Below are 72,089 nucleotides of genomic sequence, written 5' to 3'. Positions count from 1 at the left end.
TGGCTCATAAACCGCTGGAAGCCACAGCAGCTAAACCTTCTTAGGCTGCAGCCTGGCATCTCCTGGACAGGACACAGGATTGTGTCAGGGGCTCAAATGAGCTCGGGCAATAAGTACACCATTTATCTTTGCGTCTATCGTGACCATCATTATCTGATTTGTGTATTTACATACTGGCATCATTTCACTCGCTGTTCCTATCTGTGCATGCTTGTCTGTAGCTTATGGGGGGGGGGGGGAGGAGAAGGCATGTATGCTGCAGCAGCTCAGCATCGCCTTCTTGACACTTGGGCTCTAAACATGATCTAGAGCTGATAGATTCCCTTTAAGTATACATGTTATCATTGACAATTGCTTTTAAAGGCATGTTACATTGGTTTCATACTTATGAATGTAAACAACAACATTTCCATTCTCTGACAGCAAGCACAGATGCTGAGAGCGGAGGAACCGAAACAAAATATATTATAAAGTTACAGAACTTTTCATTGTCAAAGTGTTTCACATACATATTAACATAGTTACTGGCGCCCCCTGTGCAGAAACAAGAGGGTGCACGGATTCCAGAGCAGAGGCCAATCGTGATATCCAAACAATAGTGATGAGGTGAAGATCTCCAGCAATCCGGGTAAGTATAAAACCGATCCTTTATTTCATATTATACAAAAAGATAAAACTGCATGTGGAAGGCCTGTCCACCAACATGCCAATGGACCTCGGTTTTATACTTTGAATGCTGGAGATCTTCACTTCATCACTCCTGTATGATGATGCTGGTTGACGATTGTCCCCCTTCCCCCCAACCTATCAATGCTGCAGTTATAGTGCAACATTGGGGCCACAAGAGGAGAAAATAAGTTATCTGGGAATTGGTATCTGGGAAATACTTTTTATGCATAGTAATGATCATGTTGATGAAACAAAGAAAAAAGCCTATACTCACCTTTCCCTGCTCCTCTGCCGCTGCCATCCCGACAGAAAGTAGTCCCTCTGTGCAGCACTTTCAGGTGTTGATGTCAGCACAAGAAACTGCCCATTCAGCCAATCACCAGCTGAGGTGGGACACTGGGTCAAGGCACAGCACCACTCCTCTGTTCTGACACCAACGCCAGTACTGCACAGCGGGACAAGACTTCGCCAGGACGGCAGTAGTCGGGGAACTGGGAAGGTGAGTATAGGTTTTATTCTTGTTTCTATCAATCTGATTATAATTATGCATCAGAAATACTCTTTTAAATATACATACATAACTTAGCACAGTTCTGATAAACTCTTTTCCATATGGCTCCTCCTGAGCCTCACTTGTGAGGGGAGGAAAGGGGTTAAATTACAGCATTTCGGCCCATCGAAGTAAATGGAAAGGTAAAGCAATCTGCTGGGAGATAAGAGGGAGACAAACATTACAAGACATCTGCTGATCCCTGATAATCTGTGCTGTTCACTGCCCCATATTTGTCTTCTAGCACATTCATTACTTTGATACTTCCTGCGCCAAACACCCATCACACCATTAATAGACGAGGCCACCATCAATCACTAGAGGAGGTGACACTGAGCAGCTAATGTACTGCAGCTAGCTGAGTAAAGCAGAACCTGCACAGAAAGAAACCTGCAATGATACAGCCGAGCGCCCTGATGACAGAGCGGAGCAGAGCACCTCCCAATGATACAGCCAAGCACCCTTAACAACATAACCAAGTCCCCCCCCCCCCAATAACACAGCAGAGTACCCCAAGCTGAGACATAGAGCTTAGTGTGGTACTCGGCCAGTAGTTGAGCTGACAGTTAAGCCAATTCTGTGGCGTACGGCTAGGGATGTTAGTTGTTGTGATGCCAGTGTGTGTGATGTTTGTACAGGTGTAATGTTGGTACCTGCTTTGTAGATGGCTGGTTTGTGTCCCCAAGATGGTCGGTAACCTGACAGGTTGTAGTGGGTCCCTTGGCCTCTTGTCACGGTAGTCCAGAGTGGCAACTGACCCACCCGGACTATCGGTACCACCACCTACAGAAAGGGAAAAAATAATCCAAGGTGTGCGGTTTGTGTGTATGGGTGCTGGTGCGTACAGAATATGACAGTGATGTTAAAATAGAACAGCTTTACTGGCAAGTTCTTCAGTAATACAATACACTTTTGCAGAATAGATAAATCTTTGACACAGACTTTAGTGCTTAAACATGTTGTATTTTAAGAAGGTGCTTGAGTAGTAATATAGAAGAGAGGTAGTTGTAGCGGTGCTTAAGGAGTAGAGGAGAGGAGGAGTTTGTCAGAGGAGCCCCGCCCTAATGTAGCTGTGTACTCTGCCGGAACTTGAAGATATACTTTTACTTGTAGTTGTGTTTAGACTTTGGTCTGACCACCTTCTGCCCTACAGTGTGGAGCTACCCGTCCTGTCAGGGAACTACAAGCCCCAGCCGTGGTTATCTGGGCGTAGCTAAGTGTCCGGGGGTGTCCCAGTTACCTGCACGGCGAGATAGGATACGTAGACCTTTTTTACGGTAGCTTTGTCCTATCCAGGCTAGTTCCCCTTGTACTCAGGATACTGCCCTGCTCTTTGTAGACGTGTTCTCGGCGTGGGTCAGGGTGTTTATTTAGCACTGCATAGTAGATATAGTAAAAATACTGAATGAACTGGTTGTCTCTAGCTGCATCTGTACACTGCTATGTCTAGACTAGACTGCCTTGTTGTCCCCGACAGGGGTCCTGGCATCAGCCAGGCCCTGGCTTAACTACTGCAGGAACAGCTGTTTTTTCGTGCTCCCTCTCTGAGAATCTGGTTAAGACTGACTGTGCACTTTCTCCACCAGTGTCTCCTCCTACAGGGGCCTAAAGTGAGCTTCCCTGTGAGTGGTGGGGCTGACTGTGTGCAAAAGACAGCAGAGAAAAGATTGGTTAGAAGTAGAGAGCAACTCCTATTGGTCAATAATAACACATGGTACAGAACAGTAAACCCATTAACTACAGCTGTGCATAGAAATACATAGACAATACTGACACATAGTGGTGAAACTTTAGAATACCTCACTCACCACTTAACCTGAAAGAAGGAGCTTTTTGAGAGGTACACAGGAGAGGAAAAAACACCAGTGGTGGGACACCACATTAGCACCCCCCAACTACATAGCAGAGCGCCCTCAATTGAACAGCTAAGTGACCTCAACAACACAGCACATCACTTCCAATTGACACAGTCCCCAAGAACACAGCTGAGCACCCCCAGTAAAACAACCAAAGTTCCCTATATAACAGAACTGAGCACCTCAAATGACAGCTGAGCGCCTCCCACAACACAACAACCAAGTTCCCTCAACAACATAGCAGAGCACTCCCTAATGACACTGCTTAAGGTACTATTACACGGAACGATAATCGGCCGAATCGACCCTATGCGGCCGACTATCGCTCTGTGTAATAAAAACAACGATCAGCCGATGATCGCTGTCATCGGCTAATCGTTAATATAGGTTCAGACCTATAATTGTCGGCCACCGACTGCGCACCGCTACGAGTAACAGCGGTGCGCAGCCAGCGGCTAACGATTTGCAAAATCGTTACTAATGTCCTTGCAGTGCTTGCTAAACTGGTATACATTACCTATCCATGGTCCAGGGCTCCTCCTACTCCTCTTCTCCCCGGGTCCCACGCGCTGCAGTCTTAACTGGTGGCAGCTGAGCCAATCACAGGCAGGGACCGCCGCAGCCAGTGATTGGCTGAGGGGCCTGTTAGCTAAGACAGGCCGCTCTGAAGCTGCAGCGTGGGGGACCCAGGGAGAAGAGGAGCAGCAGCAGCCCTGGAGCCTGGATAGGTAATGTATACCAGTTTAGCAAGGGCTGCAAGGACATCGGTAACCATGTCCCTGAAGCCCTTGTTAAACGATTATCGGGCCGTGGAATAGGCCCGTCTAATAGTACCCTTAGGAACCCTTATGCCAGTTGTGTGCCCCGTAACAATGCAGTTGCACACCACCCAATGAGTCAGCCGCCCCCCCAAGTTATACTGCTGAGTACCCCCAATGCTGAGTACCCCAGTGGCACAGCTGAGCACCTCCCAACAAAACACCTAAATGTCCCCAACAATGGAGTTGCACCCCAACCCCCCCAATGACACTACCAAGTGCCCCCAACAACACAGCAGGGCCCCCCAATGAAAAGCTTAGCAACCCCAATGGCACAGCACAGTACAGACAAGTGCAACAACGCAGCAAAACACTCCCCCAAATGATACTGCTGAGTAGCCCCAATAACACAGCAGAGAACATATCCAACTAACCCCAGTGACACAATTACTACCCGATGACCCAGACGAGTTCCCCACACCAATGCATTTGCACCCCCCCCCATGACAAACACAAGCACCCTGCAACAACATCAAGCACGTCCCAATGATACAGCCAAGAGCTCCCAAATAACACAGTCAAGCATTCCCCATGACATAACCGAGTGCCCCCCAATGACACAGCTGAGCTCCACCCAAGAAGAGATCACGTCATCCACTGGTGTCCAGAAAAGAAGATAAAGTATCTAAACGCATGATCCATCCAGAAATGTCTGCTCCTCTACCACATTATAATCCTCCGAGGAGTTTATATTCCGGATATTTCTACTTCTGTTCATTTTTTTAAAAAAATCATTACAGATAAACCAAGATTATAAAACCTGAAGGAGGAGGGAGTGCTGCACTGCACTGCACCAACCCGAGCTACAGGAGAAAGGGACGTCACAGCTGTCCAACCAACACAACTCCAGTATTAGGATATAGTTACATCACGAGGGTGTGGGGGCAGGGCTGGACCCCCCTCTATGAAACTGAGACCCTCACAAACCGCAAAGCAACCCCCTACCACGTGGTACCTGCACTGGCATCCATTATGTCCGTCTATAATGCTACAAGTCTACCTACAGCTTATTGTATCATCAAGGATATTACTATGAACCCACTAGATGTTGGATATTATTACTATTAACCCACTAGACACCAGGGACATTATTACTATTAACCCACTAGACACCAGGGACATTATTACTATTAACCCACTAGACACCAGGGATATAATTACTATTAATCCACTAGACACCTGGGATATAATTACTATTAATCCACTAGACACCAGGGATTCAATTACTATTAACACATTTGACACCAAGGATATTATTACTATGAAACTACTAGACACCAGCGATATAATTACTGTTACCCACTAGAACACCAGGGATAGTATTACTAATAATTCACTAGACACTAGGGATACAATCATTATTAATCTATTATTACAATGAACCTACTAGACACCAGTGATATTATAATTATTGTTAACCCACTAGACATCAGGGATATAGTTACTATAACCTACTAGACACCAGGGATACAATTACTATTAACCCACTAGACACCAGGACATTTTTACTGATAAGCCATTAGACACCAGACACATTATTACTAGTAGCCCACTAAACACAAGGGATATTATTACTATTAACCCACTTGACACCAAGGATATCATTACTACTGACCCCCGTGACACCAAGGATATAATAAATGTAAACATACTAGTTGCCAAGGATACAACTACTATTAACCCACTATATACCAGAGATAATATTAGTATGATACTACCAGACACCAGGGATATTATTACAATTAGCCCAGTAGATACCAGGGATTTTATTCCCATTAACTCACTAGACACCAGGGACATTTTACTGTTAAGCCATTAGACATCAGGAACATTATTACTGGTAACCCACTAAATACGCGGGTTATTATTAACCCATTCAATACCAAGGATAGAATTACCATTAATCCACTAGATACCAGTGATATTATTACTACTAACCCACTAGACAACATCAATATCATTACAATTAAACCACTAGACACCAGGGATACAATTACTTTGAAACCACTAGACACCAGGGATACAATTACTATGAACCCATTAGACAACAGGGATACAATTACTATTAACCAATTTGACACCAAGGATAATATTACTATGAACCTACAAGACACCAGGGATAATATTACGATTTACCAACTAGACACCACAGATACAATTAATATAACCCACTAGACACCAGGGATATAATTACTTTAACCCACTTGACACTAGGGATATAATTACTGTAACCTACTAGACACCACAGATATTACTATTGACCCACTACACAACAGGGATATTATTACTATCATCCACGTGATACCAGGGATGTTATTACTGTCCACTAGACATGAGTAATAATATTACTATTATTAACCTACTGCACAATAGGGAGATTACTATTAACCTACTAGTCACCAGGGATATAATTACAATTAACCTATTCTAGTGTAGTCCTGGTGTCTAACCAGGGATATGATGAGGATGATGATGATGATTATTATTGTATGAATTATTATTATATAAGCTGGTAGTAGGGGCTGCAGTGATTTCAGCATATTACAGGCTCCGTTCTTCTGCTCTTTATATGTTATATGTTTCGGAGTGCAGTTATTATCATCCGTTCTTGCATCATCTATGTGTATATCAGTGAGCTAGTGATGATTGTCAGGACCACCAGCCATCTGTATACATAAGCAGGATGTAAAGTTTAGAGAAGAAGAAGAGGGGGCTGTAGTGGGACATGGATGTCGGGTGAGAAGGGCAGATAAGAGGATGGGGCTCTCCACAATCATCATAGCATCATCCTCCTCATACAGTAAACTCCGCAGGAAAGACCACATTCCTTTCACTTCAGCTTTCTGTGTTTGTGAGGCCCCAAACCCAAAGCTTCTAAAGGGGAACTACCAGGGGAGAACTGTGCAACAGCCCCTGTACTGTACAGAATCCCCCCCCCCCCCCCCCCCCCAGTTGTGACACCATAACAACTTGGGGGAAAATCCCTTCCAAAGGGGGTCCCAAGGCCGGTCCCGCCACTCATCGCGGGCATGGGGAGAGGTATGCAATACTTCATTGTTACTCTCTCCCATGCCCCTGCAAGAAGTCGGCTGAGGCCAGACTTCCCCTTTAACTGAGGAATAGGGACAATATGGAGTTACAGGACACAGTCTCTGACACTGTCCAGGAAGTAATGGACTCTGCTGGCAAGGGTCTTGACAGCTTTGGCTTGGCTGCAGTTTTGAAAGAAGAGAGAAAAAACAGTACTCAGGGACAATCTGACCTGGCTGTCACGTGACGCCCAAGAGGCGCATGCAGGAATACCGGGCACCAAGGTGATAGCTGGTAAGAGCCAACCTTGGCATTAACCAGAGGTCTTGGCAAAAGCAGGGGGGCACTTTAGCCAGATGCAAATTCCCCAACTCCGGACTAAACTTGTAGTACCTATGCACCTTTCTAGAACTTAACTTGAGAATGGTGACTTGAGAACGGTGTCTCCATACACAGCATATATATACATATATATATATATATATATATATACACACACACACACACACACACACACATATATCTCTATAGCACACCCTCAGAAGAGGAGATCCTGCTCCCCTATATCTCTATAGCACACCCTCAGAGGAGAGGATCCTGCTCCCTATATCTCTATAGCACACCCTCAGAAGAGGAGATCCTGCTCCCCTATATCTCTATAGCACACCCTCAGAAGAGAGGATCCTGCTCCCCTATATCTCTATAGCACACCCTCAGAAGAGGAGATCCTGCTCCCCTATATCTCTATAGCACACCCTCAAAAGAGAGGAGATCCTGCTCCCCTATATCTCTATAGCACACCCTCAGAAGAGAGGAGATCCTGCTCCCCTATATCTCTATAGCACACCCTCAGAAGAGAGGATCCTGCTCCCCTATATGTCTATAGCACACCCTCAGAAGAGGAGATCCTGCTCCCCTATATCTCTATAGCACACCCTCAGAAGAGGAGATCCTGCTCCCCTATATCTCTATAGCACACCCTCAAAAGAGAGGAGATCCTGCTCCCCTATATCTCTATAGCACACCCTCAGAAGAGGAGATCCTGCTCCCCTATATCTCTATAGCACACCCTCATTAGAGGAGATCCTGCTCCCCTGTATCTCTATAGCACACCCTCAGAAGAGGAGATCCTGCTCCCCTATATCTCTATAGCACACCCTCAGAAGAGAGGAGATCCTGCTCCCCTATATCTCTATAGCACACCGTCAGAAGAGAAAATTCTGAAAAGAGTATTACACACTACACACAGTAGCATTACTTTAGCACTGTTTGGCAGTATTCTTTGTGACTGGTTTTGAAGTTTTTATAGGGTGTCTCTGCATATGGCCGACACAGACCCAAGAATATTCCAGTGCTGTCTGGAGCCGTGTGACAGGTGCGGGGCCACAGCACTCAGCACTGGGTTACAGTTCAGTTCATTGTGGTTTTACTTCCGTGGTAACAATTATGTCCGTTAACTGAAAGCGGACGAGCTGCAGATCCCACGCTGTCACTTCTCTATCAGATCTGCTAAGAACTGAGTCCAGGAATATATAGACTCTATAGCAACAAGAGGACTTATATATAAACCATCAGATACAACAAGGGGCCCCAAACCCATCTTTTACAGGGGCCCTTCTGACTCTCGATACATACGAATGAACTGGACTGCAAGGGGTTAATCAGCCAATCTGACTGAAAGCAGGATATTACTAAATAGAGACACAGAATGGACGGCTAAACAGTCATCCTGCTTGTTGATGGTTTCCAGGTAGCAACAGCAATATCCTGTACACCCCACTACACAATAAAGAAGTGAAGAGCAGTGTTAAACAATGTCTGAGATACAGGTATACAGGATATGAGGGAATTCGGTGGCAGCTAGTTTCTGTGACTGTATAGTGGATGGGATGGATCTGAGCTGTATGTGACAGATAGAGGAGCCAAGTGCAGGGGTTAAAGATGGGGAAATGGGGGCATCTGGGGCAGAAGGATGAAGGCTAGCCTGTCTTATCTGATCCCACAAATGAGCTGCTGTAGAGCAAACTGCTGAAAAACTTTCTGCTTTAATGTAAAGGAGCCGGATGATCCAGGACTAGTGCTGAGCGAGCACTTATATGTTTCAGTGCTCGACTCTAGTAATGAGCCCCATTGAAATCAATAGGAGACTTGAGCGTTAAAGTTGAATGAACCATCAGTACATTCTCTTTAAAGTGTCACTGCTATGAATATTTTTTGCAGAAATCAATAGTAAAGGCAATTTTAGGAAACTTTGTAATTGGGTTTATTAGCTGAAAAATGCATTTTTATCATGATAAAGCAATTTGAAGCTCTCCCCCCTGTCTTCATTGTTCTCTTATGGAGAGAGAAAAATAAAAGGCCTAAACAGGACAACAAAGAGTTAATCTACAAATACCTCACCCTCTATCTCCTCTGACAGTCAGCACTGACCTCTCTGAGCTCTGATTACAGCTGTCACCCAGCTCTGTGCCTGTAATCCTCTGTTCTCTCCTTTCTGCTAACTCCCTCCTCCCCCTCCCCTCTCCCTAGAACAGACAGGGTATGTCTGATGCAACAAGTCACAATTTCCTGATTTTTTTTGCAGTGGATGGAAAAGAGGAAGGAGGGGGGGGGGGACCTGGGAAAAGGCTGTTTAAATGAAGATAATGGCAGATTTGGCTAATAAACCCAATTACAAAGTTTCTTAAAATCGCCTGGACTATTGATTTCTGCAAAAAAAAAAAAATACAACAGTGACTCTAAGTTTTGCCCATGGATAAAACAGCTCCGGGAAGCTGGTGTCGCGGTCCTTTTTTTGAGCCCTGGCCTTGTTTCCGTTCTCTCTCTGTGCACCGGTCAGGGGGTGAAGCACTGGAGGCAGTCCGCCCGGAAACCCCAAAACTTTATAACGCAGCTCTATTAGAATCAATGGAGCTGCATCATAGGGGGGTGGGGGTTTCCTCTAACTAGGGGCTGGTTGGCCCACCTCCAGTGCTTCACCCCTGGCCGATGCCCAGGAATAGAATGGCGATGCACAAGGGAACCAGGCTGCAATTCAAAAATAGGCACGCGGAACCAGCTTCCCCGTTCTATCCATGCGCTGTGAGGATCAAACGTTCCCTGCTTGCTATTACAAGAAGTGCAGGAGGGTCCGCGGGGAGCTGCCCAGGTGATCGCTAGATTGTCTGGGCAGCCCATAGAGGATAGTGGCGGTCTGCTGCCGCCGCTCCTGTGCGTCTGAGTGACTGCATTAGATCGCTGCTACATGAGTTGTTTATGTCGGCTGATCGTTGTCTTCTATTACACGGGACGATTATTGGCTGAATACGGCCAATAATGGTTCCATGTAATAAAGCCTTTACACAAGCAACACTGTGCTGGCTCAACCCAGGACATATTGCTGTATAAGGGGCCCCGCAGACTACGTGACCCCTGTCCACCACCAAAGTGTCTACAATGAGGATGGAGCAATGACAGGCGGCGCCTGGTCTGATGGAGCACATAGATGTTGGGAGTAGTTTGCGCTCGCCTGGTCTCAGGAGCTGACGCTCACTCTCTCTGGCGTGAAGGAATGCAGTACAGTGAGATGTGAGCGCTGTGCACACTATGATGCCACACACCCTCTACACACAATGCCGCCATTACTCATCAGCAGGATAGGCCGCCATTCTGTCCTGTGGAAAAATCCGGGTCACGGAGTTCATTACCACAAAGAAGCAACTGCAGAAACACAAAGCACGTCGCTGAAACTACTACACCCATCATTGTCTAGGAAATACCTCCACAGTCATGACTGTAGGTAAATACTGTAACTATATACACTGCTTTCTACCATGATACTACTACACCTATCATTGTGTACAGAAGCAGATAAATATTGCACTATATAATCTCTATCTGCACCCATTATTCTCTATACCATTCTATACATATATACTAGCAGACTGATCAACCTCTATATACTACTACACCAGTCATCCTATACATACACAGTATCATACAGATAATCCTCTATACACTACTACACCAATCATCCTGTACATACACACTAGCAGACTGATCATCCTCTATATACTACTACTACGATCATCCCATACATACACAGTACCATATTGATCAACATCTATACACTACTTCTCCCATCATCCCACATATACACTATACCAGACTGATCATCCTCTATATACTACTACACCAATCATCTCATATATACACAGGACCACACAGATTATCCTCTATATACTACACCAATCATCCTATACATATATACTACCAGACTGATCATCCTCTATATACTACTACACCTATCAGTGTGTATGATCATCATTACACAAATTCTCTATAACACTACTACACCCATCATTGTCAGTGAACACCACATACCACCACTCTGACAGGGTGAGCTCTGATTGGCTGAGGAGTCTGCACTGACACATTGTATAATGTTTCTTTGTTTACATGAAGCCTTTAACCCTTTGCTGTCTCCTGATAGATGTCAGTCTCCCCTGCCGGCCCCGCCCCTTCCCCGGAGACCCCGCCCCCTCCGGACACCGCGCGCATGGTCCTGTCAGTGCTGGATGCGGAGCCCGTGCAGGTGGGAGGTCTCCGGGGGTTACGGGCTGTCTGTATATTGGGAGTAGTAGTTGTATATTAGGAATAGTCTCTATGGATAGGAGTAGTGTCTCTCTATATTAGTCTCTCTCTGTATTACAGTCTCTCTCTCTCTCTCTCTGTATTACAGTCTCTCTGTGTCAGTCTCTGTATAATAGAAGTTGTTCTGTATATTAGAAGCAGTCTCTCTGCACATCACTGTCTCTGTATTAGTCACACTCTCTCTATTAGGGACTAGCTGTATGGTGCAGTCTTATTGGGGGTACAGCCTGGGCATTGGGCACACTCCCTGTATTATACTGCTCCTCTATAGGAAACCTGTGTATTAGGAGAGATAGCAGGTGCATTGTGTGTCTCTATCTGGAGCAGTCTGTATATTAGGATCCATCTGTATATTAGAGTCTATCTGTATACTAGGATCCATCTGTATATTAGAGTCTATCTGTATATTAGGTTCATTCTGTATATTAGGGTCTATCTGTATAGTAGGAACCTTCTGTTTATTTGGGTCAGTCTCTATTTTAGGTGCATTCGCTGTAATTTAGGGTAAGTCTCTATATTAGGATTGTTCTGTGTATTAGGAATCTGTCAGTTTGGGTCGGTCTGTATATTTGGACCAGTCTCTTGATGTTAGGATCAGACTCTAGATTTAAAGCACTCTGTATATCAGGGCCATCCTGTATATTAGGAGCAGTCTGTATATTAGGGTCAGTCTGTGTATCAGGGCCATCCTGTATATTAGGAGCAGTCTGTATATTAGGATCAGTCTGTGTATCAGGGCCATCCTGTATATTAGGAGCAGTCTGTATATTAGGATCAGTCTGTGTATCAGGGCCATCCTGTATATTAGGAGCAGTCTGTATATTAGGGTCAGTCTGTGTATCAGGGCCATCCTGTATATTAGGAGCAGTCTGTATATTAGGATCAGTCTGTGTATCAGGGCCATCCTGTATATTAGGAGCAGTCTGTATATTAGGGTCAGTCTGTGTATCAGGGCCATCCTGTATATTAGGAGCAGTCTGTATATTAGGATCAGTCTGTGTATCAGGGCCATCCTGTATATTAGGAGCAGTCTGTATATTAGGATCAGTCTGTGTATCAGGGCCATCCTGTATATTAGGAGCAGTCTGTATATTAGGGTCAGTCTGTATATTAGGGCCATCCTGTATATTAGGAGCAGTCTCTGTATGGGAAGGATTCTGTGGTGTCTTCCCCCTCAGTGATGTCTTGCTGCAGTAGTCCTCGCCGCTGTCGGGTGCCGGTCACCCTGATCGTTCTGGTCATCTACTTCTGTTACCTGCTGCTGGGGGCCGCAGTCTTCTGGGCCCTGGAGAACGAGGCCGGGCAGGACCAGACCCTCAGCTTCCTGCATGAGAAATGGGAGCTGCTGAAGAACCACACGTGCATGGATAACAAGACCCTGGATATGTTCATCAGGGTGAGTGCCGGAGGGGCTCATCAGTACTATACAGGGGTCAGTATTACAGACACTATACAGGGGTCATGCTCATCAGTCCTATACAGGGGTCAGCACTATACAGGGGTCATACTGATTCACACTATACAGGGGTCAGTATTACAGACACTATACAGGGGTCATGCTCATCAGTCCTATACAGGGGTCAGCACTATACAGGGGTCATACTGATTCACACTGTACAGGGGTCAGTATTACAGACACTATACAGGGGTCATGCTCATCAGTACTATACAGGGGTTAGTACTATACAGGGGTCATAGTGATTCACACTGTACAGGCGTCATACTCATCAGCACTATACAGGGGTCAGTATTACAGACACTATACAGGGGTCAGCACTATACAGGGGTCAGTATTACAGACACTATACAGGGGTCAGCACTATACAGGGGTCAGTATTACAGACACTATACAGGGGTTAGTACTATACAGGGGTCATAGTGATTCACACTGTACAGGGGTCAGTATTACAGACATTATTCAGGGGTCATACTGATTCACACTGTACAGGGGTCATGCTCATCAGCACTATACAGGGGTCAGTATTACAGACACTATACAGGGGTCAGCAATATACAGGTCACATTCACAGCTTTCTTCTACTCCTGGTGGGTTGGAGATGGGGGCGCTCCGCACTGTGTGACCCTCATCTCTTTGTGCTCTTTATCTCCGGTGATCTTGTGATGAATGAGGGTGGAATCATCTAATGTGTATATGAGATTAGGGGAAACACAACAGCAAATACACTGCAGCCCCTGTGCCCCACATCACCTGCTGGCTAGCGAGTCACCTGATATATCATGTGCTCTTATAATATCCAGCATCACCACAAGCATCAGCCTTAATCTCCATCATCATCATCATCATCATCAGCAGCAGCAGCAGCACCCCCCTTGGCTTTCTCTCATCCTTGATCTTCTGTCACCATCATTCTTCCTTTACCGTCTTTTTTCACTCATCACTGCTTCTCTCTTAATCAGTCCTCCTTTGCTCTTGGTCTTCCTTCATCAATCACCATCATAATTTTTCATCATTCAAGGTCTTTTTTATCCTTGATTTTCCCACATAGTTAATTTTCCTTCATGTTTCACCATTAGGCTGCATGCACATGTCCGCAATTTTGCGGACCTTACAGGCGGGGAAGGCAAGTAATGGATTCATTCCCACCTGGCATGATGCATCCGTAAGGTCCGCAAAATTGTGGACGTGTGCATGCAGCCTAAGGGTCCTATTACACGGGACGATTATTGTGCAAAAAAATCGTTATATCGGTCAAATTTAAGCGATAATCGTTCTGTGTAATTGCAGGCAATGATCGAAAAATCGTTCGTATGTCGTTGATTTAGATCAAAACCTAAAATTAGCATTAATCGTTCGCTGTAATTCGTTCAGTGTAATTGCACATTGTTTATTGTTTTGCTGGGATCAGAAGGAGCAAACGATCATAGTAACGATCGCAATAACGATCGCACCTAACGACCATCGTTCTGTGTAATATGGTGAACGATTTCAGGTTAACGATAAACAATCTAGTTTGCGATCGTTTGTCGGTCTTCCTTCACCCTTGGTCTCCACTCTCTGTTAATCTTCCCTTATGCCCCTATTCCACGAGTCGTTTGGAGGAGCAAATGAGCGCTATTAGCGCTCGTTTGCTCCTCGTTCCCCGCTCGCTGCCGCTGCTATTCAACGCGGCTGCAGCGAGTGGGTGAGTGCGGGAGGGGCTGCTCGGAGGATCGCTGATCGTCCGGGCAGCCCATAGGATATAGCAGCGCCTGCTGCCGATGCTCCTATTCAACGGAGCGACGGCAGCAGATCGCTGCTATATCAGTCGCTTGTTTTTCAACATGTTGAAAAACAAGCGACTGCAACGATCAGCCGACATGAACGATGTCGGCTGATCGTTGCACTCTATTCCACGGGACGAATATCGTTCGTAGCGGCCGATATCGGCCGAATACGAACGATATTGCTCCTTTAAACGACCCGTGGAATAGGGGCTTTATTATCTATTCTCAATCCTCTTTGGTCTTCCCTCATCCTTGGTCTCTGCTCCTCGTTGATCTTCCATCATGTTCGGCCCAGACTCATCGTTGTTTTTCCTCATCCTGGGTCTCTGCTCCTCTTTGGTCTTTCTTCATCCTGGGTCTCTGCTCCTCGTTGGTCTTCTCTCATCCTTGGTCTCTACTTCTCTTTGATCTTCCATCATGTTTGGTCCACACTCCTCGTTGGACTTCCCTCATCCTTTGTCTCTGCTCCTCGTTGGTCTTCTCTCATCCTTGGTCTCTGCTCCTCGTTGGTCTTCTCTCATCCTTGGTCTCTGCTCCTCGTTGGTCTTCTCTCATCCTTGGTCTCTGCTCCTCATTGGTCTTCTCTCATCCTTGGTCTCTGCTCCTCGTTGGTCTTCTCTCATCCTTGGTCTCTGCTCCTCGTTGGTCTGCTCTCATCCTAGGTCTCTGCTCCTCGTTTGTCTTCTCTCATCCTTGGTCTCTGCTCCTCGTTGGTCTTCTCTCATCCTTGGTCTCTGCTCCTCGTTGGTCTGCTCTCATCCTTGGTCTCTGCTCCTCGTTGGTCTGCTCTCATCCTAGGTCTCTGCTCCTCGTTGGTCTGCTCTCATCCTAGGTCTCTGCTCCTCGTTGATCTTCCATCATGTTCGGCCCAGACTCATCGTTGTTTTTCCTCATCCTGGGTCTCTGCTCCTCTTTGGTCTTTCTTCATCCTGGGTCTCTGCTCCTCGTTGGTCTTCTCTCATCCTTGGTCTCTACTTCTCTTTGATCTTCCATCATGTTTGGTCCACACTCCTCGTTGGACTTCCCTCATCCTTTGTCTCTGCTCCTCGTTGGTCTTCTCTCATCCTTGGTCTCTGCTCCTCATTGGTCTTCTCTCATCCTTGGTCTCTGCTCCTCATTGGTTTTCTCTCATCCTTGGTCTCTGCTCCTCATTGGTCTTCTCTCATCCTTGGTCTCTGCTCCTCGTTTGTCTTCTCTCATCCTTGGTCTCTGCTCCTCGTTGGTCTTCTCTCATCCTAGGTCTCTGCTCCTCGTTGGTCTGCTCTCATCCTAGGTCTCTGCTCCTCGTTGGTCTGCTCTCATCCTAGGTCTCTGCTCCTCGTTGGTCTTCTCTCATCCTTGGTCTCTGCTGCTCGGTTGGTCTTCTCTCATCCTAGGTCTCTGCTCCTCGTTGGTCTGCTCTCATCCTAGGTCTCTGCTCCTCGTTGGTCGTCCCTCATCCTTGGTCTCTGCTCCTCGTTGGTCTGCTCTCATCCTAGGTCTCTGCTCCTCGTTTGTCTTCTCTCATCCTTGGTCTCTGCTCCTCGTTGGTCTTCTCTCATCCTAGGTCTCTGCTCCTCGTTGGTCGTCCCTCATCCTTGGTCTCTGCTCCTCGTTGGTCTTGCCTTATCGTCACTTCTCAGTCCTCATTGGCCTTTCCTTGTTGGACTTTTCTTCTCACCACTCTTCTTTTATTATCAGTCTCCTTCATCACTGCTCTTTGTCAGTCTTCAGTCATTCACAGGGAAATATTACACATAGAGATTATTGTCTGAACCTGTGTAATACTGGCAGTGATCAGCCAACGAATAAGGAAAAGCCTCTTTAACGGCTGATCAGGTCCTGATTTGTCCTTTTTGAAAACCTTTGGCTGTCAGCTGCAGTGTAATAGGGGATGTGTGGCTGACGGATGATTGTAGCAGATTCTGTAAACCTCCGATCTAGGAGGTGAAAATCTAGATGACCAGTGTAGGTCGTATCTTGGAGAATTGCACAGAGCAATCGAATACTTTACATGTCGGCATATCTGGAAAATTAAAGCCGTAACATCACTTTCTGCTATGAACAACACAACCTTTGCAGCGTTTCCTTTATAGTCCTCCGTGTTTGTATTATACCCCAACTCAATCCTCCAGCATCCAAACAATCTCTCTTCTGCACTTACATTGGGATTGGTCGGGGTTAGAGATGAGTGAATTTACATTACAAACTACGCAAAGCAAGCTTATATGTCGGCTGCCTTTGATCTCCTTGCCACTCTACCTCAAGTGCCTGGAAAAGCTGGATCCAGTCCTGGGAAACTGAAATAAGTTTCCTAGGACTGGATCCAGCTATTCCATGCACCCAGGCTGGAGCGGCACAGAGATGACATCAGTAATCTGCAGATGCTGGAGATCATTTCGGCTCAGTTGGGGTGTGGAGCTCCAGTTACTGGGGCCATGAAAGGTTTGAGGGGATGATTATAATTAAAATGGATAAAAAGAAAAAATCCAATGGGTAAGGTTCAGGCAAAGTCTCAGCACCTGGAACAGCAATTTATGATACCTAATTAGTGTAATATAAAACCATAAAAGAAAATCAAAAACATCAAATAAAAATCTACAATCTTAGAAGACTTTACTCCAACTTCCTTTTAAGATTAGAAGAGATCTAATGTAGTGCAGTAAAAGTTATAGATGGGGGGTACAATGTAACAACAGGCTGTGTGATGACAGTGATCTCTATCCCCAGAGGAGCAGTAATAGAGTTATATCCTTGTATATAGGGGACAGTATTATAGAGTTACGGTATATTCTTGTATATAGGAGCAGTATTATAGTAGTTATATTCTTGTATATAGGAGCAGTATTATAGTAGTTATATTCTTGTATATAGGGAGCAGTATTATAGTAGTTATATTCTTGTACATAGGAGCAGTATTATAGAGTTATATTCTTGTATATAGGGGACAGTATTATAGAGTTATATTCTTGTATATAGGGGACAGTATTATAGAGTTATATTCTTGTACATAGGAGCAGTATTATAGTAGTTATATTCTTGTATATAGGAGCAGTATTATAGTAATATTCTTGTATATAGGAGCAGTATTATAGTAGTTATATTCTTGTATATAGGAGCAGTATTATAGTAGTTATATTCCTGTATATAGGAACTGTATTATAGTAGTTATATTCTTGTATATAGGAGCAGTATTATAGTAGTTATATTCTTGTATATAGGAGCAGTATTATAGTAGTTATGCGGTTCAGGGAAGAAACAGAGTGCTGCACCTCACACCTATGGCTGATACTAGTGCCGCTAGGCTAAATAAAAAACACATCAGAATTTTGTGTATGAATTGACCTAAATTAGCAGGATATGCCTGTGCTCACGTGTCTGGACCCTATGTTTTCCCCATTCTGTGAGAGCAGCAATGGTAAGTGTAATACCATATCCATGCTTGTGTCGTTTGGGGGCAGCCTTCCCCGCCGGTGGTGCTGGCTGGGCTTTGGTGGGGCTTTTTGGGTCTGGTCCTGTGACATTGGGGTTGCAGGGCCGTTCCATGGCCTCCCTTCCCTGCATGTGCACGCTTTGCGGGGTTGGCGGTCGCTGACCGACACGGTGTGGAGTTAGCGTAGGGACCCGTGTGGACCAGAGGACCTGCGTGGTGGTACACGGGGCAATATGGCTTGATCAATTCATATACAGACACTCTGGTGTTGATTTTTAATATAGGCCTAGCGGCATTAGTATCAGCCATAGATGGGATGTGCAGCCGTTCCATTCTCTCCAGTTCGTGATTATAGTAGTTATATTCTTGTATATAGGGGCAGTATTATAGTAGTTATATTCTTGTATATAGCAGCAGTATTATAGTAGGTATATTCTTGTATATAGGAGGCAGTATTATAGTAGTTATATTCTTGTACATAGGAGCAGTATTATAGTAGTTATATTCCTGTATATAGGAGCAGTATTATAGTAGTTATATTCCTGTATATAGGAGCAGTATTATAGTAGTTATATTCCTGTATATAGGTAGCAGTATTATAGTAGTTATATTCCTGTATATAGGAGCAGTATTATAGTAGTTATATTCCTGTATATAGGAGCAGTATTATAGTAGTTATATTCCTGTATATAGGAGCAGTATTATAGTAGTTATATTCTTGTATATAGGAGCAGTATTATAGTAGTTATATTCTTGTATATAGGAGCAGTATTATAGTAGTTATATTCCTGTATATAGGAGGCAGTATTATAGTAGTTATATTCTTGTATATAGGATCAGTATTATATTAGTTACATTTCATAGTGTACTGTATTACCGTTACTCCTGTAGCATTTCCTGTTAACTATCAGAGTTTTCTTTCTGGAAGATGAGGGGTCTGGATGACATCTGATATGGTAGAGAGAATGATGGAAATTATTTTAGGCATCTCTGGGAATTTTATACCTGGGTGGATTTTCCTTTATTTGCTTTGAAGCTTCCCATGAAGAATTATTTGCTTTTGGCCGGATCTCTTAGTATATTCTTGGGGCGGTCCCGCTATTTGTTTAGACTTATAAGTGCCTTGTTTTTCCTTGAATTCCCTCTTCTTATCTCCTTACAGCAGCGGCCTGGAGTCTATGACCTCCGTGGATGCTGCTGATTGGATGGAGGGAGAAGAAAGTCCAGAGAATTTCAGTGACAGGAAGCGGAATTTTCCACGTATCCCTTCTGTATTTTGTACTTAAGATTTGCAGTTACAAAATGTACAAGAATTCCTTAAAGGAGAATGTTGTTTTTTCTGATAAAGTGTATGTATCGCACAGTAACTCAGCATCATTTGCTTAATACGTTTTTACATTTTTCTCTTCTAGTCACATTCCCTTCTGTGGGTTTTTATGTTCAGTTCTGCATCTTAACTAAATTGAAATAAATGGGGAAGAGCTTCAGTACCTCAATGTGGACAGGTGTGATGCGGTTTTGTAAGCATGGAAGCCATGTTTTTCCAATCCTGCATAACCCCTTTAATTATTCGTAGATTCTTTAGTATCCAATCAGCACGAACCAACAAGCAATAACCAGTCTCTCTGCTTGTCAATCATCCCCGCAGAGAGCGCTGATAGGCAGAGAGCCGTGACTAGTCACAGGCAGCTTCCCACCCAGATGACTAGTTGCCGCCCCTCTCCTGTACTGACTGGTCCCCTCTTATATTCCTCTCACAGCCAAGGGATCTTTTACAGACACAAAATATGGCTTTCCCATAGTATCTATAGTAAGTAACAAGGCTACTATGGGCCCCAGGGCCAGTTTTTGGATCCGGTTTTCCCTTTCTCCCTAGACTTTTGCCCAGATGGACGCGAGTGACATAACCAATATAATGAAGAACAAATATCCCCATATACAGTATATTACCACCATTCTGTTACTAACCAAAGATCTATATAATGAGAGCCAATATTACCATAAATTCATAATACAATGGACAAATTATACCGCCACATGGTGACCATACTGTTAAGGCTGCCTGAAAAACATGGATACATCTATAGGCTATGTTCACACGGTCTAAAAACAACCGCAGATCCCCATGAACAGCCATTGTGTAAAGCTACCTATGGCTGGAATTAATGAACGGCCAATGTTTCTATGACGTGGGAACATAGCCATAGTGTGAACATGGCCATAGGCTGTATTCATGTTTTCCAGGACTCCCTAGGGCGGCATCCAACTCCTTCAGCCACCGATAATCAAATGCAGAGCGATCAGGTTCAGAGGAACCCAAATGTGCTTCAGATTCAGTCATCTCTAGTGTGCGGTTATAAGGCGGCTATAGAAGCATTTAGGGGCAGTGACACCTGTACATTATAATGTATATAATTGATGAGTTTTATATGAGCATATGGGGAGGGGGTGTATACACCAATGTTTGGGATCACTCAGTCACCAAGTTAGGTCAGATAAAGAGCTATGGATTATATTTAGGAGGTAGAGACCCACGTATATTTTGTACCCCATGTAATGCCTTACTGAGCATAATTGATAAAAAAAAACTACAACTCCCAACATAGCCTGGGTGCTGTGGACCTACAGGCATTGTGGGGAGTTGCAGTACTGAAAACTCCCAGCATGCATTGCAAGTCTGTAACTGTCAAAATACGCAGGAGGTGTAGTTGGAGGCTTTTGCATATCAGGCTTTGTATATCAGGTGTATTGTACTATACTCTATGTGGGCTTTGTGTCTGGAAGGGCTGGGGGCCTAGTTGGTGCGGTGTTTAGGATTTAGGGTCAGGGCCTCTTCCCGTCCTCTTGTTACTGTGCTTCTATTTCTGCAGTCAGTAGCATACGAGTCATGGTGGTATAGGCTGCCCTGCTGCAGTAATATGGAGAAAGTGTGGTGAGGAGGGGACCCCATCCTCACTTACAGCTAAAATCAGAGTCACATGGTTGTCCTTTAACATACAAAGTTCTGAATGTGATTGGAGGATAAGACGTGATGTAACAGCAGAATAGTGAGTGCAGCTCTGGATGTGACTGGATGATAGGATATGATGTAACAGCAGAATAGTGAGTGCAGCTCTGGATGTGACCGGAGGATAGCACATAATGTAACAGCAGAATAGTGAGTGCAGCTCTGGATGTGACTGTAGGATAGGACATGATGTTACAGCAGAATAGTGAGTGCAGCTCTGGATGTGACTGGAGGATAATACATGTTGTAACAGCAGAATAGTGAGTGCAGCTCTGGATGTGACTGTAGGATAGGATATGATGTAACAGCAGAATAGTGAGTGCAGCTCTGGATGTGACTGTAGGATAGGATATGATGTAACAGCAGAATAGTGAGTGCAGCTCTGGATGTGACCGGAGGATAGCACATAATGTAACAGCAGAATAGTGAGTGCAGCTCTGGATGTGACTGTAGGATAGGACATGATGTTACAGCAGAATAGTGAGTGCAGCTCTGGATGTGACTGGAGGATAATACATGTTGTAACAGCAGAATAGTGAGTGCAGCTCTGGATGTGACTGGATGATAGGATATGATGTAACAGCAGAATAGTGAGTGCAGCTCTGGATGTGACCGGAGGATAGCACATAATGTAACAGCAGAATAGTGAGTGCAGCTCTGGATGTGACTGTAGGATAGGACATGATGTTACAGCAGAATAGTGAGTGCAGCTCTGGATGTGACTGGAGGATAATACATGTTGTAACAGCAGAATAGTGAGTGCAGCTCTGGATGTGACTGTAGGATAGGATATGATGTAACAGCAGAATAGTGAGTGCAGCTCTGGATGTGACTGTAGGATAGGACATGATGTAACAGCAGAATAGTGAGTGCAGCTCTGGATGTGACTGGAGGATAGGACATGATGTAACAGCAGACTAGTGAGTTCAGCTCTGGATGTTACTGGAGGATAAAAACAGATAATTTATTATAATATGAATAAATGAATGGTGTAATATGTCACATGTGGATTCTCATTTGTTTATGTAAATATGTAATACAATGTAACAATCTCCTGTGATAGGGATGGGGGGTTACTGATAGAATGGTTCTGGTTTTATACGCAATACAAATTATTGATAACAGATACAATGTCATGTATATCAGCCAGAGATGGTCACATCACATTTTCGGTCACCATCCTCAGACAGAGAGACAACCCCCCATATAAATATCAACCCTTTATCATTATTCCTTATACCGCACATGTCACCTGCTGCAGAATCTGCAGGTGTTTATATGATGAAGTTCTGCAGCTGAGGTATGTATTACGAGGTTCTGCAGCAGCTGAGGTGTACCTTCATATTCTGCAGCAGCTGAGGTGTGTATATGATGAGGTTCTGCAGCAGCTGAGGTGTGTATATGATGAGGTTCTGCAGCAGCTGAGGTGTGTATATGATGAGGTTCTGCAGCAGCTGAGGTGTGTATATGATGAGGTTCTGCAGCAGCTGAGGTGTGTATATGATGAGGTTCTGCGGCAGTTGAGGTGTGTATATGATGAGGTTCTGCGGCAGCTGAGGAGTGTATATGATGAGGTTCTGCGGCAGCTGAGGTGTGTATATGATGAGGTTCTGCGGCAGCTGAGGTGTGTATATGATGAGGTTCTGCAGCAGCTGAGGTGTGTATATGATGAGGTTCTGCGGCAGCTGAGGTGTGTATATGATGAGGTTCTGCGGCAGCTGAGGTGTGTATATGATGAGGTTCTGCGGCAGCTGAGGTGTGTATATGATGAGGTTCTGCGGCAGCTGAGGTGGGTATATGATGAGGTTCTGCAGCAGCTGAGGTGGGTATATGATGAGGTTCTGCAGCAGCTGAGGTGTGTATATGATGAGGTTCTGCAGCAGCTGAGGTGTGTATATGATGAGGTTCTGCAGCAGTTGAGGTGTATCATAATGTTCTGCTGGAGCCGAAATGTGTGTTAAAGGGAAGCAGTCACCATAAAAATGCTACCTAAGCTATCGCATCATGTTACAGAGGAAAAGGAGCTGAGCAGATTGATTTATATCTTTATGGGAAAAGATTTAGTATAACTTGTGATTTACAGACTCACCCGGTGTTATTGGGCAAACGTGTCACCTCCACCGTTGGCGTTTTAGGCAACTTTATCCCCTGGTTCTCCATTCAACATAGACATCCACTTCTGGAGGTTGTGGTATAGTATCCCCGGATGTAATATCCAGTACTCAGAGGACTGTCAATTTTTGCCAATACAAAAGGGAACTTCAGGTTTGGGGATTGATAACCAGTACCTAATCCGTCTCCAGGTAGGTATGTCACAGTCGGCTGATCCGCAGATACACACATGGACCCGCTGTTACAAGGAATCCATTTTATTGGCAACGTATAGGGTCCCTGGAATCATGTACGGCAACCCCCCTTCCCACATACTCACCTGGCCTGGGAAAACAAATGCTGGGGGACTGCACTGGGCCAGGTGAGTATGTGTATGGGGGGTGGTCTCTTGAGGCTGGAGGTGTAATGCTGCCTCTGGCCACAAGAGACTGGCAGGGCAGGGAGCCAATGGCTTTTTGCTCTGTCAGTCAGAGTGCTGCATCAATTTCAAATGCTCAAAGTTAAAGGGCCAGGTGCCTGCAGGCCCCCTTAGTCCATGGGCCCCGTAGCAGTGGCATGGTCTGCCTATATGGTAGCTACGCCACTGTCCATAGCCACCTTTATCAAGCCTTACAATCTATAAAATTACAGACAAACCACAAAAATTTATAATAACTTACATGTACAGAAATCTGGAGCAGCTAGGTTGTGCCGCGTTCGACCTTCCAATGTTTAGGAGCAAGCAAGCACTGACCTATCAGATCAGCACTCACTTGCTCTTCGTTCACCATTTGCTGTATGTGCTATTATATGCACCAACAGTGAGCGGGGAGGAGTGTGTGTGTGTGTGTGTGTGTGTGCAGGAGGGGATGAATGCAGGGAAGGGGGATATACAAGGATGGGATGGATACAGGGAAGGGGGATATACAAGGAGGGGATGGATGCAGGGAAGGGGGAAATACAAGGAGGGGATAGATGCAGGGAAGGGGGATATACAAGGAGGGGATAGATGCAGGGAAGGGGGATATACAAGGATGGGATGGATACAGGGAAGGGGGATATACAAGGAGGGGATGGATGCAGGGAAGGGGGATATACAAGGAGGGGATGGATACAGGGAAGGGGGATATACAAGGAGGGGACGGATATAGGGAAGGGGGATATACAAGGAGGGGATGGATACAGGGAAAGGGGGATATACAAGGAGGGGATGGATGCAGGGAAGGGGGATATACAAGGAGGGGATGGATACAGGGAAGGGGGACTGATAAGTGACTGGTAAATTCTAGACTCCAATTAAATTATTATTTAACGTTCGGATGAACTTTGATTGTTACGTATCTCCGGTCCATGGAGCTTGGAGGGGCATGTCTGGCCTGACGTCAGGGGACAGACATATGTGACGCAACCCAGCTGTTAATTTCTGTACATGTACATTTTTATAACTATTTGTGATTTCTGTGTAATTTTATAGATTGTAAGGCTTCATAAAGGTGGCTACGAAACATCTGAAACGCGTTGCCAATAAACTGGAATTTTTGTAATGGCGATCACTGTGTGGTATCTGCGGATCGGCAGACTGTGACATACCTACCTGGAGGGGGATTAGGTACCAGTAATCTATTCACCCACCCAAAGTTATTTCCCTTTTGTATTGGCAGAAATGGTTGACGGTCCCCTGAGCGCTGTATACAAGTTATACTGAATATTTTCCCACAAAGTTATGTATCAATCTTCTCAGCTATTCCTGCTCTATAACACAATGACAATAGATTAGACAGCATTGTCTTGGTATTATATACAAAGGTTCCAGCAGGTATACCAATATAATCAATGCCCCTTGAGAAAGCCAACTGTGGCGAAACATGCGTCGGGGTTAGAATCTGTAGAAGATGGGGGAATTTTGATGATCTGTATGTGGGAGCTGTGCAATTACTGATGTGTACAATAGTAGATAATGTGCAATATGGGGTGTGTCATTGTGTTTATATAGGTGATGTTCATGTTAGATAGCTCGGCACATGTAGTGCTTGTATATGACATATGGGAGATGTGGAATTATCTATGTGTACAATAACAGATGAGTGTAATAGCATAACCACTGTGTTGATATATGCAATGTCTATGTGATATAGTTTTGCAAATGTAATATAAGTACATGATAGAGGCGGGTATATGATTAGTAATTTGGCAGCTATACCTTTTGTATACACAGTGGTGCCTTAGATTAAGAGCATAATTTGTTCCAGGACTGCGCTCGTAATCCAAATCCACTCTTAAACCAAAGCAAATTTTCCCATAAGAAATCATTGAAATGCAGATAATTGGTTCCACATCGCCAGCTAAATATGTCATATTATAAGTTACATTACAGTATAGCAATGAGCACGTGGTGTATAATGTATATAAAGTGCATAAACCTGAAAAACAGCAGCAGTTTGTACATACAGGATGGAACTGCAGATCCCCATAATTCAGTAGCGTAGTACAACAGGCTAGAATAGAGAATCTGCTGTCAGAGGTCTGTGGTCACATGACAGAAATGGGGTGGGGGGAATGTTCAGCATGGACCAATCAGGAAGTGAGAATGACAGAGCTGTGCAGGGGGACAGTGACAGAAACTTCTCTATACAGCAGTGTGAATGGCTGAGTGTGAGTGCAGGCAGATTATAGCAGCAGTGTGTATAGATGAGTGTGAGTGCAGGCACATTATAGCAGGAATGGAGAGGATGGGAAACACAAGGGCTGACAGAGACTGCAGGGAGCATGAAGGAATGAGCAGGGCAGATGTGGGCAAAGTATAGCAGCACTCTCTGTCCGTGGAGAGAGGGGTTACAGCTATGGAGAGATTTCCTCCACAGTCCTGTTCCCTGATGTAAGCCCCAACCTGAAGTAGATCTGCTATGATTTGGAAGGTGAGGGAGACTTCCTGGGTCAGAATACAGTGTTGTAGATCCTGTTATGCAGACCCTGCCCCTACCTTTCTCCCTCTCCGACCCAGTACAGGGAGCTATTTTGAAGTAACTAATAAAAATATGCATTTTATAATGCTGTGTATCCAATTGTTTGTTGTGGCGTTGTCTTGGTGACAGGCTCCCGTTAAGATGTTGTGCAGCAGCTGAGGCATGCATTATGAGATTCTGCAGCAGCTGAGGCATGCATTATGAGGTTCTGCAGCAGCTGAGGCATGCATTATGGGGTTCTGCAGCAGCTGAGGCATGCATCATGAGGTTCTGCAGCAGCTGAGACATGCATTATGGGGTTCTGCAGCAGCTGAGGCATGCATGAGGTTCTGCAGCAGCTGAGGCATGCATTATGAGGTTCTGCAGCAGCTGAGGCATGCATTATGAGGTTCTGCAGCAGCTGAGGCATGCATTATGAGGTTCTGCAGCAGCTGAGGCATGCATTATGAGGTTCTGCAGCAGCTGAGGCATGCATTATGAACTTATAACTGTCAGGTCTGAGATTACAATGCAACATTTTTCACATTTTAATTACAGACATGTTAACAGATAAGTCTCGGTGATAATACTGCAGAATACATTAAGCGTGTGGTCGCCACCTGCTGGCTCATATACCACGCTGCATAGATTTTTTCCCCCTCTTTTCTGTTACATTTTTTTTTTTATCTTAGCAGAGATGTGTAAATGAAAGGAAAAACAAAGCATTATAGGAACTTTTCATTACATGGTGTATAAACTTAACTTCCAAATGATTAGATACCAAAACGTGGTCATAGAGAGTCTGCTGAGAGGCAGTGCGATGCCCTGGCCCCTGGGGGCCACTTCCGCAGTGCTGGTGTTATGAGCGGGCAATGACCGGGGCAGCTGCAGGGTGTATACTTGTCACGGTATAGGCCTGAGGGCAGCACAGCTGGAGGGCCGGTCTGTGGAATCTGCGGGTGATGATGGGCATGCGATTCTTCGCTGCACTTAGTCAGGGCACCAGTTAGTGGACACCAATGCCAGGGTTCAGTAACAGCGGTTTTATTATAGATGAGGTAACTAGTAGCAACAGTTCTGTCCGGACGCAACCGGGTATATAGCAGGCTTTGACAAATAAAGCAGGAGTGGTGCTGCATAGGCTGTGAGAATACGTGCCGGATGATGGGAGTAGGAGTATGAGAGAAATAGCGTTGCTGGGTGGATTAGCTTGAGAATAATACTTGCTGTGAATCCTTGCAGCGATGAGGAGAGATAACGGAATGACACCCAGATGAGAGAGAAGAATCCGGTCACTTGAGCAGGCAGATACAGCCGAAGACTTGAATACAGCAGCAGAATCAGTCACTCTGCTTATGGTGAAAAGGCTGCAGAGAAGAAGCCCAACTCCTCTGAGGCAGGAGAGGGACGACACACATCCTCCTTGCTTGGAAGCAGGGGGAAGACTCACTTGTTAGGAGGAAGTGGGAGGTCACATGGTTGCTCCTGGCCAGAGCTAGTCGGCCATTGGAGGAACCATGGTTACAGGTCACGTGATCAACAGCCTTGCATACCACTGTACACTGTAATAATACACAGGAATACATGAGAATACACATGAAAATGCACAATACCAGAGAATACTAGGGGAAAACCAGCAGCAGTTGCAGTGCAAACACTTACCAGAACAGGCATTGACACAGCAAGAGAAATGGCCATAATAGGAGTAGTAGTCTGCATGTTCTGGGACACTGCATACCTCCCTAGCAAATTTGAGCCGACCTCGGCGAATCTAGAAGGCAGCAAACATGAATAGACTGGACAATCAAACAACAGGAATGAATGATGAGAGTGAGTGTGATGAGGTGTGTGTTTCCCACGCCCAAGGCACAGGTGAGAAGAGAGAGAGGATGAGAAACCCTAGTGGCAGGACTTCACCTAGGGGTGCCTAACGTACTCTGGCGACCAGGTAGCTAGTGCGTGAACCCTCTGACATGTAAGCCAGGACAACTTAACTGCTGGCGGGTGACCCTCCATATTCCAGCCAGTTAGACAGTAGGTTTTCTGTTAAATGTGTTACCCTACTGGAAAAGAACGTGAAGACCTGTGTACTACCTTGGCGTGTCTGAGTAGTGTCTTGGATACCTGGAAGAGAAAAGAACAAAATACCAAAAGCAAACATACATGGGGAGCTCCCTTTCATACCACTCAATCACACACACAAGCACTCCACAGGCCAAACACACGAAAAGGTATCCAAGGTGCGATATGTATGGACAAGTGTGAATGTTAGGTATGACTATGTGTGATAACTACTGTGTTGGGACAAGACAGAGGCGAACAAATACTGGAAACAAAAGGAAGGGAAACACAACAGACAACAAATACTGCGAGGTCTTGAGGAGAACTGGCTCACATGAATCTGAATGAAAATCTGAGAAAAATCTGCATACGAACTGGCTCAACTAAATCTTTCCAGCTATAGATATTATATTACACAATACTGAGACTGGATGAGAAAATACACTCCTACATAAACTGGACTTTCTCTGAGGTATATGTATACTGACTTCTCTTACTCAGAGGAGGAGCTATCTGACTCAGACACTGGAAAATATACTGTTTTACAAAAGAGGCACTCTACTCTGAGGCTATCTATGTAACCTTGTGCTTACTCAGAGGAGGAAATACAAAGACTCCGATAACACTGGAATGCAATAGTAGAAAAAAGTGCAATAATACCCTGTGTGGAACACACAATCACAGGAAAGTGCATTAGGAAGGAATGGATTAAGTGTCTCTGTTAGGTAGAGTCTCTTTTAGGCAATTAGACATCGTCCATGTAAAAGGCTCTGGGACAGGCACTAGAGAACCTTTTGTTACTGTAAGTGTCCATCAGCTCATGGCTGGTTAGTACAGGGAACTTGGTCAGGAGGACCAGGCACGAACCTTAAACGTTGCAGGAACTGGAACAAAACAGTTAGACAACAAAAACAGTTTAAGGGCTCTGGTCTCTGTAGCGAAGTGGAGGAATTCCCCTGGTAGAGCGCTCAGACATTCTCAGCGGAGGATCCTCTTCAACAGTGATTGGTGCAGGTACCGGTGGAAGATCACCCCCAGTGTCTGGTTGTAAAGATGGAGTCGTTGGAGGCACAATTGGAAGTGGAGAAACCGCTGAAACGGGTACAGGGAACGCTGGATAGCCTACGGCCATGAGGAACGGTTCAACTTGGAACATTTCTTCCAGAGAGAGAGGTTTAGCTGGAGCTGCTGGGGGAGCCGGAGGCGTGGATGCAGGTACCGGACACGGTGCTGTAAGGCCCTGTAGGTCCTCCTTAGTGCAACGTTTTATCCTATTCCGATGCACCGTCTGTGGGGCTAGCCCAGGCTTTTTGACTTCATACACATCAGTCTCTGGGTAAGGGATAGAGGAGATGACATAGGGCTCAGGCTCCCAAAGGCTTTCAAGTTTGTGAGAGCGATGATATTTCTTTAGCCAAACTTTATCCCCCACTTGTAGTGGTGTGGCATTCGCCCTTAGGTTGTAGGCATCCTCTTGGCGCTGCTGAGCCTCCCCCATCCTCCGGTCAACAATTTCCCGGGCATCCTGGATTCTCCTCTGATGTTCCCGAACCCAGTCCGTTTCAGGTAGGGGGTTGAAGGTGTCAGGAGCTTGGACTCCAAGAGCACGGTCCTGAGGAAGTCGGCCTTGGCGGCCGAACATCAGGTAGAACGGGGAGTAGCCAGTGGAACAATGAGTGGTATTGTTATAGATCTCCACTAGTTCATCCAACAAGTGGGGCCACTCTACTCTCTTGGTCACTGAAGCCGTTCGGAGCATGTTGATAAAGACCTGGTTAACTTTTTCACACAGACCATTCCCTTGAGGGTGATAGGCCGTGGTGCGGAGCTTCTTACATTCATGGTAGGCACACAGCTCCTGGAAAAGTTGCGACTCGAAGGCCGGACCCCGGTCCGTCAGCAGAGACTCTGGGCACCCATAGTGCTTTACATACTCCTTGTAAAAAGTAAGAGCAGTGGTCTTGGCGGTCAAGTCCCTGACAGGTACCACGACTACCCACTTGGAGTAGTGGTCAACCATGGTGAGGGCGTAGGTATACCCGCATCTTGTAGGGGCTAGCTTCACATGGTCCAGGGCGACTAGCTGATTCGGCCGGTGGGAGGTGATTGGATGCAAAGGGGCCCTGACTTCTCTTCCCCCAGCTTTGGAGATATTACAGGCAGGGCACTCAGCACACCAGTTCTCGATGTCAGCCCTCATCCCGATCCAGTAGAACCGCTGTCGGATAGTGGCCTCCGTCTTGTGTACCCCGAAATGACCGGACCGGTCATGGTAGGCATCTAGCACCATCTTAGCGTCTCGTCGGGGAATGAGGATCTGGTGGCACCTCTCCCCAGAGACCGGATCAAGAGAGTTCCGCAGGATCAGTCCCTTCTGTAAGAAGAGCCTCTTTCTTTGCCTCCAGAGTCGCCTTAGCTCGACATCAGGATAGGGCCTCTTTATCCGCATGGGGACCCGACCAGTAGAGAGGTAGTCATAGATCTCCCCCAGGACACGGGACTCTTCCTGGATGGTCTGCCACCTGGCCAAGTCTTGCGGGGCCCTAGGTGGAGGCGAAGGCGTTTCAGGCCCGTCTACATCAATAGCACTCTGGGTAGCGAACCTTTGATAGAAGTAAGGCATTTCTACGGATCGCTGTCCTCTGGGGCCTCTTCGCCCTTGGATAGTCGGGACAGAAGGTCTGCATTGACGTTAGCCTTGCCACTGCGGTACTTAATTTCAAACTGGAAATTGGCCAGTCGAGAAGCCCACCGCTGCTCCAGGGCGCCCAGCCGAGCAGTGTTGAGATGCGCCAACGGGTTGTTATCCGTATAGATGGTAACAGGGGTGGCAGCCAGGTAGTCCTTGAACTTTTCAGTGACGGCCCACACTAGGGCTAGTAACTCCAACTTGAAGGAGCTATAATTGTTATCGTTCTTTTCAGCACCCCGAAGACTCCGGCTGGCATAAGCTACGACTCTCTCTTGGCCATCTTGAACCTGGGACAGCACAGCTCCCAGGCCTTGGAAGCTGGCGTCTGTGTAAAGCCGGAAAGGAAGGTTATAGTCCGGGTAGGCCAGGATAGGAGGCGTGGTCAACAGGCGTTTCAGGGTTTGAAAAGCAACCTCCTGCCGTTCGGACCACTCGACGGGGAGTCGTCGGTTGTAGCTTTCTCGAGGGCAACCCCGGAGTAACTCATTGAGGGGCTCGGCCACTTGGGCAAAGTGGGGAATGAAGCGGCGGTAATAGCCGGCAAATCCCAGAAAGCTTCTCACCTCCTTGACGGTCTTAGGGGTATCCCAGTGTTCCACAGCCGAGATCTTCTCTGGATCGGGTCGTATCCCCTCAGCACTCACAACGTGCCCCAGATAGTTCACTTGGGGTTTGAGAAGGTGGCACTTGGAAGGCTTGATTTTCAGGCCGTGATCGATTAGGACCTGGAACACTTCAGCCAGATGATGGACGTGATCTTCGTAGGTACGTGAATAGACAATCACATCATCTAGGTAGAGCAGGACACTCTGAAAGTTGAGATGGCCGAGACACCTTTCCATCAACCGCTGGAAGGTAGCGGGGGCGTTGCACAGACCGAAGGGCATGCTGGTGAATTCGAATAGTCCCATGGGGGTGGTGAAGGCCGTCTTCTCACGGTCTTCGGGTGCCATGGGCACCTGCCAGTACCCACTGGTGAGGTCCAAGGTGGAGAAGTAGGCGGCTGACCCCAAAGCAGCAATAGACTCTTCGATCCGGGGCAAAGGATAGGCATCCTTGTGGGTGATTGTGTTTATCTTCCTATAATCCACGCAGAACCGGATGTTACCGTCTTTCTTCCTCACGAGGACAATAGGGGCAGCCCACGGACTCTGACTTTCTTGGATAACGTTAGAGTCTTTCATCTCCTTGAGCAGTTTCTTGACCTGCTGATAGCTGGCAGGAGGGATTGGCCGATGTTTCTCTTTGATAGGCAAATGGTCCCCAGTGTTGATCCGATGCTGGACCAGGTTGGTCTTCCCGAAATCGAGGGAGTGTTTGCTGAAGGCCTCGTGATACCTTTTGGCCACCTTGAGGATGCCGTGGAGGTATTCAAGTGGGGTATTGGCATCGCCAATATGGAGTTCATCCCACCAAGGGGCGAGAGCCCTGTTTGAGTCCCTTTTAGTGCCACGGATGGAACTCTGATAGGCGATGGTCTCCTCACAGATGATGTCCTCAGGATCGAGTTGGTATAACATGGCCACGGTGGTGAACTTGGGTAGGTCAGCTGAGGAGTCTCCAAGGTTCACCAGACGGACAGGGACCTGACCATTGGAGACGGTCACCAGGCTTCTAGCGGCCCTGACAAGAGGTTGCCCCTCAATTTCAATAGCATCCAGAAGGGCCACATAATCAGCATTGTTGAGGCCTGGACGGACCCTGCACCAGATGAGGAACTCACTGTTAGCTGGGATGGTGATCGGACGAGCATCTCTAGTGCGGACACGGCAGATTTCTCCTCGAGGATTGGCAAATTTCCGCTGAGCGGCGAGCACCTTTATGGTCTTCTGAACGGCTTGCCTGTACTGAGGAGACATAGCACAAGACATAGAGGCATTCAAGGCATCCAACACTTCAGTGAATACATGACGGATAATATTCATGCCTAATACCACGGTCCCACTATCTCCCTGAGCCTCAGTAACAATGATACCCTGACGCGCTAGCTCCCGCTTCCCTATGCAGACAGTGGGTTCCCAGTAACCTAGTTGCACAATAGGACGACCATTACTAGCAATAAGTTTCAGACGGTATTTCTCAACTGGACCTAGGGTTCTCAGATCCCAATGTTCTTCAAACACATGCCTCGGGATAGTGGTAACCTGGGAACCTGTATCTACCAGAGCCTCCAGGGGGACTCCGTCCACCCAGAGAGTCACATGCGGGCATTGTGAGAGGAACCTTGAGAACCACTGTGCTTCCTGCGGGCCTGGATCTCGACCTCCTGGGTGTTGGCCCTCGGACCCAGGGGTAGCCCGTTTAACTGATAGCACTGAGAGCGGTAGTGTCCATGTCGCCTACAGTGGCGGCAATAGGGGCGCTCAGGGGATCTAAGTCTCGGTGGAGGGGGCCGATCGGGAACTGAATACTCAGGGCAGGGGTCCTGTGGTGGTGGAGGTGTTGGATAGGCCCCTTGTAGCCCCCTTAGGGCTTGGCAGAGAGAGTCAACCACTTGCGTAAGGAGAGCAGGGATCGCTGGTGAATTAGCCGGGATAGACTGTTGGGCGGCTTGTATAGCGGAAACTGGTGGAACCATAGTGGGCACTGGAGGTGGGGGTATAGGTCCCACCGGATCCGGGCAATCCGGACCTGGAGTACAGCCGGCACAGGGATTGTCAATGCCAACCACCCTCAGAGCCAGAGTCTTGAAGTCCAGGAAAGGCATTGTAGGGTTTTGGGCAGCTAGCATACGCAGTTGGCTCTGGATGAGTCTAGAGTCCACCCCCTCTATGAAGCGGTCGGTGATCATACTCTCCACAGCCGAGGGGTCTATGGTATCAACCTGTCTCAGGGCCCGGTAGGCAGATTGGAGTGCTAGTGCATAGTCTCTGAGGGTCTCACCTGGCCTTTGTCGTCGATCATAAAACTTAAGGCGGACCTCCGTGGGTGACTGTACCTCAAATTCTTTACTCAGCCGGGTCAGGATCTGTTGTACATTAGCTTTCTCCGTAGCTGGCCATGACCGCACCTCCTCGGCAGCGGGACCCTCAAGTTGTCCTAGCAGCAACTGCACCTGCTGAGTGGGAGAGAGTGAGACAAGTTCAAGGGTGCGGGAAATTTTTTCCTTGAAATCAGCCAACGTGTGGGGTTCTCCTTTATAACTGGGAAGATTGTTGGGCCCAATGAAGAATGGGACCGCTGCGGTAGCCATAGCAACGGGAGCCGCGGGAAGCCTTCTTCGGGCCGTCGGCGAACTGCCGGACCCGTCAGAGTCACTGTGATGGCCGGTGGACATGACGAGGGGTTCTGGTGTAAGGCGCCTGGAAGAAAGTAGGGGCGAGGAGAGCTTTCGGGAACAGCAGGCACCGATAGGCAGGGTGTCCGGGACCGGAGAGGAATAGGGCGGAAGTCAGCATCAACACTTCCGGCGGTCCGGGCACAATCTCCTTCCCTCCTGCAACAGAGGCTTGGATACTGCAGGGCCGGGGCGGAGCGCGCGCGCGCGCGCGAAGACAGTGCGTCACCGGTTGACTTGACCCCTTAGCAGGCCGCAGCGCGGCAATAGCAAAGCCTCTGGGGGAATTAGCAGTACAGTTCTGGGGACACTGACAGTTGGCACAACACAGTCTGTATCCTGTTCGTGACGCCAAAAATGCGATGCCCTGGCCCCTGGGGGCCACTTCCGCAGTGCTGGTGTTATGAGCGGGCAATGACTGGGGCAGCTGCAGGGTGTATACTTGTCACGGTATAGGCCTGAGGGCAGCACAGCTGTAGGGCCGGTCTGAGGAATCTGCGGGTGATGATGGGCATGCGATTCTTCGCTGCACCTAGTCAGGGCACCAGTTAGTGGACACCAATGCCAGGGTTCAGTAACAGCGGTTTTATTATAGATGAGGTAACTAGTAGCAACAGTTCTGTCCGGACGCAACCGGGTATATAGCAGGCTTTGACAAATAAAGCAGGAGTGGTGCTGCATAGGCTGTGAGAATACGTGCCGGATGATGGGAGTAGGAGTATGAGAGAAATAGCGTTGCTGGGTGGATTAGCTTGAGAATAATACTTGCTGTGAATCCTTGCAGCGATGAGGAGAGATAACGGAATGACACCCAGATGAGAGAGAAGAATCCGGTCACTTGAGCAGGCAGAAACAGCCGAAGACTTGAATACAGCAGCAGAATCAGTCACTCTGCTTATGGTGAAAAGGCTGCAGAGAAGAAGCCCAACTCCTCTGAGGCAGGAGAGGGACGACACACATCCTCCTTGCTTGGAAGCAGGGGGAAGACTCACTTGTTAGGAGGAAGTGGGAGGTCACATGGTTGCTCCTGGCCAGAGCTAGTCGGCCATTGGAGGAACCATGGTTACAGGTCACGTGATCAACAGCCTTGCATACCACTGTACACTGTAATAATACACAGGAATACATGAGAATACACATGAAAATGCACAATACCAGAGAATACTAGGGGAAAACCAGCAGCAGTTGCAGTGCAAACACTTACCAGAACAGGCATTGACACAGCAAGAGAAATGGCCATAATAGGAGTAGTAGTCTGCATGTTCTGGGACACTGCAGCAGCACAAAGTGACATAACCTCAGAATAAGACCCCTCAGCAGTAAGGAGAGCTGAGGATAATAATATAACAGATCAACCAACAACCCTGTACAGAAGCCGCTGCCTGATGAGTGAACTATAAACTTCAGCACCGGGGTATTACATTACAACTCATGGACATGAAACATTTAACCCCTTGCTGCCTGAAGAACATACTTCCTAAGGTAAATATTTTGTGAGGAACGGACTCTCCCCACCTCATAAAACACAAGGAATAGCAGGAACTGCAACCTCATCATGTAATGAAACATCATAAACCTGAGGTAACCAAGCAAATTAGCATTGTAAAATAACTGCGGTAAACTGAGCAAATAGAATCGAATGATAGTTAATACAGTGGTCCCTTGGTTTAAGAGTAACTTGGTTTAAGACAGTTTTGGTTTAAGAGCTCACAGTTTTTCAAAATTGTGACTTGGATGGGAGGGAGGGGGAGTGGGGGAGGGGCATGGTCTACATAGCGGGGTCTACAGCACTGTACTCTGACACAGGAAGTCTCCCTCACCTTCCAAATCATAGCAGATCCACTTCAGGCTGGGGCTTACATCAGGGGACAGGACTGTGGGGGTAATCTCTCCATAGCTGTAACCCCTCTCTCCCCAGACAGAGAGCGCTGCATGTATGTGCCCACATCTGCCCTGCTCATTCCTTCATGCTCCCTGCAGTCTCTATCAGCCCTTGTGTTTTCCATCCTCTTCATTACTGTACAGTAACTTGTTTCTGAATGTTTGTTTCATTTGTTTTACATGTTATTCAGAATAATAAATATTTATTTTTGGAGTGTGGAACCAATTGTCTGCATTTCTATGATTTCTTATGGGAAAAGTTGCTTTGGTTCAAGAGTGGATTTGGATTACAAGCACTGTCCCAGAACGAATTATGCTCGTAATCCAAGGCACCACTGTATATATATATTACTGTTGGAATATACAGGAATATAACTACTATAATACTGCTCCTATATACAAGAATATAACTACTATAATACTGCCTCCTATATACAGGAATATAACTACTATAATACTGCTCCCTATATACAAGAATATAACTACTACTGTTTTTGGGTCTGGTCCTGTGGCATGGGGGTCGCAGGGCCGTCCCATGGCCCCCGTTCCCTGGCTGTGCACGCCTGCGGGGTTGGTGGCCACTGACTGGCACGGTGTGGACTTATTGTAGGGACCCATGTGTATCAGATACCGGCACGAGGTACATGGGGCAGTATGGCTTGATCAATTCATACACAAAATTCTGATGTGTTTTTTATTTTAGCCTAGCGGCACTAGTATCAGCCATAGGTGTGAGGTGCAGCACTCTGTTTCTTCCCTGAACCGCATTTTGTTTCTCTCTTTTCTCCGTGTTTTGCACTCCTCCTGGTGAGACCCACATGACCGCAATTAGCAGGAGACACCTGAGTGCACATGGTTTTAATCCCTCCTGTTTTTTCCCATTCTGTTTGCTGCAGCTATGGTGAGTGTAATGCCTTATCCAGACTTGTGCTGTTTGGGGGCGACCTTCTCCGCCGGCGGTGCTGGCCGGGTTCTGGTGTGGTGTTTTTGGGTCTGGTCCTGTGGCATGGGGGTCGCAGGGCCGTCCCATGGCCCCCGTTCCCTGGCTGTGCACGCCTGCGGGGTTGGTGGCCACTGACTGGCACGGTGTGGACTTAGTGTAGGGACCCATGTGTATCAGATACCGGCACGAGGTACATGGGGCAGTATGGCTTGATCAATTCATACACAAAATTCTGATGTGTTTTTTATTTTAGCCTAGCGGCACTAGTATCAGCCATAGGTGTGAGGTGCAGCACTCTGTTTCTTCCCTGAACCGCATAACTACTATAATACTGCTCCTATATACAGGAATATAACTACTATAATACTGCTCCTATATACAAGAATATAACTACTATAATACTGCTCCTATATACAGGAGTATAACTAGTATAACACTGCTCCTATATACAAGAATATAACTACTATAATACTGCCCCCCTATATACAGGAATAAAACTACTATAATACTATATATACTATATATATACGCCGCGACTCCATGCGGCGTTACTTGCGCTTCCCCTGCTGTTTTGGTCCCATAGAGACTCCCTGTTTCTTGGGGACTTTCTGAATATGGGAGATATTATCCTCTTTTCCCAGTAATTGTACAGATCACAGATGCCATGATTAAGGGCCAGGTTAGGCCCGAAACGCGTCGGCTGTCGTTTTAATGAATTACTGAAATAAAATTGAATGATTTTACGTGAGCTGAAGGAATCCAGTTTTTTCTTCTTCACTATACATACCCCGGTATCCAGGGGATATACCTTTGTGCTCTGACATTCCTTTTTAAAGAAGCACCATCTATTCTGCTGGGCGCTGACCACGTTTTGTTTCTGCTCCTTTATACAGGAATATAACTACTATAATACTGCTCCTATATACAGGAATATAACTACTATAATACTACTCCTATATACAAGAATATAACTACTATAATACTGCTCCTATGTACAGGAATATAACTACTATAATACTACCTTCTATATACAGGAATATAACTACTATAATACTGCTCCTATATACAAGAATATAACTACTATAATACAAACTGGAGAAAATGGAACGGCTGCACATCCCATCTATGGCTGATACTAATGCCGCTAGGCCTATATTAAAAATCAACACCAGAGTGTCTGTATTTGAATTGATCAAGCCATATTGCCCCGTGTACCACCGCTCAGGCCTAGCGGCATTAGTATCAGCCATAGATGGGATGTGCAGCCGTTCCATTCTCTCCAGTTCGTGTTTCACAGTTCTCCCTCTCTGAACAGCTAGCACTCCTTTATAAGACCCACATGACCAAAATTAGCAGGATATGCCTGTGCTCACATGTCTGGACCCTATGTCTTCCCCATTCTGTGAGAGCAGCAATGGTAAGTGTAATACCATATCCATACTTGTGTCGTTTGGGGGCAGCCTTCCCCGCCGGTGGTGCTGGCTGGGTTTTGGTGGGGCTTTTTGGGTCTGGTCCTGTGACATTGGGGTTGCAGGGCAGTTCCATGGCCTCCCTTCCCTGCATGTGCACGCTTTGCGGGGTTGGCGGTCGCTGACCGACACGGTGTGGAGTTAGCGTAGGGACCCGTGTGGACCAGAGGACCTGCGCGGTGGTACACAGGGCAATATGGCTTGATCAATTCATATACATACACTCTGGTGTTGATTTTTAATATAGGCCTAGCGGCATTAGTATCAGCCATAGATGGGATGTGCAGCCGTTCCACTCTCTCCAGTTCGTATAACTACTATAATACTGCTCCTATATACAGGAATATGACTACTATAATACTGCTCCTATATGTACAATGTATTATAACTACTATATGATTTTCCCTCAGGGTATCATTCAGGCCTATAAGAGCGGGGTGCCTCTTCTGGGGAATAGCACCAGTACGAATAGATGGGACTATACTGGATCTTTCTTCTTTTCTGTGACGGCCATCACAACAATCGGTGAGCACCAGGACTTTATCACTGATGATAGTTACAGATGATTGAACCCCGCTGTATTGGTTGTAGGTATCCTCGGTGGAGTGCCCGCTGCTTTCCTAGAGTGTAGAGACACTTTCTAGAAGTAGTCATCCTTCTGGAGGAACCCCACTTCTGAGCATTGTACTGATGGGGATTAGAGCTCTTGTTTGCTGCACCTATCACTGATAACTGTTATAATGTAACCCTGTGATGTAGTAATTTAGTCACCATTGCACTATCCTGGCAGTATAAGAACATTGTGGTCAGCTGTGTTATTGGGGCACTGTGTTACAGCATTATTCTTCTTGTCCTATAGCGCGTGATGACCTGAACACATAACATGGCTGCAGTTACCTTAGTGTCCACTAGGTGTCAGCATTTATCTGCCTATAATCAGTGCTGCAGGTTTAGTAGAAAGTTCTCATGGTATAATAAGAGCAGCACTGCCTCATCATCTGGTGTGCGCCGGGCCAGGCATCGGCATCCTGTAGATAGATGCTACAACATCTTATGATACTAGTGAGAGCGATGGCAGATACAGTCATTTCTGTGTGGCTGTGGAGATGATGTCATGTACTACAGGTATACTCCACTAACACAGTGCTATAAAAACATTGCTATGTGTGCATCTCACTGCTCATTCCTAAATGTAATAATATTACAATAGATTACAAGGGGTAAGCAGCTGTTACTAGATGCATCAGTACCCACGGGCATCACCACTTCTATGTATCCCCGGCCCTCTCTACTGCCCCTGCAGATCTCTGCCAGTCTTCTGTATATGAAGCATAAAGTGTCCCTGTCATTTCCAAAGATCTTTATAACCTCCCTGGATGTGAGTGTGATGTTAGTGATGTCACTGCTGATATTGGCCCCTCCATGGTGCACAGCTATGTATCATTCTCTCTATATCAGTGGGCAGGAGTACAGCTGGGCTGTTTGCCAGTAGTACACACACAGGGATTTCCTTTTACTTAGTTGCCCTGCCAGTAACATCACAAAATTCAGCCCGTGCCATGACATAGTGCGGGTGCACTGAGCAGGCCGCCACTTTGCTGGTTGATGATTTATACAGCACTATATAATGGGTGGTGATGGGGTTACTGATGCACTGAGGGGGAGGGGTAGATTACACTGTAGCACTATTGGCATCAATAGATAGCAGTTTTATGGGTACTGAGAGATAAGAGGGAAGCCTTGCTTTACCTTTGAGGATCAGTGTAAATCATTTTCAGGAGACAAACAGGCTCAGCTTATAGGTAACAGCTCAGGCTCTCTCTCCTGCACATAGCACATGCCAAACCCTGCCCCTACTTCTATGGTGGTCAGTCCGCTACTAGTAACCTATTTGCCTGACAGTGGACAACAGAGAAGGGAGACACCTAGTGGCCAAAATAGTTAAGTCTGGATGAGCGAATATACCGTGTTTCGCTATGCTTGGCGGACAGCTTGTCAGTCTGCTGCCTTTGAACTTTGGGCAGCTCCATGACGCTCCGCTCCGAGTTCCTGGAAAAGCTGGATTTAATTCTGGGGAAACTTCTCTCAGGACTGGATCCAGCTTTTCCAAGCACCCGGAGAGGAATGGCATGGGCCAATCACAGACATAGAATTTCTCTACATTAGTCCTTTTGTTTCCCCCTTTGTTATTTGGTTCTAGAGAACATCTCCCAGGTTGGGGACATCATCCACACTCCTGGAAACACTGCAAGAACTTCCTCCCTCTCAGTCCCAGATACAATGTAAGAACCTTCACACTCCTGGATACAATGTATCAGCTTTTTCCTCCTCTCACTTGCAGGTTACGGGAACCTGGCCCCCAACACCTCTGCTGGCCAAATCTTCTGCGTCTTCTTTGCCCTCTTTGGGATTCCATTAAATCTGATCCTGCTGAACCGCATTGGGCAGAAGATGCTAGGCCTTGTCCAGAAATCCACCAACTTCCTAGGAAAGAAACTCGGACGGCGGGTAAGAGGAAACGGGGAATGATTTCTCCTTGGGTTGACCTTGAATGTGACCCCAGTACATAACGTGTTTAGGTCAGAACATCATTGCAAGACTGGTGGAGGTCTGACTCCCAACACCCCTGGTGACCAGCTGATTGCAGGGGCTGCGAGTGCTGGGACTTCTTCATACCAGACACAGCTCCGGTCATGCGGTAGTGGCCATATCCGGTATTGCAGTACTCTCGCTGATGGAGACACTCTTGTTTCTTCTTGCAGAAAGCTGTAAAGTTCTTAACCAGCTCCTGCGCCCTGGTGATTGGTCTCCTGCTCTTCTTCTTTCTGCCGCCAATCCTCTTCAGGGCGATGGAGGGCTGGACCTATGAGGAGGGTTTCTACTATGCCTTCATCACCCTCAGCACTATTGGTTTTGGAGACTATGTCGTCGGTAAGTATCAAAGATGTAGCAGAGGTCGAGGTGTTGTCTGGTGCCACATTGGGTATTCTGACATCCTGGAACCAACAGGCATCTCCAGAGTGGGGGATCACTTTAAACTAAAAAAAAATGGCTGCTTTCTTCCAAAATAGGGCCACTTCTTTCCACATTTATGTGCGGTATTGCAGGTTATTCTCATTTACATCTCTGGAGCTGAGAGGCAATACCAGACACAACCTATGCAGCAGTGTGGCGCTGTTTTTTGAAGGCAGCACCCAGGAGGAGGAACAGTAATACTTCTCCTCACATCCTCCCCAGTCCCATCTGAGAGGTATAACATTGGCTGCACACTGTTGTTGTGGATAGAGCCTCACACTGTTTTCTCCCCAGGGCAGGTCCCAGGCAAGGACTATCCTAACTGGTACAGGAACATCGTGTCATTGTGGATCTTGTTCGGCCTGGCGTGGCTCGCTCTCATCATCACCCTGTCTATAAACCTCCTGGAGAGCGCCCGAAACTACTGCCCGTGCTGCCAGAGGAAAGAGGACGAGAAAAGGGACGTGGAGCTCATTGACACAAGCCTGAACGGACAAGGCCCCACCCCTCTGCAGGGACCCGAAGATACAGACTCCGCCTCCAGCACCAGCAGAGCCGACTCACCGCAGTGAGATCCGGGCAATGGATGGGGGCACAGCATGTCCACAGTATACCGGAGCAACATCTGTGATGGAGAGGTCACTGACACACATGGCCCCTGAAATACTCTGCTGGAGAGGTCACTGACACACATCGCCCCTGAAATACTCTGTGCCTGAGAGGTCACTGACACACATCGCTCCTGAAATACTCTGTGCTGGAGAGGTCACTGACACACATCGCCCCTGAAATACTCTGTGCTGGAGAGGTCACTGACAAACATCGCCCCTGAAATACTCTGTGCTGGAGAGGTCACTGACACACATGGCCCCTGAAATACTCTGCTGGAGAGGTCACTGACACACATGGCCTCTGAAATACTCTGCTGGAGAGGTCACTGACACACATGGCCCCTGAAATACTCTGCTGGAGAGGTCACTGACACACATCGCTCCTGAAATACTCTGTGCCTGAGAGGTCACTGACAAACATCGCCCCTGAAATACTCTGTGCCTGAGAGGTCACTGACAAACATCGCCCCTGAAATACTCTGTGCTGGAGAGGTCACTGACAAACATCGCCCCTGAAATACTCTGTGCTGGAGAGGTCACTGACAAACATCGCCCCTGAAATACTCTGTGCCTGAGAGGTCACTGACACACATCGCCCCTGAAATACTCTGTGCTGGAGAGGTCACTGACACACATCACCCCTGAAATACTCTGTGCTGCTGGGGGCCCCTGACATTCCACTATGCAACTGTCTGTGGCTTCACACAGCATTAACACAAATACTCTGGTGCCCCAGATCCTTAGTATATGTGAGTGGTCTCCTTAAAGGGAATGTGTCATAAGAAAAAGACTTATTTTGTAAATAATGTTTTTATGTTATGTTTTTACATATTTTTGGCGACTTTTTATTTTCTAATTTTCCATTTTTCTATCTATATTATAAAATAATCCTGAAATCTTGCAGTTTTTTTTTCTTACCACTAAAACTAAGCTGAGACTTCCTGTTCTGTCTGTGGTGATAAGAGGAGGCTGCTGTAAAATGATCTGTACAGCATTGCAGTGTCATGTGATACCAGTAGATAGAGGAGACAATAGCAGCTTCCTGTGGAATAACCTCTTCACAGGTCACAGAGCACGCTCATTAATGTTTCACATTCATCTCAAGGGGACAGAGTCTGTCTATTGTTGTCTATGTCCATGAGTCTTGCTGAAAAGCATGTCACTAAATGCTGATAAAAACAGCTCATGCAAGATGGACACCCCCATGACAATGTACAAATAGTGATATAAATAAAATTTAAGTCAGAGATTGGAATAAAAGACCAAGTTTTAGTATCTGTCTCTAATCAGTAAAAGAAAATTTAAGTGATACATTCCCTTTAAAGTGATATTGTCACCCCCCCCCCCCTCTTTCCAGCACCTTTCTTAAGCTTATATTCTGGACATTTCATATCTTACTGTATAAAGTTTTTTTTGGTGGTCAGTGCCATCTGGACTGGGCTTCAAAGCCATTGTGCTCATCTCCCTACCTACATTGGCACCTTAGCCCCCCCTCCCCGTGACATCATCACCGCTTAGGCCTCGTCCCCTCCATAAAGTCATTAGAACGTGCCGGATCAGGAGCTGAAGGAGGATTTCAGTAAGTTCACTACATGTGGACTAAACACCATACCGCACATTCCTTCTTCTCCACATTGAGAAAATGGCCGTGCAGGACGAGTTGGGCAGAATGTGGAGAAACAGGACAAGTGTGGTGTTTGGCCCACATGCAGTGAACTTACTGAAATCCTCCTTCAGCCCCGGCCCTTCTGAGGACTTCACAGAGGGGACGGGGCATAGGCGGTGATGATGTCCCAGGGGAAGGTTGTCTGGAAAACATGGATACAGCCAATGACTATATCCATGATTTCCACATAGCCTTAGGGCTTTATCCAAGTTCAGCCGCCACCGCTAATCAAATGCCCAAAGTTCGGGTTTGGATCGACTCGAGCATGCTCCAGGTTCGCTCAGCTCTAGTAGAGACGAATGCAAAAAGGGGGTGACAGTATCACTTTAAGGCTGCATTCACATGCTCAGTGTTTTTCCTGGTCCTACATCCGTGATCCACGCAAAACCCTCAGTGTTTACATCCATGTCTATGTTTTTCACGGACTGGTTAAAATTGTAGTGTACTAGTTTGAATCTGTGTTTTTCACGGATCCCAGATGGACTCGGATGTCACATGGATCTCATTTCTATGGGAGAATCCGTGATGTGCTTCCCCTCCAATTTTTTCACAGAACGGATTGGGGATCCATGAAAACACAGAACATCTGAATAGTCCAATACAAAGCAATGGGCTATAAATTTGTGCACACGGATCCGTGCACATTGACATCTTCACGGAACTTGTGAATGCAGCCTAAGGGTATGTGCACACTAAGGAATTCTCGTGATTCCAACGTTAGTCCCTGCGCACTCTCGCTTACAACATCACTATGCACAGCAATGCAGATACAAACGTATGACAGATGATGATGAGAATACACACAGGCATATACACAGGTAACATGCTATACCAGCCATGTGACAAGCATGGTCTCTAGTTGATCACTATAAACTGCAGAATAACAGCAGGAAGCATAAAAAACACATCAATATACAATACAATGTTGTATGAACGTACCAGCCATGATACCGTAAGCTTAGATGAGGAGAATGACTGAGGATGAGGATGCTGCTGGCCCTACAATTGATTCTGAGATTAACGGCTGATGATGATGATGATGTCATCGTCAAGGTCAAAGGTTACAGATAAGGGAGCTGAAATGGACCAAACAGGGTTTTACATGCAGACTACAGTGTATGCAAATGGCCACTAGATGGAGCATTTAGGACTTGAATACGGATCCATTACAGCAAGAACACAAGGAACAGTTAGGGTAGGTTCACACTACAGAATCTGCATGTACAACATTATACAACAGCTCACATCCATCATGTACTAGATATATAGAAAAAGGTATGCTGGTTTTATGGAGGTATAGAAGTGTACTGGTTAAAAAGATGTATGCTGGTTATATGAAAGTATATTGGTTATATGGATGTATACTATATAGAGGTGTACTGGTTTTATGGAGGTATATTGTTATATAGAGGTGTACTGGTTTTATGGAGGTATATTGTTATATAGAGGTGTACTGGTTATATATAGGTATATTGTTATATAGAGGTGTACTGCATGTATGGAGGTATATTGTTATATAGAGGTGCATTGCATATGGAGGGGTACTGGTTGTATATAGGTATATTGTTATATAGGTGTGTTCTGGTTATATGTATGTATATTGGTTACATAGCGGTGTACTTGTATGGAGGTGTACTAGTTATATCAAAATACACTGGTTATATAGAGGTATACTGGTTATGCTTCACCACATGCCTGGTGAGTGATGCCAGCCTGTTTAGGAGGCGATGTCTGGTGCAGCCAGTCACAGCTCTGTATACTGCAGGGTATACACCTATTCTCGTCCTGTAATCATTAACCCTTCCTACATCACACCTGAACAATTTCATTCAGAACGTCCAGGAGTTGTTGGCCCTGGGCCCTGAGGGCTGTCGCCTCAGGACCAATCAGGACGCAGCGCTGAGCTCCAGCCCCCATTGAGAGAAGAGCTGATAGATATGAGAGTGTCACATTGTCCGGCGGCCAAACCGCAGACGCATGAGGCAACAGCGGATGGGTCACTGGGGTTATACCCCCCCCCCCCCTTCCCCCGCACTGTACTGAGGAGAGCTAAGCACAACCCAGGCTTAATGCTATCTACTGCTCTCTATTATCAGACAGGTTGTCAGGCTGACTGTAGTCTCCTTCAGTAAGAGGAATATCCAGGTCCCCCTCTTATATCACCGCTGTACTATAATAAGATGTGACTGATATCAGCCCCTCCTCCTATATCACTGCTGTACTGTAATAAGATGTGACTGATATCAGCCCCTCCTCTTATATCACTGCTGTACTGTAATAAGATGTGACTGATATCAGTCTCTACTCTTATATCACTGCTGTACTGTAATAAGATATGACTGATATCAGCCCCTCCTCTTATATCACTGCTGCACTGTAATAAGATGTGACTGATATCAGCCCCTTCTCTTATATAACCCCTATATAGCTGTCAGTGCTCATTTGCTCCTCGTTCCCCGCTCACTGCCACCGCTATTACACGCATCGGCAGCGAGCAGGTGAGTGCGGAAGGGACCACGGGGAGCTGCGGGGGGCTGCCAGGGTGATCGCTAGATCATCCGGGCAGCTCATAGATGATAGCGGCGGTCTGCTGCCGACGCTCCTATTCCACGGGGCGACAACAGTGGATCGCTGCTATCACAGTTGCTTGTTTTTCAACATGTTTAAAAAACAAACGACTGCAACGATCAGCTGACATGAACAAGGCTGGCTGATCGTTGCCTTCCATTTCATGAGACGATTATCGTCCATAACGGACGAATACGGAGGATAATCGTTGTGTGGAATAGGGACTTATCACTGCTGCACTGTAATAAGATGTGACCAGTGGCGTAGCTACCAGGGTCGCAGCGGTCGCCGCTGCGACCCGGTCCACCATGAGGGGGGGCCTGTGAGGCCCCCCCTCGCCACTGCACTCTCTTGTGACCGCAAGCATAATTTTGCTAGCGGTCACAAGAGTTCTATGTTCCCCGACTGATGCGCGGCTTCCGGGGGTGTCCCGTCCTATCCCTGGCAGCGCGGCGAACCAGTAAGCTCCCTATGCCGGCTGGGGCCCTGACTTCCGGCACAGGAAGCGCACGTCAGAGACGCTTCCTGTGCCGAAAGTCCCAGCCCCGGCGTACAGGGAGTTCACTGATGCGTGGCGCTGCAGGGTATAGGACGGGACACCCCCGGCAGCCGCGCATCAGTCGGGGACCGGACCAGGAGGCGAGAGGTTCGACGTGGGAACGGATGGCAGGTGAGTTTTTTTTTTTGTTATCTGCTGTGCACAGGGGGAGGAGAGGAGGAGAGGAGGGGGGTAAAATCTATAAGAAGGGAGGAGAGGGAAGCCATCTATAATGGGGGGGGGGGAGAGGGAAGCCATCTATAATGGGGGGGGAGAGAGGGAAGTCATCTATAATGGGGGGAGGGGGAGGGAAGCCATCTATAATGGGGGAGGGAGAGGGAAGCCATCTATAATGGGGGGAGGGAGAGGGAAGCCATCTATAATGGGGGGAGGGAGAGGGAAGCCATCTATAATGGGGGGAGGGGGAGGGAAGTCATCTATAATGGGGGGAGGGGGAGGGAAGCCATCTATAATGGGGGAGGGAGAGGGAAGCCATCTATAATGGGGGGAGGGAGAGGGAAGCCATCTATAATGGGGGGAGGGAGAGGGAAGCCATCTATAATGGGGGGAGGGGGAGGGAAGTCATCTATAATGGGGGGAGGGGGAGGGAAGCCATCTATAATGGGGGAGGGAGAGGGAAGCCATCTATAATGGGGGGAGGGAGAGGGAAGCCATCTATAATGGGGGGAGGGAGAGGGAAGCCATCTATAATGGGGGGAGGGGGAAGCCATCTATAATGGGGGGAGGGGGAGGGAAGCCATCTATAATGGGGGGAGGGGGAAGACATCTATAATGGGGGGAGGGAGAGGGAAGCCATCTATAATGGGGGGAGGGAGAGGGAAGCCATCTATAATGGGGGGAGGGGGAAGCCACCTATAATGGGGGGAGGGGGAGGGAAGCCATCTATAATGGGGGGAGGGGGAAGCCATCTATAATGGGGGGAGGGGGAGGGAAGCCATCTATAATGGGGGGAGGGAGAGGGAAGCCATCTATAATGGGGGGAGGGAGAGGGAAGCCATCTATAATGGGGGGAGGGAGAGGGAAGCCATCTATAATGGGGGAGGGGGAAGCCATCTATAATGGGGGGAGGGGGAGGGAAGCCATCTATAACGGGGGAGGGAGAGGGAAGCCATCTATAATGGGGGAGAGGGAAGCCATCTATAATGGGGGAGGGAGAGGGAAGCCATCTATAATGGGGGAGAGGGAAGCCATCTATAATGGGGGGGGGATGGAAGCCATCTATAATGGGGGGGGGATGGAAGCCATCTATAATGGGGGGGGAGAGGGAAGCCATCTATAATGGGGGGAGGGAGAGGGAAGCCATCTATAATGGGGGGAGGGAGAGGGAAGCCATCTATAATGGGGGAGAGGGAAGCCATCTATAATGGGGGGAGGGAGAGGGAAGCCATCTATAATGGGGGAGGGAGAGGGAAGCCATCTATAATGGGGGAGGGAGAGGGAAGCCATCTATAATGGGGGGAGGGAGAGGGAAGCCATCTATAATGGGGGGGGGAGTGGGAAGCCATCTATAATGGGGGGAGGGAGAGGGAAGCCATCTATAATGGGGGGGGGGGGAGAGGGAAGCCATCTATAATGGGGGAGGGGGGGAGAGGGAGGCCATCTATAATGGGGGAGGGGGGGAGAGGGAGGCCATCTATAATGGGGGAGGGGGGGAGAGGGAGGCCATCTATAATGGGGGGAGGGAGAGGGAAGCCCTCTATAAGAAGGGGGAGAGGGAAGCCATCTATAAGAAGGGGGAGAGGGAAGCCATCTATAATGGGGGGAGGGAGAGGGAAGCCCTCTATAAGAAGGGGGAGAGGGAAGCCATCTATAAGAAGGGGGAGAGGGAAGCCATCTATAATGGGGGGAGGGAGAGGGAAGCCATCTATAAGAAGGGGGAGAGGGAAGCCATCTATAATGGGGGAGAGGGAAGCCATCTATAATGGGGGAGGGGGAGAGGGAAGCCATCTATAATGGGGGAGAGGGGAGAGGGAAGCCATCTATAATGGGGGGAGGGAGAGGGAAGCCATCTATAATGGGGGAGAGGGAAGCCATCAGTATGGATTTGGTCAGTAACAATATGGTGGTGATGGTAGTGGGTGTGGTGTAGCGGTAATATTTCCTTGCTATATACTGGTAATATTAGTCTCAGTGTACAGGATTTGGTCAATAACAGTATGGCGGTAATATGTATGGTGATAAAATGTTCTCTTCCTATAGGCTGGTGTGATTGGTAATATCGGTCTTGGTCGTGAAAAGGGGGGGGGGCCCAAGTTGACCTCTCGCACCAGGGCCCAGGAGACATTAGCTACGCCCCTGGATGTGACTTATGAGGATGCGCTTATCTTTGTGGTTGTTTACAACTGCATCTGTTACTTTTCGTGACACATCGGGAAACCACAACAAGACCTGACTGACCCCAATACAAGTCGGTAGGTCCCATAGGGCCACTGCAAGCCTAAAGGGGCACTCTGGAGAATTTTTTTTTTTATTTATTTAACTGGTTTAAGAAGGTTATACAGTTTTGTAAACATGGACAGAGGTGGCAGACTGGAAAGAATACACCACTTCCTGAAGGACATACAGCAGCTAATAAGTATTGGAAGGCTTGATATTTTTAATTAGTAGTAATTTACAAATCTATATAACTTTTTGACACCAGTTGATTTAAAAACTATTTCCTTTGGAGTACCCCTTTAAGTATGGATGTGAACAGCTCTAACATCATTGTCCGCCCCCTGCTACCTTTCCGCTATAGGTTTTTCTGCGCCATTTTATTCCTGGACATGGCCGCTCTCGCTAAGCACTTCCATATGTCGCACGTTTAGGTAAATAACACTGCTCCATATTTACACAGACTGACAGATTTCTCTCTTTTGGCCCTGATGTTCTGATGATTCATTGTATAGAAGTAAACGAGTGGCGGCGGTATAGTGAGCACGCCACCTTCCCGCGGCCCAGCCCCCGTTATTAATAGTCTCAGTCAGATAAAGCGTGATTAATGGGCGGCTGGTGTGGAGCTGTATATACAGAATCTATCAGACACAGAGCGGCCGTCCCACATACACTAAATATTTACACCCGCCATAGATGGCGGACCTGCCAGCGTGTGCTGTGACCTCAGGATACGCCGTGGGAAAGGGAACCAAAAGCATTGATGTGGACGGCTACTTTCTAGCTACCTTTGTTATGGTGTCAGTCCTCACTGTAGTTCTAGAATTCTGTTCATGAACCAGGAAGCTCAGGATGAAGAGTAATATATTGTTATATATACCTGTTAGGCTTCTCTCCCCTGGTGAAAAGCTTAGCACTGCATAGCGGTTCTAGTGCTCATAAGGAAGAAACTGTAACTGGCTGTGTCCCTGTTAGAGGACCTGACTACAACCTACTCCAACTCCTTAGCCAGACTGCACTACTCCTCCCACCAGGAACCAAGTCCTAACTGCAGGGATCTGTCTCACCCTGTCTGTGATTGGTGGGGCTGTGTGTGAGCAGAAAAGAGAGTGAAGGAGAGGCTAGAGAAAGGAGGGAAAGCACCTGCACCTGTGAGTGGTCAAAAAGACAAATAACAGTTAACCCCCTGAAGACTTCAACCATGCATAGACTAAGTTACCCAGAAACACAGTACTGACACCTAGTGGGAAAAACACTAGTTACAACAGACACCTCATCCCACTTGTGTGCGCCTGAGAAAGTAACTTACTCAGGTGCAACAGGATTTAGGGGCCCGTACCGGGTTACTACAATATCACATGCAGAGGTCCAGCCTATGTATTCCAGAGCTTCCCACTGTCATATTATGTAACCACTAATGGCAGCCATGACAGGGTTTGCACCCAACTTTCTACAGACGCAGAATGGCCAATACATTTCTAGTAGGGATGGTCCGAACCTGCCGAGGTTCAGGTTCGTACGAAGCCGGACTCTCGGCAATGATTCCCGCTGTCTTAAACCTCCGTGGAGAGGGTGGATACAGCGGGAGGACTGCCTGGAAAACTGGGATACAGCCACAGCCATAGGTTTTATCCCAGTTTTCCAGGAGGTCCTCCCGCTTTATTCACCCTCTCCACGGAGCGGGAATCATTGCCAAGAGTCCAGGTTCGTACGAACACGAACCTCGGCAGCTTCAGACCATCCCTAATTTCTAGAGTTTTTGCACATTCACATCCAGAATTCCTTGGGGCCAGCGGGGCAAAGTTATAGGACAAGGTTCCCCAACCTGTGGCTCTGAAGAACTACAACTCCTAGCATGCTTGGTGTAGTTTTCTAACTGCTGGGAGCCACAGGCTGGGGGGACAGTGCTATATTAGATGCAGAAGAAGCAGTTTCAGGGCATGCTGAGAGTTGTAGTTTTACTACAATTGAAATGCCATGGATTAAAGAACAACACTAGAGGCAGGGGTGTCAAACTCAGGCTCTCCAGCTGTTGCAAAACTACAATTCCCATCATGTCTGGACACCTAACTTTACCTTAGGCTCTGGGCTGTTCACCAAGCCTGGCCCCCCACTCCACTGCAATTATGGCAGCACTAGCGTGGTGTTCATAGTACAGGATAGAGAATGTCATGATGCCCTGATTTGAGCAAAATGGCGGTAAAAAAGCAGCAATTTGTTGCAGCTCATGGCAGAACTGTAGCCAGGGACAATACACCACTGAAAGTATAAGTCTTTTTGGGTGGCCATGGGCCCCCCAGGAGCTCAGGGCCCCGGACTACCGCCCAAAATTGTCCTGTTATAATCTGTTATATACTGTGCAGAGGTAATGGCTGAGCCAAAGACAATGCGGTCAGGGCATGCTCAGAGTTGTAGTTTTGCAACAGCTTTAGAGCCACAGGTTAATGACCTACACTATAGGGGGTGCAGAGATAACACCAGGACTAAAGAGTGTCACGGCATGCTGTGAGTTGAAGTTTTGCGATAGGTGGACAGTTCGGGGATCATCTGTACCCTAAAGCTGAAGGCAGCACTTGCACTGGGGCCACAGTGTCTGAAATGCCTTCTACAGATCTCAAAAGTTCCTACAAAACCTCATATTCTGTATTATCCGGCCAATGCTGAGTGATCTTAGGATCCTAAATGGTTCACATTGTGAGACAACCACTGGTGACCGCCAATACAGCGCCCATAGGGGTCTCATACAACGTAATGTGGACAGTATATTGCAGAGCATGAAATTGTGGGAGCACAGGAAGAACCAAGGATCTGTAGATGATATACACAGTATGAAATATATGATATGATATGATATGGAGTAAAGTATACTACATATGATACACCGTATGATATATAGCATATGATATCCACTGTATCATATATACACCTTATGATATACATTGTATAATATAGACCATATGACATATATACTGCATGATATATATGTTGTGATATACACTGTATTATAAACATGGTATCATATAGACTGTATAATTTACACTATAATATATATATATATATATATATATATATATATATATATATATATATATATACTGTATGATATATACCACTTAATATACACTGTATGATATAGACCATATAAAAAATATCCTGTATGGTATACATGGTATTAGATATACCATATGATTTACATTATATATATATATATATATATATATATATATATATATATATATATATATACACCATATGATTTACACTATGTATGATTTACACTATATGATGTATATACCTTATACTGAATAATATTTGATATATACAGACCTGGAGAGAAAGGAGCAGCTGCACCTCACACCTATGGCTGACACTATTGCCTCTCGGCTATATTAAAAACCAACTCCAGGATATTGGTATATAATTTGATCAAACCATATTGCCCCATGTACCACGTGCAGGTCCCCTGGTTCAAATGAGTCCCTACACTGTGCTGGTCAGCGACCACTAGCTCCTCCTCCTGGTAAGACCCACGTGACCGCAATCAACAGGAGGCACCTGTGCACACATGACTTGTACCTCCTATTTTTCCCATTCTACCTGCAGGAGCAATGATGAGTGATAAGACCATGTTCACACTTGTGTTGCTTGGTGGCAGCTTTCTCCACCGGCAGAGCCTGCTGGGTTTTTGGGGGGCCCTTGGGTTTGGTCCTGTGACATTGGGGTTGCAGGGCCGTTCTATGGCCTCCCTTCCCTGCTTGTGCACGCTTTGTGGGGTTAGCGGTCGCTGACTGACACAGTGTGGAGTTAGTGTAGGGACTCATGTGGGCCAGGGGACCTGCATGTGGTACATGGGGCAATAGGGTTTATCAAATTAGATACCAACATCCTGGCGTTTGTTTTTAAATGTAGCCGAGAGGCATTAGTGTCAGCCATAGGTGTGAGGTGCAGCTCCTTGACCGTACTATATGATATATACCACTTGATATACACTGTATCAGGGGCATATGATATCCTCACCAGGGGCAGCACTGCGACCCGCAGGGAGAGGGGCGATGGTTTTTCTCCAGAATGGTAAAGATACAAATCAAAACACAGAAATAATGAGTAAAGTTTAGGATGAGGACGCCGGGCACCTCCTGTTAGAAAACATTTATATTTTGTGTTTTTCTGATTTCTTTTTCCGAAAACGATTTGCGTTTTTTCCCCACAATCCTCCTGTTCTGTTGTGAACAATCCAGTGATACCGGATATCATCATTCTCCTTGATTAATCCCACAATTAAGATCAATTAGTGACTGGATCTAACAAGAAAATGTTCCAAAACAAGAACAGAATCGTCCAATGTTACAGAGCACAAATCCTTTACCACGATGGAGATCTACAGAAGAGTAATGTAAAGTATCAGCGGCACAAATCACACTGCTACATGATAGACCAAACCTGTGACTATCCAGCTGTGGTCTATGGCTTTCAGAGTATGCTGGGAGTTGTAGTATTCCACCAGCTGGAGAACAATGATGTATTAGTCAATGGTTCAAGCTCTTTAGCTCAGAGAGCATTGTCTAGACTGGATACAATTGTATCCCTTTTCATCTGCGAGCAGGACTAGCTATATACAATGTATTAGTCTGGAGTCCAGGCTGTAGAGCTCACAGAGCATTGTCTACACTGGATACAGTTGTATCACTTCTCAGCTGAGAGCAGGACTAGCTATGTACAATGTATCAGTCTGGAGTCCCCATAATTAATAGAAGGGGTATAATCAGGGTGAACTGAATCAGGGTGGGGGTCTTTATTCTAATTTCTATTATAAGCCCCCCTCCCCGTTCTAAGCACATGCTTTTGTTACTATAAAAAAACTAATAATTTTGTTTCATTGTTTTTTTTAGTATAATGGGCACAGAAATAAAGCTGTTGTGGTCACATAGCTGCGGCTGGAGCATCCATCAGCTAGTGACATCACGTACAATCACAGTGTATTGCGATATATCAGCCTGTCACCGAGGAAGCAGCGGCACATAGGCCCAGCAGGTTATGTACATAGCATCTCAGGACACCATTGGTTCCCTCCACTATCAGCCGAAGTAATCATCATTTACAGCTATAGACAAACAATTCATAACCCGGAACGTCTCGGGGTCCCGGATTCTCACGGCTCAGATCAATATCACTTGGGATAATATTTACTTTGGAAATCGGAACTCACTGGACTCTGGACATTCTCTAAAAACTGCAGAGACCTATAAAGACTACAAACGGCAGTCACTATTCTGCTGGTGGGGTCACTGAGTACATACTGTACATTACTTATCCTTTACTTCCCTATTCTGCTGGTGGGGTCACTGTGTACATACATTACATTACTTATCCTGTACTGATCCGGAGTTACATCCTGTATTATACTTTTCGGGAAGTGTGAATAAGGCCTTACATCCTGTATTATACTCCAGGGCAGAACCCGTTACAATGCCCCTTTGTGTCAATCACACAGTATCAGCTGCCCAACTGTTCAATAGCAGGAAAAGTCACACTGCCCATAGAACTACCAACCACACTCTCTCATATTAGTACCCATTACACTGCCCTATAGTGGTACAAACCATAATGCCCGATAGCAGTACCAGTCACACTGCCCAGTGCAGTACAAGGCTCTAATGCAACTACCAGTTACATTGCCCTATGGTATTACCAGCAACAATCCTGTATACCGAGACTGATGTAATGTCAGATCATAGGGTGCCGGGGTGACATGTCAGATGACAGGGTGCCAGGGTTACATGTCAGATAACAGGGTGACAGGGTTACATGTCAGATGACAGGGTGCCAGGGTTACATGTCAGATGGCAGGGTGCCAGGGTTACATGTCAGATGACAGGGTGACAGGGTGTCGGGGTCAGATGTCAGGGTGCTGGGGTTAAATGTCAGATGAAAGGGTGCCAGGGTTACATGTCAGATGACAGGGTGCCAGGGTCACATGTCAGATGAAAGGGTGCCAGGGTTACATGTCAGATGACAGGGTGGCGGGGTTACATGTCAGATGACAGGGTGATGGGGTTACATGTCAGATGACAGGGTGCCAGGGTCACATGTCAGTTGACAGGGTGGCGGGGTTACATGTCAGATGACAGGGTGCCAGGGTCAGATGACAGGGTGCCAGGGTTACATGTCAGATGACAGGGTGACAGGGTCACATGTCAGGGTTCCGGGGTTACATGTCAGACGACAGGGTGTCGGGGTCAGATGTCAGGGTGCTGGGGTTAAATGTCAGATGACAGGGTGCTGGGGTTACATGTCAGATGAAAGGGTGCTGGGGTCACATGTCAGATGACAGGGTTCCAGGGTCACATGTCAGAAGACAGGGTGCCGCAGTCACATGTCAGATGGCAGGGTGCCTGGGTCACATGTCAGATGACAGGGTGCCAGGGTTACATGTCAGATCACAGGGTTCCAGGGTCACACGTCAGATCACAGGGTGCCAGGGTCACATGTCAGATGACAGGGTGCCAGGGTCACATGTCAGATCACAGGGTGCCAGGGTTACATGTTGCATCAGACGTCCTGTAGCGTGCAGTTGCCAATCTTCTCCATCCAGAGGAAATATCACTTTCTTATAAACACACGGCATCTTATACCACAGAACTTTCCGTTTGCTGCAGAGCCGTCAGCCGGTCCTGCACATTATGGAAGTGAAAACCCACAGGAATGGAATTAGGAGCTTGGAAGCTGAAAGCATCCGAGAGCCGTGACCGATATGAGAGGGGGGGAGGGGGGGATTGGTGTAAAGTTTTGGACGTGTTTTAGCCCATGTGTGTTTTTCCCATCAGCAGCACACAAGGTGAGTAACTAAGGAAGCCATGTCGGCAGCTTCTTCTGGTTACATATTTCACCCGGAGTTGGATTAAGTAAATTGAAGGGTACACAGTGAACACACCATTGTCTGACACTGATGGCTGCCCGGCAAGCCCCACAATCTCGTCTCCTGAAAGGGAAAATATTACTTTTATGTCTCAAGATCAAGAAATGTGTCTAACAGTGCGCAAAATTCTGTCTAAGAGGGGATCAAGCCAAGGGGCCCTATTCCACTGGACAATTATCGTTCGGATTATCGTTAAATCGTTCGAATCTAAACGATAATCGTTCGGTTGAAATGCATTTAACGATTAACGACCGAACGAGAAATCATTGATCGCTTTATAAGACCTGGACCTATTTTTATCGTTGCTCGTTCGCAAAACGTTCGCATTGAATAAGACATTGTTCGGTCGTTTGCAATAGATACGAACGCAATAGCGAATAAATAGCGAAGAAAAACTATCGCAATTACGATCATAAGTAACGATTATCGGTCAATGGAAATGAGTGAACGTTTTCAGGTCTTTCGCAATAGCGGTCGTTTGAGATCGTTAACGATTATGTGAACGATATTCGTCCGGTGGAATAGGGCCCAAAGTCACCGCTTGCCTACCAGTGCCAGCCACAGTGCCCCCATTTCCGTGCTAGACACATGCCACCTTAACAATGGCAGATATAGTGTATACTCTACTGACAGTATCAGCCCTATAACTGCTGAATTATAACTGTTATACAATGCTAACCTCATGATGCCATTAGAGTGCCCCCATACTGGTGCTATCCACACATCCCTTGCAGCGCCAACCATTCTATTCGAAGGGGGCCTAACGACTATATGGATGCATAAAGGGGGGCATATCTATATGGGTCAAAATGGAAGCTAACTACTATATAAGGGCACAGAGGGGCCTAATACCTACATGTAGGGCATAGAGAGGCCTAAATACTATATAGTCGCACAAAGTTGGCCTAACTAGTATAAGGGAGCACAGAGGGGGCTTAGCTACTTAATAGGAACACAATGGGACCTAACTAATAGATGGAGCACAGATAGGTACTACATGGAGGGCACAGATGGCCCTAACTGCTTCTGGTGGCACAGAAAGGCCAAACTACTACATAGGGACAAAAGAGGACATAACTATATGGGAACTCAGCAGGGACCTAATTACTATGTGGTGCCAAAGAGGGTTCTTAATACTATATAGGGCACAGATGGGCCTAATGCTATATAGCAGTATAGAGGGGACATAATACTATATTGTGGCTCAGAGAAGCCTCAATACTATATAGGGGTACAGTGCTGGAACAAGGAACCTAAAATGTTTCGTTTGTGATCAAGGGTTGGGCGGAGAAGAAAAAGGAAAAGTGAACAACTCTGAAGATGCACTGGTATCATTTGTATGGTCTGCAGACCCTGTGTAGAACTAATATCACTGTCCACCAATATATGGCCACTACGTAGGAGGGATATTGGTCTTAGTATAGTATAGTAATATCTGGTCACTGTTTGGTGGTAATGGCAGTGGTCATGTATTATTTGTATACTGGTAATATTGGTAATACTGGTCTTGGTATAATGGATTTGCCAGCAAATAACCTGCTGTAATCTGTAGTAGCAGTGTAGTGGATAGAATTGGAACAAATCTCATGCACGTGCTGTGACTAAAACCCACAGTATAAGATGCCCTGCACTACAGTATTATACCCCAGCCTGCATTTTACCCATTACTTTTATCCTTTGCAGTGCGATTACAGCAGGCGGCCAGCCATTACCGTCAGTGTCGGTAGTTTCTGCAGTTTTACTACTGCTGCATGAATTGCCCACAGGATCTGGCTACCACATAGGCCAATACAGTAACGGTGTAACCTATGGAAAAAAGGGCTGCTGGCAATTGTCTCTTAAGGGTTATCAATAAAGTAGCGATGAATAAAATGCAGGGTCCATTTTCATCTAATAATATATTACCTATTCCCCTTGGCCCTTCCATTATAGAGGCTTTATTGTACTCACAGCAGAGCACTTGGCAGCGATTAGTGACTCTGCAGATGGGAACAACACTCTGCCCTCAAACTTCCTCGGAAATCTTAATAAGTATTCCAAATAATTTTTAACACAGAAGATCAGTGTGTGTGTGTGTGTGTGTGTGTGGGGGGGGGGGGGGGGGGGGGGTGACGTGATCAAAGCAAACAAAGGAGTGGAAATGTAATATTGCATGGTGTGCCTTGGCAGGTGTTTGGCAAATAATGCTGCCATACAGCGCCCAACAAATATTGCCCAACAATATCGTAATAAAGTATCCATTTGCACTACACTTCTATGTGCAAATGACAGGATCATACAGTGCCCCCAGTATACTACCCTAAATAACGTGGGTGATCTGGTGACAACAGGGCCTGACAAGAATACACTATATTAGGGACAGGTCATCAGTCAGTTGTGGGGAAACAGGAAAAATGGGCAAGCGTAAGCATCTGAGGCAGAATAATGATGCATAGACACTAGGGTTGCAGATTCTCCAAAGCGGCAGGTCTTGAGGGGTGTTCCCGGTATGTAGGCGTCTAAGGAAAGAGAACCGGGGCTCTGTCCATTATTGAATGTGTACACCAGACACTTTAACTGCAGCGTTGGAAGAAGGCGCCTGGTCTGTTTGATGGATCACATTACATCATGTGCATTTGTGTCACTTACCTGGAGAACAGATTGCACCAGGATGCATTATGGAAAGAAGACAAGATGGTGGGGGCAGTGTGATGGGGGAAACCTTGTGCCATGGGATTATGTGGATGTTACTGTGACGCGTAGCACCTACCTGACCATTGCACACACCAAGTACCCACTGTTATGGCAGTGGGACCCCCTATTCGATGTAATGGATAATGACCTGGGGCCCACAGTATCAATTTTCAATAATAAGGAACATGACAAAGAGATCAAGGTGGTCTCCAGATTCCCTAAATACAATCCAATCAATCATCTGTTAGATGTGCTGGAGAAACAAGTCCCATCCATGGTGGCTGCCCAGTGAAGTACCTACCATGTAGGCAGTCTATGCAACTGCTATGGGGCCCAGGCGGTAAGTGGGCCAGGGGCCTGGGACCACCTTCCCCCATGAAGTATTGTCTGTCTACAGAGTACGCCACTGGCAGCAGCAGGGAAGCTCAGTGCAGCAGCATCTATCAGCTGAAGGACTGCAGTTTACATTGTGAGCAATCAGGCGATCACATGGTCAAGTTTATTGGGACTAAAAATTGTGAAAATAATTTTAAAATAAATGTTCAAAATGCACACCAAACTGGTATTGGCATGTTCATAATTACCTAAACTATATAGAATTATCACGTTATTTAACACTCACAGTAAACACTGTGTGAGAAAAAATTTACAATATTGCTTTTCCTTTCAACATCCCACCCCCCAAAAGTGGAAAAAAGGTGGTCAGAACAATAAGGTGCAGGAATAAAAATGCAAGTATTTTTATTGTACAAAACTTGTACAACATGAAAACCTCTTTATAGTCGTGACCATTGTAATCATATTGATCCATGAAAATAAAGTTATCATGTTATTTATGAAAATGCTATAAAACAAAATCCAAAATTAAAAAAACCTAAACCTAAAACCTGTGGAATTTCTTAGGAGGATTCAGGCGTCAAGATGCAGAAATATTTCAAGGGCACAGAAGACGTTTCTAATCCTGGGCAAACATCTCCGAGGAAATTCAGGTGAATCATCAATGCCGGGAAGAAAGAGAAATGTTCTACAGTGTCACAACAGAAGGGACAAAAATAATTGTGACTACTTGTAGAAATATTCAAGAGACCACGTCACATGCTCCACACGCTCATTACCCTCCAGATGGCGACAAAGAGCTCAGTGGAAGGATCCTCCCAAGAGAGAGCAATAAGATGTGGGCTCCATCTTGAGGCACTATAGCTGGGACATTCAGTGTAAAATGAATGTAGGAGAATCTAAATGATAAAACATCATTTAGGGAGGACGTCTTCCCTCCAGAGTTGTCAATATAAATATAAATAATGGGTGGAGTTGCCCTTTAAGTAATAAATAATTCATCTCAAGGTCATTCAGAGCTGCAGTCACTGAGAAGGAGCTGTAATTGACTTGGATTAAATCCTTGTTTCCTGTTTAATGGAAATGTCAGCTGCTAAATGCAGGTCACTCTATATTTCCTATATCACAAGACTCTGTGTAATGTTGCTGTTTGGTCCATTAGCCAAAATGTTGTTATGAGACGGAGAGTCCTGGCCGGTATATGAAGGGTGAGTCACCGGCCTGGGTTACCACGTCTAGACCTATTCCTGTCCTGACAGGAGGTTTCAGATGACCCTTGTGTTGTTTGGATCTCTCAGCTTGCTTGGGATGGTTAAGTTTCCAAGAATGTCCTAGAACAAGATGGAAGTGACACTTCCATTATCCAATTTCATGTGTCAAGTCCGAGGTTCTTGCGGACGATATCAAATGCGGCCACTTTTCCGGGTTGAAATCCAGAGTTTGGAACATGGTTTGTATCTTGGCACGAAAAAGAGCAAAAATGAGAAGATGAAAACTTGGCCCGAACTTAATGGGATAATTTCATGTTACTGCGATAAATGTGATGTTCCTCCAGGAAAGAAAGCTGCTCCTTGTTATACAGTAAAGGGAGTATATAACACAAGTATCTGACTAGTTCTTGGTGATCTGTATAGGGAAAGTACAAAAAGTATCAAAAACTATATACATCCTGTATGGTCGCCTTCTACTGCTCCTATGCCAAGGACTCCCTGGTCCTTGGCTACAGCGTTCAGGAATCACAATGACATCATCATTCCAAGAAAACATAAACATGGGATGGCCGGGAGACTAAGAAGGTGTGTATAGTGTTTTTGTTTATATCGTAGACAGGGTTCACATTTCGATTGTGCCGACTTAGGCCCTTTCATTAAGTAAAAAGTATATGGGAAATGATCTGAACTTCATCGCTAGCTGACCACTAGAGCTTAGAGATGAGCGACCTGGGCCAAGCCGAACCTTTGTACAAACCTGAACCATCAGCAGTTAACTCCCACAGTCTTCCCGTTCTGTGGGGATGGTGTAGACATCCCGAGTCCCACCTGGAAAACAGGGATATGGCCTATGACCTAGGCTGTATTCCTGTTTTCCAGGTGGGACTCAGGCTATCTTCACCTTCCCCACGGAACGGAGACAGCGAGATTCAAATGCCGATGGTTCAGGTTCGTATGAACCCAAAAAGGCAGCCGGCTGATGAGCAGATTGAAGAGATAACAAAGAACTTCGCTTTGTTATTACTGTAAATTTGCTCACCTCTACTAACTACATTTGGTCCATAGAAGTAAATGGGGATCTTGCCAGTCTGTGCACAGATACATCTGCACCTAATTTTGACAGTGCTGACGTATCCGTGCCTCAGTCATGATGTGAACGCAGCCTTAGACAATGCTCTGTACTTTAGCTCTTAGGCAAGATCTAGAAAACAAGGATTTGATTGAAGCCTGTAAAGTAAACCTGCAGTAAATCCTTGCTCTATCAACAAACAAAACTGATTTTCTATCATTTGAAAAAATCTACTTTTACCTTCTTTTCATCTTCCTCTTCTATTCTTCATTCTCCCTTTCCTTATTTTCCTATCCTGCATTTCTGGTTCTTCCTTCTTTTTCTTCCACCCTTCTTTTTTATTTTATTGTCTTTCTCAAGCTTTTTCTTCCTTTCCCTTTTCTCCCTTCTCTCTTTCTTCTCCTTCTTTCTGTTCTCTCTTCCCCAATTTTTTTTTTCTACTTCTTCCTAATGAGCCTTCCTCTTCCGATCCTTATGTTTTCACTCCTTATCTTTTTTAACCCCTTAAGGTCCAAGCCAATTTTCGTTTTTGCGCTTTTGCTTTTTCCATTTTATGTTTAAAAGTCCATAGCGCTTGCATTTTTTCACCTAGAGACGTATATGAGCGCTTATTTTTTGCGAAACCAATTGTACTTTGCAATTACAGGCAAAATTTTTCCATAAAATATGTTGTGAAACCGGAAAAAAATCATTTGCGCTGTCAAATTGAAAAAAAAACGAATTTGTTTTGATTTCGGGGAGTTTTGCATTTACGCAGTTCGCCCTATGGTAAAACTGACTTGTTATGCAGGTTCCTCAAGTCGTTACGATTACTATGATATATAACATGTATAACTTATATTGTATCGGATGGCCTGTAAAAAATTCAAACCATTGTTAACAAATATATGTCACTTAAAATCGCTCCATTCCCAGGCTTATAGCGCTTTTATCCTTTGGTCTATGGGGCTGTGTGAGGTGTCAGTTTTTTGCGCCATGATGCGTTCTTTCTACCGGTACCTTGATTGCGCATATACGACTTTTTGATCGCTTTTTATTACATTTTTTCTGGATTTGATGCGACCAAAAATGCGCAATTTTGCACTTTGGGATTTTTTTGCGCTGACGCCGTTTACCGTGCGAGATCAGGAATGTGATTAATTAATAGTTCGGGCGATTACGCGCGCGGCGATACTAAATATGTTTATTTATTTATTTATTTATTAATTTATATTTATAAAATGGGAAAAGGGGGGTGATTTGGACTTTTATTAGGGGAGGGGATTTTTTATTAATAAAAACACTTTTTTACTTTTTTTTTTTACATGGACTAGAAGCCCCCCTGGGGGGCTTGTATATAGACAGCACTGATCTCTCATAGAGATCAATGCTGTGTATATACACAGCAAAGATCCATGAGATCGGTCATAGATTGCTATGGCCTGCTGCAGGCCATAGCAATCTACTGCCGAGCCGGGATCAGCGTCATTCCGATCGCGGGGGGGAGATCCGACCCACTAGACACCAGGGATGTTGTGCATAAAGCACTTCAGTGCAGCTGTCAGGTTTGACAGCTGCATTGAAGTGCTTAATTAGCCGTTGCGGCAACGGGACCTGCGCCGGCTAACAGAGGCACTGCCCGGCTGCACGTGTCAGCCGGGATCAGCGCCGTTCAGAGCTCTGAACACCCCCCGCGGCGCCATGACGTATCAGATACGTCATGGGTCGCTAAGGGGTTAAATCTTGTTTCTAACTTGTTATCTTCTTCCTCATACCTCTTCCTTTCCTTATGTTTTTTTCCTTTCCTTAATCTTTTCTTCTTCTTCCCCCTACTCTTCTTTTTTTCTCTTCCCCATCTTCTTCTCTTTCTTTTCTCTTTATCTTCAACTCATCACCTCTTTTCTTTTTCTTCTTGTCTCCTTTTTTCTCCTTCCCTTATTTGCTCATTTCTAGAGATGAGCGAACCGGGTTCGGGTTTGAGTCCATCCGAACCCGAACGTTCGGCATTTGATTAGCTGGGGCTGCTGAACTTGGATAAAGCTCTAAGGTTGTCTGGAAAACATGGATACAGCCAATGACTATATCCATGATTTCCACATAGCCTTAGGGCTTTATCCAAGTTCTGCAGCCACCGCTAATCACATGCCGAACGTTCGGGTTCGGATCGACTCGAGCATGCTCCAGGTTCGCTCATCTCTACGTCATTTCTCTTTCTTTTCTCTCATTTCTTCATTACCTCGCTTTTCATCTATTTTTAAAAATGTTTTCCTTCTCTTTTTTCTTTCTCCTCTTTTCCTCTATCTCTTTTATCCTCTTCCATCCCATTCTGCATAAACCAGAGAGTATGATGCTGCGTTTTCATGGAACGATTATTGTTTGAATTTTCGCAATAACAATCGCATTTGAGCGATAATCATTCCGTGTAAACACAGCAAACCATCAAGCCACGAGCGAGAAATCTTTCAACATGTTCTCAAATCATCGTTCATCGTTCGCTAAAAATTCGCAGATCGCTTTGTGTCAACAGTTTGTGGGAGATTCGCCCTATGTGAAAGATGGGCTTAATCGATCTTAAAAACGGTCGCAATAACGATTTTTCTTACAACTTTTCTAATTATTTTTTTTATGATTTATTCGTTTAAACGCTGATCATTATAAAAACCAAATTGTTGCTTTAAAATTGTTAAACGATCGATTGGATGAATTATTGCTTTGTGTAAATGCAGCATTAGTCCCATAGTTCTACTATTCTACCAAGTGGGAAATCGTAACCTTCTGGCTACATTAACCACTGAATGTAAAACTACATGGCCACAGAATGAAGGATGTTTCCAGTATCATACAAAATATTCCTCCTGAAGTCCTCTCTATCCAGTGCTGTGAGGCGGATTGTAACAATCAGTATTAACCAATATAATTGCATCTGGTCCTGATGCCAAATTCATGTGAATTATACAGTCATGTCCTAAAATGTAGAAGAAAAACTGTGGGCCAACTCCACAATAAAGCTCATGGATTTAGGATAAGACATTTCCCCAACCGAATAAGACTGTGATATCCAGGGGTTCACATACTTCTGGCCACGTATTGTATATATACTTAATGTCTATTACGTCTTAGGTTGACTGCTCATTCCAAGATAATTAAAATGTCTTTGACATCCAAAGAAAACAGGATTATCTTTCTTTCCTGTTGAGTCTCATGCTGCGATCTCGAGGATTTTGTCAGCTTCTTGGAGAACCAAACCCGCAGCACTTTTTGTGCCAGAATTGACATTTGCAGTTTGTTACATGTCCGCTCGGAGAAGGAGCGGCGGAGCTTGTAGAGGCTTCTCCATCAGTGATATGTCTTCTGGAAAGGCTCTGATCCTTATGTGGGAGCTCTGGGTCCTTTCATCGTCTTGTTATCAGCCCTTACATAACATACACCTTTCCCAAAATGCTGTCAGGATACGAGCCCTGAATGAGACCCCGCATTCCTTTTAATGGAGAACATTGGAATCCCTCTGATAAAGCTGAGTACCTGCTATCATCTCCTGCCAGATCAGTGCTGGGCGTGTGCCGTGCTTGCTGGCAGACAGGAGAAACCTGGCACATATGACATGGGAGATGATCCCCTCTAATAAAGACATCAGTCATCCCATACGCCACGTATCTGGCTCCATGCAACACATTAATCTATGGACGTCTCCTCTAAACTCTCTCAAGCTCCAGTCCAAGCCCGTGAGTCGTTCTCCAGCCATAAACATTCAGCTGCTCTATAATTCAGTCTGGTTCTGGGAAAGCTGGGTGGTAACTAACATGGCTGCAGTCACATTTCCTAGTCAGGTAGGCTAACCTCCTTAGCTATAGAGATGTACACTCACCGGCCACTTTATTAGGTACACCTGTCCAACTGCACGTTACCACTTAATTTCTAATCAGCCAATCACATGGCGGCATTTAGGCATGTAGACATGGTCAAGACAATCTCCTGCAGTTCAAACCGAGCATCAGTATGGGGAAGAAAGGTGATTTGAGTGCCTTTGAACGTGGCGTGGTTGTTGGCGCCAGAAGGGCTGGTCTGAGTATTTCAGAAACTGCTGATCTACTGGGATTTTCACGCACAACCATCTCTAGGGTTTACAGAGAATGGTCCGAAAAAGAAAAAACATCCAGTGAGCGGCAGTTCTGTGGGCGGAAATGCCTTGTTGATGCCAGAGGTCAGAGGAGAATGGGCAGACTGGTTCGAGCTGATAGAAAGGCAACAGTGACAGAAGATTTCACAGCAAGATATATTTTATTTTTTTGCTTCTTTTCTTCATCCCACCAGTAGCGCATTATAATAGGTCCGTTTTGAGCGGTAGCCTGGGGCCCAGAGCTCCTGGGGGGCCCATGGATACCCAAAAAGAGTTTTACTTTCAGTGGTGTATTGTCTCCTGGCTACAGTTCTGCCATGACTTGCAAAAAAAATGCTGCTTTTTTTTTACCACAAATTTGCACAAATCAGGGCATCATGACATTATCAATCCTGTACTATAAACACAATGCTAGCGCTGCCAAAGTTACAGTGGGGTGGGGGGGCCCAGGCTTGGTGAACAGCCCGGGGCCTATGGTAAAGTTAATCCGCCCCTGCATCCCACCCCTGACTGCAGTTTTTTATTCTTCTTCCTTTTCATTTTCTTCCCTTTTCTATCACCTGTTTTTCCTTTTTCTCCTACTTTTCCCATTTCATTCCCAACTCTTCTCCTTCTTTTCTTCCATCCTCTACCTTCTTTTCTCCTCTTCTGTATAAAGGTGGCCATACATCTTCAATAACTGATGGCCGAATGATTGTTTAGCCATCCCTCCTGCCCTCCACTCATCCTCCCCGTACACAGGAATGTTGGGGAGGGTCAAGCTGCAGCCAGAGAGCTCTGACTGCGGCTTATCTCTCCCAGAACAAAGACATTATCTGTCAGTGGTCATTTGGGAGCGCCTAATACACCTTATACTGCTACGGGCCGGCAGGTATGGCTGACAAAAGTATAAAGGGGGAGATTTATCAGACATAGTGTAAAGTGAAACTGGCTCAGTTGCCCCTAGCAACCAATCAGATTCCACCTTTCATTCCTCAGACTCTTTGAGAAATGAAAGGTGGAATCTGATTGGTTGCTAAGGGCAACTGAGCCTGTTTCACATTCCACCATGATTGATAAATCTCCCCTAAAGTGTAGTGGGACCTTAAATCAGAAGTTAGGAAACATATAATCTGAATGTATAAGGTGGATTGCCTGAATTTCCTCTTTTACATTCTTCTTCCTCCTTTATTTTCCTCTTCTTGATTCCCCAACATCTGGTGGAGGAGGGCTGATGATCGGCGTCAACTACAATGTCTCATTGTAAAAATTCTCATCCCATAGCAACCAAAAAAACTCACATAGCAACCAATCACAGCTCCCGATGGACAGATTTGGCTAGATCATGACCTTCAGGACTCTAGGAAAGCTGGATGGCTGCCTTCTCTGATGATTTAACACAACATCTATATCTATACAGTAAAGATAGCAATTATTTGTATACATATATACCCCTGAAACATTTTTTAGCAATGTACTTTAACGTGTACCTGTCATTACAACAAACTTGTGACATATTATAACTACATGTGATCAGTTTGTATCGGTGGGGGTTCAGCTGCTGAGACCCACATGAGATCCCTACATGTGGGTTATAAGAAATGAAATAATACACTGTAGCTTCAGCTTTGGTAACACATCTTAAGTCTTCCTATACTTATCAGCTGCTGTATGTCCTGCAGGAAAGGTTTTATTTTTAGGCTGACACAGTGCTCTCTGCTGACATCTCTGGCCGAGACAAGAACTCTGTCTTGGTTTTCTATGAATCCCCATAGAAAACCTCTCCTGCTCTGGACAGTTCCTCTCTCGGCCAGAGAGGTCAGCAGAGAGCACTGTGTCAGAAAATAAAACATTTCCTGCATGACATATAGTAGCTAATAAGTATTAGAAGACTTGAGTTTTTTTTAACAGAAGTAAATTACAAATCTATATAACTTTCTGACACCAGTTGATTTGAAAGAAAAAGATGTTCGCTGGACAGGAGGTGCTTGAAGAGTAGAGTGGAGGAAAGGTAGTTGTAGCAGTGCTTGAAGAGGAGAGGAGTTTGTCAGAGGAGCCCCAACCCAATGTAGCTGTGTACTTTGCTGGAACCTGAAGATATACTTTGTAGTGAGATACTTGTACCTGTGTTTAGACTTTGGTCTGACCGCCTTCTGCCCTACAGTGTTGAGTTACCCATCCTGTCAGGGTATTTCAAGCCCCAGCCATGGTTATCTGGGTGTAGATAAGTGTCTGGGGGTGTCCTAGTTACCTGCACTGCGAAATAGGATACGTAGACCTTCTTTATGGTAACTTTATCCTATCCAGACTAGTTCCTCTTGTGTATAGGATACTGCCCTGCTGTTTGTAGATGTGTACTCGGCATGGGTTAGGGTATTCCTTGATGACCTCTCCCTTTTAAGTGCTTACCACTGCATACTGAACATAGTGGTAGTTAAGAAAGAACTGGTTGTCTCTACCTGCATCTATACTCTTGGGTGTCTAGACTAGACTGCTCTGCACCTCTTACCACACAGAGCTAACTAACTTCTCTTTCAGGGGATGAGTGTGTAGAGAGCAGGGAAAGGTTGAGAGAGAAAGAGCGCCTCCAGTAAGTTTGCACAAAACACCTGGTACAACAGTAACATTAACCCAATACTGACTTCAGCTGTGCAATACATACAAATACAACACACAGACACCTAGTGGCGAAACTGCAGAATACCTCATCACCACTTTTAACCTGAGAGTGAGAACTTTGTGACAGGTGCATAAGGCACTCAATAGTGGGACACCACACTGCATCCAGGGATCATGTACTCCAGGACAGGTTAGACAGAGTACATTGACAAAGTGGCAACATATCTGTGCCTTAATCATAATGTGAATGCAGCCTTAGCCAATGCTTTGTACTGTGGATCTTCAGGAAAATGAGAATGTGATTAAGTTGAACTGGAGCAAAAACAAAAAAAAGAAATCTCTGGCTTTCTAAAGTAGTATTACATTTTGGCAGATCCACAGGGATGTGATTGGTGCAGGTCTCATCTATGGGGAGAATAACGGACCTGTCAATGAAGAGGTGGCTGTGCTGTCATATGGCTCTGTCCTTGTCTGAACTTTCCCTAAATCCCACAGACTTCAATGGAGAGTTCGGTAGGCAGCAGCTACAGTATAATGAGGATTCAGCCAAAGGAAAAGTTCACGGCTGCAATAAAAAAAAAAGTATGAAAAACCAAATCCAGGAATAATCAGGGTGAAAAGTTGAGAAATATTATTAAGAGGGGAATTTCCACAAATCTCCAGGTTTGTGTAATCGTCAGACATGGATGTAAAGTGTTTGCTGAGGCCAAACCACAGAGAGAAGAAAGAAATACATAGATTATTACACAGACCGTGACAGGGTTACACAGCTTCACAGAAAGATCATAAATTAATATCTTAACAGTTCCACAATAGAAAGGAGCAAACTTGGGGGCTACATCCACCTTCTCCAGGCAGCGGGATTCAAATGCCGATCATTCAGGTTCATACAAACCAGAACATTTGGCAAGTTCACTCATCTTTATTTCTTACTTATTCTCCTTCTTTTTCTTAATTCTATTTTTGTCCTATATTACAATCAAATACAAACTGAGAAAGCACTCTTGTCTATGTGTCCCAAGGGATGACATGTCTACCACCACCTCCACACTGTCCTGTTCCTGGCTGTAAGACAACTACCTGCAGGAGCCTCCCCCTGTGTAGCCTGCAGTAGAATAAAACCCAGCATAGCCCTAAACAGGTCCCAGATGAACAAGGAGCGACCTGACATGGTAGGCCCGCTCGGCCATTCAGTGACAGCTAGAACCACTGAGTGGCTGAGATTGTCCGGACACCAAGGACCAGAGCGGCAGAATGCGAGCGGCAGGAGTTGGGGAGGTAAGTGAATGTCATTGTTTTCACTCACCCCCTCCCTGGGCATTGCCAAAAAAGGGGTCCCTGCCCAAGTTCCCCCTTAATGTAAAAGAGTAAAATGATACAACACAACTCTTATCTTTAGTTCAGGTGCGGTTTGCAATTAAGCTTTATTCACTTCAATGGAACTGAGCAGAAAAACCCCGCCCAAGCTGGAGACAAGAGTGGGGCTGTCTCAGGAAGAAAGTGGCCATGTTTTTGTAGCGCTGGACAACCCCTTTAAGACTAAATAATATTTTTGTTCATCAGACTGACACAGAATGGGTGTTGTTATTACGGATTCTTCACTTTACTCCTACCAAGCTCATGTTATTCATGATAATAAAAGACTTTTTGCAGACTCTCTGGGGATCATGCTTCTTTTTTCAGTTTCTTTATGTAAGCTCTGAGAGGAGTGGGTTGGCCCCAGGAGTCCTGAATGACAATGTTTTTGCTGACTGACTTCTCTTGGCCTTCTCAAGCTTCAGCCATTGGATTTTTCCATGAAATAGTCAGTGACTGGCTTAATCACTATACATAACCTTTGGTACAAAGTATACCTGCCTAGGTAAAGGCTAGTATGCATGTTCTGAGTGCTTTCAAGGCTTCAATTAGCCACAGTGTTACTGTTGGGTTACTACTTTGGGAATCTACCAAAATACATGCTAAACGTGTCCAAAGGAGTGTCCATTTGGGCTTCACCTGGCCAATATACTGTTTGTCAGTAGCACAATAAATAAGGCATGTAATAAATAGAAAACTTCTTAATGCCAGTTGACTGGATCTCATATGGGTCACAGAAACCAGCGTATAGCATCCATTGTAGGTATCCATGCAGAGTACATGGTACAGAGGCCATTTGCATCTTCTCTTGAGCTCTCTCCAGAGTGGTGGTACAAGACAGCCCCCTGACACATGGGGTGGGGGTGGGGGGGCTTAAAAGAACTGGAAACAAGCAAAGGTGAGCATGTAATAAGGGCAATGGCACACCAAAGATAAAGAGAAGTGTAAATATCTTTATTTAACAAACAAAATAGGAAAGACACTTGAGAAAGGTTTAAAAACACTTAAAAAACAGAACAAGAGACCATGAACGTAATCATGTACTCAGGGCCAATAGTGGAGAATAATAAACTCCAGATAAATGTCTCATACCCCATCCAAAAACAAGATGCTAGTCCCCTACATACCAGAAAAAACCTAGGTAATAGATCAATAAATACATATACAAACAAAGTGCTTATGCATGAAAGAATACAGCGCCCTATGTTGAGCCCCTACAGAAGGTGTACTGAGATACCCTGATATACCTAAGTGTAAGAAAACACCATATCCTTCAATCCTATAATAAAGATGTACAGGGAAACATTGCTATTAGCAATTTTTATCCGTACAATGTTTCCCTGTACATCTTTATTATAGGATTGAAGGATATGGTGTTTTCTTACACTTAGGTATATCAGGGTATCTCAGTACACCTTCTGTAGGGGCTCAACATAGGGCGCTGTATTCTTTCATGCATAAGCACTTTGTTTGTATATGTATTTATTGATCTATTACCTAGGTTTTTTCTGGTATGTAGGGGACTAGCATCTTGTTTTTGGATGGGGTATGAGACATTTATCTGGAGTTTATTATTCTCCACTATTGGCCCTGAGTACATGATTACGTTCATGGTCTCTTGTTCTGTTTTTTAAGTGTTTTTAAACCTTTCTCAAGTGTCTTTCCTATTTTGTTTGTTAAATAAAGATATTTACACTTCTCTTTATCTTTGGTGTGCCATTGCCCTTATTACATACTCACCTTTGCTTGTTTCCAGTATCTTGTTTTGGTATGTGGGCTTTGTGCACCCGTCCCCGTATATGTATTTATACCTGTATTGACATTTAGAGCGGTGCATCTCCATTTTTTGGTTTGCCAGGGGCTTAAAAGAACAGCGTACTCATATGATGGTTTTAACTTAGGCCCCTGCCCCCTTTTCTGAATTGAGGTGTTTGCCTCTTAGTGAATCCAGCTGGTCGGGCGAACCTGCACCCTGCGCACTAAATGTACACCTGATCCCAGCAGGTGTAGATATGGATCATGATTTACGCAGGCATAAATCATGATAAATGAGGAGCGGGAGGAGGCCATGCAGTATAGGACCAAGTGATATGTCCCACTGTATGCCTTACCTTGAGAGTTATTACCTGGTAAAATACAATTACAGTGGTGCCTTGGATTACGAGCATAATTCGTTCCAGGACCGTGCTTGTAATCCAAATCCACTCTTAAACCAAAGCAAATTTTTCTATAAGAAATCATAGAAATGCAGACAATTGGTTCCACACCCCAAAATAAATGATTTATTATTCTGAATAACATGTAATACAAATGAAACAAACATTCAGAAACAGCAGAATATGTGATATTATAAGTTACTGTACAGTAATGGAGAGGATGGGAAACAAACAAGGGCTGACAGAGACTGCAGGGAGCATGAAGGAATGAGCAGGGCAGATGTGGGCACAGTATACCAGCACTCTCTGTCCGGGGAGAGAGGGGTTACAG

At 45.8% G+C, this 72,089-nt stretch overlaps 1 protein-coding gene across 3 annotated transcripts; it reads left to right on the top strand.

The window, feature by feature from the left end:
- The first annotated feature begins 11,621 nt into the window (after positions 1-11,621).
- Positions 11,622-42,995, top strand: KCNK17 (potassium two pore domain channel subfamily K member 17). 3 transcript variants are annotated; one of them, XR_011360222.1, is made up of 6 exons: positions 11,622-12,951; positions 38,966-39,080; positions 40,897-41,063; positions 41,318-41,486; positions 41,865-42,208; positions 42,250-42,995. XR_011360222.1 is itself a non-coding variant. In XM_069954208.1 (5 exons), the coding sequence occupies exons 1-5, from the start codon at positions 12,736-12,738 to the stop codon at positions 42,140-42,142; spliced, it is 945 nt and encodes a 314-aa protein (XP_069810309.1). In that variant the 5' UTR covers positions 11,622-12,735; the 3' UTR covers positions 42,143-42,995. The 3 variants fall into 3 exon arrangements, 2 of the variants coding, with proteins under 2 accessions (XP_069810309.1, XP_069810310.1); XM_069954208.1 differs by having other exon boundaries at positions 41,865-42,995; XM_069954209.1 differs by lacking the exon at positions 11,622-12,951 and adding an exon at positions 35,549-35,744 and having other exon boundaries at positions 41,865-42,995.
- The last annotated feature ends 29,094 nt before the right edge of the window (positions 42,996-72,089 follow it).

The sequence above is a fragment of the Dendropsophus ebraccatus genome, chromosome 15 (genome assembly GCF_027789765.1).
Source record: "Dendropsophus ebraccatus isolate aDenEbr1 chromosome 15, aDenEbr1.pat, whole genome shotgun sequence".
Classification (NCBI taxonomy): domain Eukaryota; kingdom Metazoa; phylum Chordata; class Amphibia; order Anura; family Hylidae; genus Dendropsophus; species Dendropsophus ebraccatus.
Note: the sequence above shows the minus strand (reverse complement) of the source record. Positions and strands in the feature narration are given on the sequence as shown.

Coding starts and splice junctions, on each gene's coding strand:
- KCNK17 (XM_069954208.1), top strand. CDS start 12,736: ATGTCTTGCTGCAGTAGTCCTCGCCGCTGTCGGGTGCCGGTCACCCTG. Junction 41,064..41,317: donor GAAAGAAACTCGGACGGCGG/GTAAGAGGAAAC, acceptor TTCTTCTTGCAG/AAAGCTGTAAAGTTCTTAAC. Junction 41,487..41,864: donor TTTTGGAGACTATGTCGTCG/GTAAGTATCAAA, acceptor TTTTCTCCCCAG/GGCAGGTCCCAGGCAAGGAC.